General features: G+C 45.7%; 1 long non-coding RNA gene across 3 annotated transcripts; it reads right to left on the bottom strand.

Moving 5' to 3' along the window:
* Positions 1-29,177: 29,177 nt before the first annotated feature.
* LOC111773869 (uncharacterized) lies at positions 29,178-59,889 on the bottom strand. 3 transcript variants are annotated; one of them, XR_011439571.1, is made up of 5 exons: positions 58,992-59,321; positions 47,925-48,089; positions 45,707-45,830; positions 40,287-40,466; positions 34,651-34,851 (listed from the first exon to the last, which is right to left on the bottom strand). It is a non-coding gene; the product is annotated as an uncharacterized lncRNA (long non-coding RNA). The 3 variants fall into 3 exon arrangements; XR_002808528.2 differs by lacking the exons at positions 34,651-34,851; positions 40,287-40,466 and adding an exon at positions 29,178-29,598 and having other exon boundaries at positions 58,992-59,434; XR_011439572.1 differs by lacking the exons at positions 34,651-34,851; positions 40,287-40,466; positions 47,925-48,089 and adding an exon at positions 29,178-29,598 and having other exon boundaries at positions 58,992-59,889.
* Between the last annotated feature and the right edge of the window lie 12,200 nt (positions 59,890-72,089).

Here is a 72,089-nt window from a genome sequence, read left to right as displayed (position 1 = left end):
ATGGAAAAAGCAGAAAATACCCTCAATATACAGCATGATCAAAACCATAATAAATAGGATTGACACGGAAAGTGAAAGAAACAGACCAAGATGTTTTCGTGATGGGGTTTAGAGTGATGCACTTTCCATCTCGTTCTACTTGTTTATATTTTACAAATGTGCTTTAATGAGTGTGTCGGTGGCTCTCAAATTTTAATATGTGTAAGTATCGCTAAGGTACTCCTTTAAAATGAGCTTTCTTTGCCCTGAATTATCTGAGCTACAAGCTCTGGAATCTACATTTTTATTAGCATTCCAGAGGATTATAATGTCTGCAGTTCTGAAACGAATTCTCTGACACCAACGGGGTGTCCTACCATACAATTCATTTCTGACACTAACTACCCAGAGTTAGCACAGGTCCTCAAGTTAAGGGCAAAGTCCTTCAATTCTGGCACTAACTACCCCTAGTTAGCATCAGATCCCGCAAGTTGAAGGGTGCCAGCTGCAAGTGGGATCCCAAGGCTAGCCAGACATCCATCCAACCAGGCTATAAATTTGAGGGTTCCCACAATTTCTATCTCATTTTCGATAATTTACTAGAATGATTAACAGAACTCAGGGAAGTTATGGTTACAGTTTTATTTTAAAGGACACAAATTAACAGCCAGATGAAAAGATACACAGGGCAAAGTCTTGGGGAGGGGTATACCCAGCTCCCACGTCCTCTCCTCCTGGAATCCCAGTGCACCACCCTCCCAGCACATCAATGTGTTCACCAACCAGAAGACTCCCTCCAGAATCATGTTTAGAGTTTTTATTGGGATTTTTGCTCCTTAGACATGATTGATTAAATCATTGGCTATACGATTGAACTCAATCTTTAGCCCCGCGTCCCAGAGTTCTAGGTGTGGGGCTGAAAGTTCCAATCTTCTAATCATAAATTCAGGTATGGTCAAGAGGTGTTCTTTATGAATTCCTATGAGCATTTGTTTTACTCAAGAAATTCCAAGGGTTTTGGAGCTCTGTGCCACGGATGGGGACAAAGATCAGAAGTGTTTTTATTATATCACAAAGACCTATGTCCGAGAATCTTACTTTGAAAAATATTAGAATATGCATTATTTTAATTTTTAAAAATAAGTTTTTTAGGTTAATAATGGGGAAAGCATTTGGGGATCCTGGAGGCCAGGAGGCAGGGAGGCCGCCCATGGAGATCCTTGAGCTGGGTCTGGAATGGTGATAGGGATTTGCCAGGAGGAATACTTATCGGAGAGGGTGGATGGGAGGGGCAGGTGACTGCTGAGGTTAAAGATCTGAGCATCTATTTCTGGAAGAAGTGGTGTGCTCCTTGGCAGCTGGAGCGTGAGTCTACGTGGGCAAGAAATGACTCTAAAGGGCAGGTAACCTGGCACCAGATTGGGATAAATCACGTTTGCTATACAAAGGGGTCTAACTTGTCCTCTGGGTGAGTGTTTATAGACTCTGTGTGGCATGGCTGATTGAAAGAATGGAAATATCAGGGGACTTTACATGCCTTAAGGGGAACTGTTGTTTGGTGAAGCTTGTTTCGGTTTTATGTCTATGTGAGTGTGTGTGTGTGTGTGTGTGTGTGTGTGTGTGTGTGTGTTTGAACAACACCCGGACTCCACAAATGTGTTGAAAATCAGAAGCATCCCACTGCTGAAGTTGTAGCTTTCAAGCAGGAGCTGAGAGCTGTAGATGGGTGACTGTCAGCATGCGTAAAATAGGACTATAAAATGAGAAACCATCGCAATAATTGAACGGTGAGCTAGGGCACCGGCAGGGGACTGCAAAGAAGAGGCCAGAATGGAGATAGGGTTGGGAATGATACTGACAGATGTAGGTGTCTGTCTGAATATGAGGCTGGATTTGAGTCCAAGATCCACAGAAGAAGTATCAGGAAGGAGGAGTGAGGGGGTATCATGAATGATGGTTTAGACGCTTTGACGTAAAGGAGCTGCAGGTCATGATCTGAAGTGTAGATATAGGTGTGCGGGCCAAATCCATGCAACAGGGCAAAACTAAGCCAGGAGAGTCAAAAAAACGACAAATGGGACAGCAGAACACCGCAGCCCACCAGGGTTTAAAGGAAGGAGAGGAAGCTATTAGGGAGAGAGGAAAGAGAAGTCAGAGACCCTGGAAGGGAGGTTTCCGGGAGAAACGAGAGCGGCCTCGCCTGCTCTACCCCCAAAGCCCATTGGAATGCACACAAAATCTCCCTCGCAAAGCTGCAAAATTAACTAAGCTTGGGAATTGGAGAACATAAATCAGGAATTTTCCATGCTCTGGAAAAAATTTCCACTCCACACTACCTGGATGGAGCTAGTGGAATCAGAGGGATTAAAATCCTGCAGAACTCATGCAAGTGGAGAGAGCGTGGGACAGAGGAGATTCCAAACAGACTTTAGCGTGAATAAGAACTTGATATCTGCAGAGAGTCAGGGGGATTGGGTACCAAAAAGCCCCGGGAGAGCTGACTCTTTGGTTAAAAAAAAAATCGTAAGATCATAAGATCTTCACCTTAAACTACACCCAAATAAATTTTAGACAAATCAAGGAGTTAATAAACAAAACAGAAAATATATGCATATTGATCTAATCTCTGTCTAAAGAAGGGCCTTCTAAACAAATAAATTATTTACATAAATTATTTTAAATATCCGTAAAGGTGAGAACAAAACCAAAAGAATGCATGACAGAAAATGAATGAGGGCATTTCAAAAAGGAGGGGCCAGTAGTGTTAACCACCGTGTAGACCACATCTGATCATTGGAGTAAACTGGGTCAGAGCTGGGTCTTGAAGAACAGAAAGGTTTAGACAGGTGTGGATTAGGAAGGGAGGTCCAGGAGGCCAGGACAGCATGAGGCCACGTAAGGAGACACCCAGGCCTTGGGTTGGTCAGGCTTAATTATCAGGTTACAACAATCAAGCATAAACAAGGGCCACCTGGACAAGAGACACCACCTGCCTAACTTCATTTCCTTATGACTGTCAACATTGACATTTGTAGACTCTTTGAAAACAAATTTAATTACCCAAGCAAATAACATCCTCTCTGCAGGTGAGTGGGTCTAATTCAAATACCCGATCCGAGATATTGACTTTGTTACAGAGAATCGCCAGCTTGGGGAAATGAGCCCAGATATTTATAACTGCTTGTACGCAGAATTGGTTTTCTAATTATTTTCTCCTTCATCAAACATATCTAAAGAGCAGCGTTTTGCATATTGTATCCAGGAGAGACCTTCAAAGATAGATCCCTCCCATGGGGGTGGTGGTGGACTCAAAGCCAGCAGAGACAGTGGGTTCACACCAGGCTTGCTGTGACCCTCCCTGGATGGTCTTTCAAAGAAACTATTCAATCTTTAAATACAAACAAGTTTTGTTTCATCTTCATGTACTTTCTCAGGAAGCAAATGCTTTTGAAACGTCTGGCAGCCGGAACAGAGCGCATAATTCGTAGAATGTATGATATGTCCACGTTTTTAAATGGCATTTTATTTCCTGATATTCAAGAAAGAAACTAGACACTTATATAAAAAAGGTTAGAAAAAATATCCTTCTAGTAATTACAACCTTGTTTTTTTCTTGTGTCGTCTTGGCTAAGATGTACAGAGGAGGCTGGGGAAGTGGTGTTCCTACCCAGTGTAGACATGCTCAAAGGCCTCTCATCAAAATCAAGCAGAAGTAGCTTTTCTTAGTGACGAGTCCTAGATTCAGAAGGATGCTGTCAACGTCTATCAACATGGAAACTCAAGAGCATATCTGACAGCCGGTGCTGCATCCCTGATGCACACACATCCTCCTCCAGGATTTTCTTCCACCTTCTTTGGCTCCCCCAGGCAAGAGGCCAGATCCCTGCAGAATCTCCACTCCCGGGAGCCCTGATTTGAAAGATCAGAGGCCTGAACTCTAATTCGCAGAGGTGTATTAACAGGTTCTCACCTTCAATAAAGCGGTTTTCTTCCTTTCAATTCAGGACAGTCTGTTTACAGAGCTCATGAAAGGCGTTCCTTTCCAATTGGATCTGCTGGGGGGTGGGGACAAATTCCACTGAATGGGAGTGTTTGGTGAGAAGGGACCTGCTTTAGGGAGATAAGGGATTTTTTTTTATAGTTAGGCAACCAGATGGATACAGACACCTTGTGACAAAGCTGAGAGCTCATTAGCATCAGAAAAAACCCCACAGGCAGCTCAGGATACAAATGCTCAAAGATTTTGCTTTATGCTTTTGTTCTATGAAAGCTTAATATTTTTAGTATTATTTTAATATATTTTAATATTATACAGTTTATTTAATATATTAGTAATGTATTTTAATGTATTGATAATTTAATATATTAATAATAATTAATCATTAGCAATTTTATTATATTAGTAATATATTTAGTATTATCCAGGTAAGCAGGGGCTCTTTTTTCTTTTTTTCCTTTTAATTATTCTATTGCAGTAACATTGGATTATAACATTATATAGCTTTCGAATGTACATCATAATATATTTCGAATTCTGTGTAGATTACATCATGTCCCCCACCCAAAAGCTAATTATAATCCATCACCTCACATGTGTGCCTAATCACCCCCTTTAACCCCCCTTCCCCTCTGCTAACCACCAATCCAATCTCTGTTGCTATGTGTGTGTTTGTCATTGTTTGTATCTTCTACTTATGAGTGAGATCATATGGTATTTGACTTTCTCACTCTGACTTATTTCGCTTCGCATAATATCCTCAAGGTCCATCCACGTTGTCACAAATGGCCGGATTTCATCATTTCTGATGGCTGAATAGTATTCCATTGTGTATATATACCACATCTTCTTTATCCGTTCGTCCCTTGATGGGCACCTAAGTTGCTTCCAAGTCTTGGCTATTGTGAATAATGCTGCAATGAACATAGGGGTGCATGTATCTTTATGCATTTGTGTTCTCAAGTTCTTTGGATAAATACCCAGCAGTGGAATAGCTGGATCATATGGTAGATCTATTCTTAATTTTCTGAGGAAACTCCATACTGCTTTCCATAGTGGCTGCACCAGTTCGCACTCCCACCAGCAGTGTATGACGGTTCCCTTCTCTCCACATCCTCTCCAACATTTGTTGTTTCCTGTCTTGTTAATTATAGCCATTCTGACCAGAGTGAGGTGATACCACGTTGTAGTTTTGATTTGCATTTCCCTGAGAGCTAATGCTGTTCAGCATGTTTTCATGTGCCTGTTGTCCATCCGTATATCTTCTTTGGAGAAATCTCTGTTCAGATCTTTTGCCCATTTTTTAATTGGGTTGTTGGTTTTTTTGTTGTTGAGATGTATGAGTTCTTTGTATATTTTGGATATTAACCGCTTATCAGATATATGGTTTGCAAATATCTTCTCCCAATTGTTAGGTTGTCTTTTCGTTTTGTTCATGGTTTCCTTTGCTGTGCAGAAGCTTTTTGGTTTGATGTAGTCCCATTTGTTAATTTTTTCTTTTGTTTCCCTTGCCCAGTCAGATATGGTACTTGAAAATATGCTCCTCAGACCGATGTCAAAGAGTGTACTGTACTGCCTATGTTTTCTTTTAGAAGTTTCATGGGTTCGGGTCTTACATTCAAGTCTTTAATCCATTTTGAGTTGGTTTTTGAGCTTGGAGTAAGGTAATGGTCTGCTTTCATTCTTTTGCAAGTGGCTGTCTAGTTTCCCAAACATCATTTATTGAAGAGACTCTCCTTTCTCCATTGTATGCTCTTGGCTCGCTTGTCAAATATTAGCTGTCCATAAATGTGTGAGTTTATTTCTGGGTTCTTGATTCTGTTCCATTGATCCATGTGTCTATTTTTGTGGCAGTACCATGCTGTTTTGGTTACTATGGCTTTGCAGTATATTTTGAAATCAGGGAGTGTGATCCCTCCAGCTTTGTTCTTTTTTCTCAGGAATCCTTTGGCTATTCAGGGTCTTTTGTTGTTCCATATAAATTTAGGATTCTTTGTTCTATTTCTGTGAAAAATGTTGTTGGAACTTTGATAGGGATTGCATTGAATCTGTAGATTGCTTTAGGAAGTATGGACATTTTAACTAGGTTAATTCTTCCAATCCAAGAGCACGCAATATCTTTCCATTTCTTTGTGTCTTCTTCAACTTCTTTCAACAATGTTTTATAGTTTTTGATGCACAGATCTGTCCTGCCTTCAAGGCCTTCATGGATGCCTTCTCTGAGCCTCCCCACCCTGCTCCATCCTGGCCAGGTCTCCTCTGCTTATCCTGGCCCTGCACCCAGCTCATTCCTCTGTGGCACTCCTCACACCTTGTAGGGATATGTGTAGATGTCTGTCCATCACCCTCACTAGGCCCGGGGTTGGGACAGGGATGCTGTGTGTATTCCCTGCTGCACACCCAGCCCCTTGCACAGGGGGTCACACCCGGCAGACCCTCAGCAATTACTGAATCAGTGACCCCTCTCAAAGATAAGGAGGATTTAATGACTGCCCTTTGTTCAGAAGTGCATACTTTTTTTTTTCTTTTATCTTAAGTCTCTTGCTATATCCTGGCTCCTTTACCTAAACTGATAAACGTGTTTAAATAGCTCCGATCTTTAAGAGAAGGAAGGAAGGAAGGAAGGAAGGAAGGAAGGAAGAAAGAGAAAAAGAAAGTATGAAAGAAATAAAGAGAAAGAAAGCAAGGAAGGAAGAAGGGAAGAAAAAAAAGAAAGGTGAAGATGCAAAAACACAAAGTACAAAGACACAAGAAAATCAAGAAAATAAGACAAAGATAAACAAAAAACAGAAAAGAAAAACTTCTTCAATTCCCTCTCCCGTTCCAGGTCATTTTACTGTCAAGCTTCTTGAAGATTAGGCCGCCCCTATTTCACCTTCCCCCCTCCACTCCCCCTCAGCCCCATGCAATGTCTCTTGCTCCGCCCTCCGCTAACATACCCTCTGGACTGCCTGCACACTTCCATCCTGACAACTTGCCTCCTGCACCAGCGTTGGTCAGATATTTGTCTACCCTCTGAGACAAGGAGCAGCGCTCCCCAAATGTCGTTTCCTCTTTTCCATGCCCAGGCCTAAATGCCAGTCATACACACGGAAGGTCTGACCTTCCCAGCTCCTTCCTTCGTCTTCCCTCTTCCTAACGGTGGCATGAAGTCTCTCCCGTCACCTTCAAACCTCTCCACCCCACCTCCATCATCCCAAACCCAGCAGATGGGCTTGCCTTCTACTTCACAGAAACAGCGGAGATCATCAAGTACAAAGAGCCTCAGTTTCCCCAGTATTTCCACCTCCAGAATTATAGCTACCTCTACCTACATTGTATTGTTATCTCTTACGGCAGAACAGAGTACTCTAAAACTTAGTGGCATAAAACTACAATAAACATTTATTATCTCACATAACTCAGGAATTCAGGAACCTCTGAGCTGTTAGAGGTTCTGGCTCAGGGTCTCTCATGAGTCAAGGGGTCAGCTGGGGTTGAAGTATCTGAATGCTCGACTGGGGCTGAAGTATCCACTTCCAAGATGTCTTACAGGATTGGTGGCAGGAGGCCTTAGTTTCTCACTGCCTTATGGCAGGAGGCCTCACTTCCTCAGCACACGGACCTTTCCACAGGGCTGCTTGAGTGTCCTCACAACATGGTGGCTGGCTTCTCCCAGAGAGTGATTCAAGAGAGAGAAAAGTGGAAGCACAATAACTTATATGACCTAGCCTCAGGGATGACACTCCTTCAGTTCCCTAATATCCTATAGGTTACACAAGTCAACCCTACTCAGTGTTGGAGAGGACAACACCAAGGTGTGAACAGCAGGAGGCCAGACTCATTGGCAGCCATCTTGAAGGCTGGCTACCACATAGAGCTTTCCCCTCCTGGCGTTGCCAGTGACCCACTTTTCCCCTTTACCTTTCATCTCTCCCTGTCTACTGACTTTGCCTGAACAAATAAGTATATTCAAATATCTTCTAATAGAAAAATGAAATAAAACTCTTGGTCTATCTGATTTCACTGAGAGTTTCTTTAAAAACTCATCTATATCTTGTCTCAACTTTCTCAGCTCCATTCATGCTTCAGCCCATCACAACCTCTCTTTTGTCCCCACTATTCCTCTAAAACTGCAGCTGTGGTCACCAATAAAGTCCTGATCACTAAGTCCAGCGAACCCTATGAGTTAGGTGACATCTCTGGGGACATAGGCACAGGTAACAAATACTTTCTCCCTCAGGTTCTCAGGCATCTTTCTCTCCTGGGTCATCTTTAAAGTCTGTTTCATCTACATCCCCCTCACGCTTCCTTATTCCTCTGCCCTGTCCCTTAAGTGCTGGTATTCCCAAGGATTCCATCCTCAGCCTTCTCCTCTTCCCTCTCTACACTGGGTACCACTAGAGGCTGAAGCCCCAGGCATGGCAGTGAAGCAGACCTGCTTTGAATCAATTCTGTCCTGACAATGTGAGTGGCCTCAACCAAGTCACTGAACTGTTCATGCATCAGCTTCCTTGTCTTCAAAATGAAGAGCACAGGTCCACCTCACAGGGGAGTTAAATGTGCTAACTCATGTGGATGACAAATGCTCAGCAGCTGGTAATAATATCCGGGGTATGGGGGAGTGTGGACCAATTCACTGGAACCAAGAATTACTTGTAGGAGATTCTAATTTCACAAGTCACTAACTTAGGTACACAAACATTTCCCCATATCTGGACTTTGTATGTTGAGTCCCCACTGCCACATGAAGGTGTCAGAAAACTTAATCTCGCCCCCAGATTTGGTCATTTCTTGGTAATTTCAGGATCAAACAGGCGAATTCAGGATTCTGTCCCCCTTCTTCCAGGGTTACACCTGGGTTCGGTGGATTCTTGCACATCACGGTAGCATCGAGGACCAACCTTTAATTCTTGGCCAATATGCATTCATACTCTTCCACTCGTCCCATCATCCCTGGCTGTGTTCACCTGCTGTCACTCACTGAAATATGACCCTCCGGGTTGGTGTTAGGGGGTCGCCATCCTTCAGTGCTGTCATCGGCTGCAGTGTGCCTTGTAACCACTTCCCAGTCCAGTGCTCAGGAAGGTGCCTTCATCCCAGACAATGCAGGTTTGCCCACTGGCTCTCTCTCAGATGATCTCCATGCCCTTACAGGCCACAGTAGGACCTGTCCATGTCTTCTTGGTGGCCATGGTCCTCTGGGAGGTCCCCACAGGCTCATCTGCCCGTTGCTTCTCTGCCATTTTGATGCCGTGTTGCACAGCTGACTTCCCTCTAAGACCTGTTGCCCACCTGGCACCCCTCAGGAAGGACGGCACGGAATCCATCCTGAGATCTGCTGATCTAGCTGGATTCTCACCACTGTCCACAGCTGCAGGACCTCAGCCAGGAGAGGTCTGGTGGAGCCCAGGCCCCTAAAAAGAGTCATCAACTCTCTTGCTTCTCCCCCAACTCATTTCCCCGGCACCTCACCATTAGAGGTGCTTATCCAGACTCTTGGAGGGGGAGAGGGGAAAAACGAAACTGCAATAATTCAGCTGCACACCCAAAGCACTCCTCTGTGTTTTAACTTGAAGCCAAAACAGTTCATAAATTCATCCTCTGGTTTCTCTGTTCCTAATTCTCTTCCTACCTAGGGCAATGCCAGATGAATACCCGCAGCCTAAATAGGGGGAAAATCCCAGGCTTAAGTTATGTGCGTGACAAACACAGGATTGATAATCACACGCCATCCCACCATGCATGGTTATGCCGATCACCCCCAAGATTCCCCGCCGGCACTCCGGGGTCACCCCGACATTACCTGAGCCTCAGGCCTGCTGTGCCTCCTCTGGAGCCACTGTGCTGAAGGCTCAGGTTTACGCTTTACTCTCTCTCTATTTCATTCTTAAAGTCCAGCCAATTCTGATACCACAATTTCCTGCCATGAAACCACAAGATGCCTTCCACAAAGAGTTGAGACAAAGCTCGGAGGAGCCCCTGCTCCTTGACGTCTAAGCCCCGTGGCCCGGCATGGTAGATGCCCATGGAGCTGGCTGTTTGCATGAGAAAAGACTAGATTCTAGTCCAGATGCTGCTGTCAAATTCCTTAAAAGAGATTTTCCCCAAAGTGACATTTTCGTCTCAGCCTAAAATGCTTCAGTTTCTCTTTCAGTATCTGCCTCCAGGGATTTCTAAGCTCAATAAATCAGGTCATGCTTTTCCCAAAAGTATTCTTTTCGGTGTTAACCTCCACAATTGATTGTGCGCTGCAGACTGCAGCATGCAGGCACCAGAAGGACGCACAGCGTTACTGGAGGCACCGGTCAGCATCAGGTCGCCTCTGAGACCACCCACAGCGACCAAGTCCTGGCGGCCGCTGCCCGGCCCTGTCGTTCCAGGGTGAGCAGATGCCACCCTCCAGCAAGTGGCCAGAACAGTAAAGGCTTTAGGTTCCGGGGTGATGCGTGTGCTAGGTCTGGGGTCTGACTCTGCTTTCGTCTGGAATTTGGCATTCTCGGGGAGCCAACTTTCACGGAAAATCGTTTCTCGCCTCATTGATGCTTGAGGAGGTCAAGTTATTTGACTTCTGGCGTCCCTCTTCCTCCCACCGCCCCTTCCTCCTTGTGAAATGTTACCATTAGACACTCTCTTATCAGCTGATCTAATGTAAAAAGCCAAGCAGGAAAGAGGAGTGTAGAAAGGGGAGCTCATGCCAGGACACCGAGCTTTCGCACACTGATGGGAGCGCCTTTGATGAGTGGCTGCAGCTGCTTTGTCAACTGTGGTCAAAGCCACGTTGCTAAGATTCGGCTTCCAAGTGGGGCCGCGCTCTGGGTAGGCGCTGAAACGCCGTCTGTCAGCTCTGGTCCCCTTCCCCAGTCAGGGCCACGCGGGAATCAGTCGCTTTCCTATATTAGAGTCATCGCCCTTCCTTTTAATGCACATCCATGGTGACTAGATGCCCACTGGAGCTGAGAGCCATTGCCTGGAGCCTCCCAAGATGCATCAGTGCCCCTTTGGGGGCACTGGGGGAGAAAAACTTCTCTGTCCTGACAGCCACAATCTGGATGGGACCTGGAGGATGCTATCAGGAGATGTGTTCAGCTGTTCTTAAGGCACTTTGTTTTGAGGTTCATGCTTGAAAAAAGCTAGATTGACATGAAGGAACTGTTGATGGAAATACAGATGCTAAAGGCCACTCTGGGGAGGTCTCAGGCCGAAACGAGAAACAGGTTATTGGAAACAGGAGGTGAGGTGATCCTTGTTCTAAAGTGGTAAAGGGCTTGGCTGGACTGTGTTCTAGTGTTTTGTGCAAAGTGGTACTTGCAAGCGATGAAATTGGATATTTAGCTGGAAAGATTTCTAAGCAAAGCGTTGAAGGAGCCGCTTGGTTCCTCCTGAATGCACGTAGTAAAATTTGAGAAGAGAGATGAATTGAAGGAGGAATTAACTGTGAAGCAAACAGGAACCAGAGCTTGAAGATCTGGAACATTCTCAGCCTATCGATATTGCAAAAAGCGAGAACATGTATTCTAATGAGAACAGCAAGGGTGTGGCTGAACAATCATTTGATAAGGGGATTAATATGGGCCTGAACCACGAATTTAATTAGCCACCAAAGCATAAGCAGGAATAGAGATGGGAATAAACCATCAAAAATACTGCCAGTTGGAGCTGAAGGAGATGGAGACCGGACAAAATGGAGGAAAGCTGTAGGACTCAGATTCTGTGGGGTGGGATCATAGAGCTGTTGGGCTGTGAACATGTGCTACTCTTCAAGAAAAGGGAAAAAAAGGCCCTGAGGGCAATACGGAGATCATCAGGGCCACCGCCAGAAGGCCTCCAGACAAAGCTGGAGGGATGGGACTGAAGCCCAGAAGACCATGTGGGCGGGGCTCCTGTCCAAGAGGGTCTGGAAGGCGGGGCGTTGAGCCAAAGAAAATTATTCTCCAGCCTTAAGATCCTGCAGTGTGCCTAGCTGGGTTTTGGACTTGCTTGGGCCCCGTCACCCCTTCCTTCTTTCCTATTTCTCCCTTTTGGAATGAGAATGTCTGTTCTGCGCCCATCCCTCCATTGTGTTTTGCGTGCACAGAACTTCTCTGGTTTCACAGGTTCCCAGCTGGAGAGGAATCTTGCCTCAGGGTGAATTTCACCTCAAGTCTCACCCCACGTCTGATTTAGATGAGATTTAGATAAGCCCTGGGACTCTAGATTTTAGAGTTGATGCTGGAACAAGTTAAGACTTTGGAGATGGTTGAGATGGAATAAATGCTTGGCATGAGAAAAGGACATGAATTTGGGGAGGCTAGGAAGAGAATGTTATGAACTGAATGTTGGTGTCCCCCCCAGAATTCCCATGTTGGAGCTCTAACCCCCAATTTGGAGATGGGGCCTGCGAGGAGGTGGAAGAGGTCAAATGAGGTCATAAGGGTGGGGCCCTAATTCACTAGGGCTGCGGCCCTTACAAGAAGAGGAGGAGAAGCCAGAGAGCTTTCTCTCTCCTCCATGTGAGGACACAGCAACAAGGCGGCATCTGCAAGCCGGGAAGTTGCTCTCACCAGGATCAGAATCGGTGGCACCCTGATCTTGGACTTCCAGCCTCCAGGACTGTGGGGAAGCAAATGTCTGTTGTTCAGGCCCCCAGTCTGTGGTGTTCTGATCTGGCAACCTGAGCTGACTGCTGTAGCGTTACCATAGGTTATGGCCCAGGGACTTACCCTGGAGCCCTGTGGAAAGGCAAGGATATGGCCAAAAGCTGAAAGAGCCACCATGCTAATTCTGCTTAACACGAAACATGAGAAGGGGCATTTCCTGCACTTTGTTGAAAATCCACTCCCAAGTGCCTTGACAGAGGTGGGCTGCTCCACAAAGAGTGACAGTGTCCACGTGAGACTCTGGAGCCCAGCAGTCCCAGATCCGGGAGGCCTCAGGCATGCCTGGAGGGGTAGGCCAGGCCTAGCGGGCCCTGCAGCCATCAGGAGAAACCAGTGAGATCCAGTGGGCTCGGGCTCACTGCAAGGGACAGGAGCACAGCCCGGGGAAGGCTGGTGTCAGCCAGAACTGTCGGAGCCCCGGGAGCCATGCTGGGAAAGTCCCCAAAGGTTACAGGGACAGGGGCCTCCCCCTGCCTTGGCAGAGGAAGAAAGGAGCAGGGAAGATAAGGAGGGTGTTGCATGACACCACCACAGCCCGGGTGCGACCCGAGTCCACTCCAGGATTGTCCTTCCTTTGTTCCTTCATTTATTTAACAAATACATATTGATCACCTACTGGGCGCCAGGCATCGTTCGATGCTGTCCTAGTCTGTTCGGGCAGCTGTAACAAAATACCATTTATTTCTCACGGTTCTGGAGGCTGGAAGTCTAAGATCAAGGCACCAGCAGATTCGGTGTCTGGTGAGGACCTGCCTCCTGGGTCACAGATGGACGCCTTCTCCCCGTGCCCTCATATGGCAGAAAGAGCAAGGGAGCTCTCCGGAGTCTCCTTTATAAGGACACTAATCGTATTCATGAGGGCTCCGTCCTCATGACCAAATCACCTCCCAAAGGCCCCAGCCCCTATACCATCACAGTGGTGGGGGGGGGGTTTCAACATATGAATTGTGGGGGGCACCAACATTCAGTGTATAGCGGCGTATGTCCTGGAACTTCGGCAGTGAACACAGGAGACAAGCTCCCTTCTAGAAGAGCAATTACGTCCTGGAGGGGGGAGCAGACAGTAGGCAAGTGAACCAAGATGTTTATCTCAGAGAGAACAAGAGATGAGTGTACATGCATGCAAGTCCATAAACAGTATATATGACATATGTGTATTGGACCTGCATACATATTTAAATAAGTGAATATATATTTAATTCACTTCTTAGAGAATCAATCACCATGAAATTGTTTTGGCGTCTTCATAGAGTTTGGAGTTAAAAGGAGAAGGACATCCGGGTAGAGACATTAGCCCTGTTCCCAAACTGGATGGAACCTCCTTCCAGAACAGGGAGACTCCTCCTTACACCAACCAACTCCTAACCATTTTGCATCAGGAAGCTGCTCCCGGGTGCCTGGTCCTTTCTGGAAACGTCCAGCCACACAGGTAACCTGCTTCCCAAGACTTGTTCTTGGGGCCGGCCCAGTGGTGCAGCGGTTAAGTGTGGATCCTGGGTGCAGACATGGCACCGCTTGTCAAGCCATGCTGTGGTAGGTGTCCCACATATAAAGTAGAGTAAGGTGGGCACGGATGTTAGCTCAGAGCCAGCCTTCCTCAGCAAAAAGAGGAGGATTGGCAGTGGATGTTAGCTCAGGGCTAATCTTCCTCAAGAAAAAAAGAAAACTTGCTTTTCTCGCCAGGGAGGAAAAGTGACAGGTGATAATCTGCCAGGCCGCCTCCTACGCATGAAGTTGCTTAAGTTACATTTCCAACACGTACCAATGTGTCAAATCGATTTGCCTTGTTATTCCTGGAACTCGCGATCTTCGTGGCAACCCCAAATGTTGCCTTCCTAAAGCTTTGGTGTCTACGAGGGCCAAAGGAAAGACTCGTTAATGCTGTTTTAATAGGCACAGAAACGCAGTTGCTAAATCTCTTTGTGGTTTTTCTGATCATGTTTGTTCTTATATCTTACAATCGTGTGTGCGTGCCAACGTCAACTGTTGAAAGGAATAGTGCAGTAACTGCTGTTAAAAAGCAATCAGGAGGCTGGAAGACTCACGTCCAGCTCCCCTGGACAGAATTCTGTTTGACGGTAAGAAGCCCTCCTGTGGAGGCAGTCCGTCGTCATTTTCAAAGCATCTCCTCTTCCATTTTCTTGTTGCATGGCGGCACTTCTGTGATGTGAGCAAGCTCGACTATACATTGACCTCTTTATAAGGAACAGCTTTTCTGCTCTTCTCTTGGCTGGTCAGAGGCAGACCCGACTTCAATGCCAATTGAAGCAGACCACCTGGCAAAACCTCTCCTTTCTGTCATCACCAAACCCACCAAGTACAGTCGCCATTAGTCTTGTCACAATTAATGCGGGATCTGCAAGAACCATTTTGCTCACAGATGTTGTGACTTTCCTTTTTTGACTTAGGATGCTTGTTGAAGATTCCCCATTTTGTCAGCCCATCCTGAATGTGGACGCAAGAACTCTTGGGGAGAACTATTAGAGAAGAGAAGGCTGTGTACGTAAACTGGGGCAACCTATATGGAAAACAGGATGGAGATTTCTCAAAAATGTAAAAATAGAACTACCATATGATCCAGCCATTCCACTTCTGGGTATTTATCCAGAGAACATGAAAACACAAATTCGAAAAGATACATGCACCCCCATGTTCATTGCAGCGTTATTCACAATAGCCAAGACTTGGACACAACACAAGTGCCCATCAACGGATGAATGGATAAAGAAGATGTGGTATATATATCGATGGAATACTACTCAGCCATTAAAAAAGACAAAATCTTGCCATTTGTGACAACGTGGATGGACCTTGATGGAATTACAATAAGTGAAATAAGTCAGACAGAAAAAGACAAATATCGTATAATTTCACTCATGTGTGGAACATAAACAAACAAACGCATAGATAAGGAGAACAGATTGGTGGTTACCAGAAGGCAAGGGAGTGAGGGGAGGGCGAAAGGGCTGAAGGGGCATGTATGTACAGTGACGGATGGAAACCAGACTTTTGGTGGTGAACACGATGGAGCCTGTACAAAAGCCAAAATATAATGATGTACATCTGAAGTTTACATAATGGTATAAACCAATGGGATCTCAATACAATTTTTTTTAATAAAAGCGCTAGGAATGAAAAAGAGAAGGCTGTCCTTGCTGACATGTCCCTCACCTCCAGCAGGCCTCACGCCAGGGCAGGCAAAGTGCCACGGGGAACAGTGGTCCTCCTTGCGGTGGAGATGGTGACCGGACCTTGTGACAGAACAGAACTTGTGGCCGCTGGAGACAGCAACAGCCTGCTTCTCCGGGGATGCTGGAGATTTCCAGAGGCCTCGCAAGAGACGCACCAAGTCAGGGAGCTCTGCCAAGACGGAGGGTGTGTTCTGGAAAAGCTGGAGCCTGCAGCCCCGGAGTCACTGTGAGAGCCTCCCTGAGCTGATGTTTATTGATGCTGTTTTCTGTTAATTAAATTAAACCTCTTTCTGAAGCAGCGCTGGCAGGCAGAGCCGCCTGGTGCGGTGGAGAGGCTCTATTTTCTCAGGTGCTGGGTGGGGCTCAAGCCAAGGGAAGTGAAATACGACCCCACCCCCAGTGTGAAACTCCCCAAAAGCAACCCTGCTCTTTATGCCAGAGACCCTTCTGTCACCAGGCCTGCTCTTGCATTTCAACACATCTTGCTTCCATTCGGCGTTTTATGCACAAAATTACATGCAGAAAAATAAAACCTAGACATAATGATTCTGATTGGAAATTACTGCTCTCTAACATAAAACACATTCAACGTCATTAAACTTTATGGATGACGATCCCCTGGTGAACAGCAGGCTAGCCCAGCGTTCGGAAAACGGTAATTTGGTGAATTTAGATCCTCAGGATTGATCGAGAAGATCTGAAATGTTACCAAAATGACTTCACTTTGACGTGCTACAGATACATTGCAATCCTGATGCGGTAGTTCGTAATTACTGTCGATCCTCTTTATTCACTGAGTCCATATTTGCAAATTCACCCTCTCTGGGTCAGCCCGGTGGCACAGAGGTTAAGTGCGCACATTCCGCTTTGGCGGCCCAGGGTTCATCTGTTCGGATCCCGGGTGCAGACCCACACACTGCTGGTCAAGCCATGCTGTGGTAGGCGTCCCACATATAAAGTAGAGGAAGATGGGCACGGATGTTAGCTCAGGGCCAGTCTTCCTCAGCAAAAAGAGGAGGATTGGCAGCAGTTAGTTCAGAGCTAATCTTCCTCAAAAAAAAAAAAAAAAAACTTCACCCTCTGGCTAAAATTTATCTGTAACTTCAACCTCAATGCTCATGGCTCTTTTGTGGTCATTTCTAGACATGTGCAGAGCAGCGAAATATCTGAGTCGCCCAAACAGTATGTTCCCAGCGGAGGCTGGACCAGGTGGTGCTCTGCTTTCCTGTTTTTAGCTCTCGTTCTGTAAACAAGGGTCTTTTTTGCAGTCTCTTCAGTGCCATGTCTTTCACTGGTGCGGTCCAGTGAGGGAAAGGAAGAGGAAATTCACCCCTCTGTATGCGAGGGCCCAATGGAAAGAGCTAAAGCAACGAAGCAACAGAAAAAACGATGGAAAAGTGGCTAAATTTGTGGATTCATGAGATGACGACTGATTTAAAAAATGCCGTGGCATTTTTTTTGTGAGGCTAAAAGCCGAAGAAATTTATGGTCACATTACCCAGGGTCATGAAAATGTTAAACCCTTCTCAGCTAGTGTTTTCTTATGAAGAAATACTGCATGTAATTAGTTATTTATAAGAAATGTAAAAAAGTGGTCTTTAAAGAGAAACACATAAAACAAGGTTACATATTGACCAGTTGATGAAAATGCTGAGACCGGCAGCTCGCAGGACCATCAGCCCGTATTTCCTCTGGGAGCAACAGCTCCTTGTTCACTAATTCAATGATGTAGCGTCTTTATGGACCAGGACTGCTGTGGATACTGAGAATACACTGTAATTTTTTTAATTGCAAAAGTTATACATGAAGAAAACTTAAAATATGAAAGCACTAAGGAGAAACTCATCTGCCATCTCGTCTCCTAGAGATGCGGAGAGTTAAAATGTTGCTTCTGCCCTTTCCAACCCTCTTTAAGGTGTCAGGGTCTGTGTTTACACTTTATATGGTCTGTAGTCTGCTGTTTTCTATTGCAATGTGACTTTGAAAGCATTGCCTTTTTCAAAAAACATTTCCCTACGACCTGATTCTTCGTAGCTGTATAATAGTCCATCGTATGAATTTACCCTGATACTTGTGTCTAATCCTCTATTGTCGGACAGTATGGTTGTACATGTTGTTCACTGCACAACAGCACCCAGCAGAGCGACACATGAGAGATGAATCCAGCTCACGCTGAACCTGCCAAGTGATGCATACTGACTGGGACTATGTCTTCTTGGAGTAAGAAGTGCTTGTCAGATCATGGGCTTGAGGCTGGCCACCCAGAGGGCACCTTTTCTCCATTTTTTCTAGGACAACATACAGGGCAGAGGAGTCGGTGTGGTTGGACACCCAGGTCATTTTCAGTTTAGGGCTGATAAAAACAGGGAGGCTGGGAGCTGCTTCACTCACAGCTCTTCCGGGCTCAAATCACTGAACGTTAATTACTGATCAATTCCGGGAAGTCTGGTAACTGGGTTATAAAAAAAAAAACGATGAATTTGGAAGTTACTGTTTCAGGAAATAGAATAATTCAGATGAGTTAAGGTAAACTCGAACTTTAAGAAAAGTTCTCACCAAGTAAATTGAGTAGATCAAGATTTTGATGGGTGGATGATGTTATAATCTTCTAAAGGAGCGAATCTTTCTCAGCATCTCCAACGTGCCATCTAAGAAAGCCGTGCGTATATGCAAACCAATTCATTCAAGTCATTCTGGGTTATTCACGAATGTTGAGAGGAGGCTGGGGTCCCTCCGGCTCAACCCTGACCAGGAAGAGGATTTAAATAGGGCAAGAGAAGCCGACATTTCTTTAGAGCCTTCTTTACACCAGAAACTCCGCCTTTGCTCCCATTCTCTCAGGGAAATGGCCCGCACAGCCACATCTTCTGAAAAATCAGACGATTAAAGTAGCCATCTTCCAAGGTCCTTTCTTGCTTTAGAAAAATAATTCTTGCATTGTGTTTGCTAGACTTCCACTTTCATTTGGGGGTGTATTTAGGATCAGCTCCTTAACCAGGAGTGTTTCCTTATTAAAATTTTATAATGTGGGCTGGCCTGGTGGCGTACGGGTTAAGTTCATACACTCTGCTTTGGCGGCCTGGCATTCACAGGTTCGGATCCCAGGCACGCACCTACACGTCACTCATGAAGCCATGCTGTGGTGACGTCCCATATACAAAGTAGAGGAAGATGGGCGCGGATGTTAGCTCAGGGCCAGTCTTCCTCACACACACACACACAATCCTGTAACCAGGACTCAGTCGGACCCTGTGTGAGCTGTCCTTGCGCTGGGATTTCGTCTGCTGAGCTCCTTTGCCCAGGACTAGAAAGACTCCAGACTGTGACCTGACTTCTCCTCTTCGTCTGCTTCCCATCTGAAGAATTAAGCCACAGCCATTTCAAATGAAAAAACCAAACAGATGGGGAAATACTAAAAATGCATTTTTATTTTGTTTTTCAAAAATAATTTCTCTCTAAATGGCCAATGTACATTTCCATGTTTCTCCTTTCAGGCAGGACTTCTATTTCCTGCCAGCATCTTGATTCTGGTACCCACCCCACCTGTCCACAGACCTCCGTGTGGAGCATGTGCCATCCCTCCAGCAAGGCCTGTTGACCTGCAGCAAGCGCAGAAATGTGACCCCCACTAACGATGCAGCCATGCAGGGGTTGACTCTCCTCTCCTCTCTGAAACCCACAAAAACATCCAAATGAATGAAAATCGAAGAGGACAACTTCATTTCCAGAAAAAGTGTTATAACATGGAAGACCTGCCAACCAAGCAACTGACCGTGGGACCTCAGGTTCACGGTGAAAGGACGGGAGGAATTTTCCCTCCCTGGCAGTGGTTGAAAGCTGCTTTGTCTCCCAGGACTCGGGGCTCCCCTCCCTCTGTGGGGATGTCAAAGGAACCTGTGCCCCCAAGACCCCAGTAGGGGTGGATGGTGGGATGGGTTGTGCCAACAGGTGAAGGTGATAGGATAGGTCACCCAGATAGGCGTGGGTGGTAGGGCAGGCTGCCCGCACAGGAGAAGGTGGTAGGATGGGTTACCCTGATGTTGCAGGGGACGGGATGGATTTTCAAATTAAAAAGAAATGGAGATGAGGTTTAGAGAAAAAGGAAGTGCTGCCCCCAAGGCAGCTGCTCTCATACTGGGCGAAGGAGGAAGGTGCTCTGGGCTCTCCTCTGTGGAAAGGAGAGAGCTGTGCTAGCAGGCACTGCCCCAGCGTTGGCAGCCCACAATCGGGGGCAACAGAAGCACCTGCGGGGCCCTAAGACCACAGAGTGCTCTTCTCTGATGCTGAAACACTGCAGTTGGGGGACCACAGGAGGGTTTGTCTCTAGGGTGGGTTCCTCAGCAGTGGCAGCAGCTGCAACCATCACACGGCTGAGGACCACACTCACTATGTCATCACAGAGCCAGGGGGTCAGGAAGTTAATGCCGAGAACAGAGCAGACCCACGGGGCTTCCCTGGGCCATAGGGGTGCCTGTTCTTCAGCTGGTCCCTTGAACTCCAGTTTCTACATCCAGGCTCCTGGAGCCGCCCACGACCCCTCAGATGTTGCTGCCATGGCTGCACACCACATCCTGATTCTCGCCATATCCTAGGATGCCATTCCAGTCTCTCTAAGCCTGAATACTGTAACCATTGCACAAAGGGGCTTGTCTTATCTCTCTAGACACTTTGCATCAAAGCGCTTATTTTTGATTCTTTGCTTCTTTTGCAATATGAAGATTCCTTTAGGGGACAGAATGTAGGAGTCTGGAATTCTCATCCCAGCTTTGCTGTTAATTAACTGGGTAATTTGGGGCAATGCATTTAAATTTTCTTGGCCTCAGTTTCCTGCATCAGTATGTTTCTCAAACACCAGTCCATGGATTGGTGCCAGTCAACAAAACAGAGTTTATGCGTCTGGAGCTAAATGAAAACACTAGGGACAAGAATATTCATATGTGTGTCATTATAGCTGCCGGTTTGGGAAATTTCTATCCTTTATTCTGATATCATAGCTTTCTAGTGGAGTTTTATGGGAGTGGAGTAATAAAATGTTTTCATTAATGAAATTATTATTATAATCAATGATTACTATTTAATTTTTATCTCCTTACTATCTTTATATGTGAAAATTAGAAGTTGGTGATATTATTGTTACCAATACCCTTTATGTTGTTTTTTATATTTCAGTCGTCTCTAAAATCCCAAATTCCAGGAAGCGATGGACTAAATGTTACTTGTAACTATTTTTACATATAAAACTATAGAATTATTTGACTATAACTTCTAAGGGTATAATATTCTTGTCTGAAGATATTTTCAGCAATGATTTCCAAAACCTTTTTTTAAGCTCTCATGATAAGTTCCTTTACATTTTTAATAGAATATTTAATTTGGTCTTTTTTGGAGTATTGATAAGCTCTCTTTTTCCAAGGAAAAGATTGAGAATTTTTCCTTCCTCACTGACCTTCAGGAAGCGCAGATCTAAATGTGTTGTTCCATTATGGAAACCATATTATGTATGCCATGTAAGTTTGCTTATTTTGTACCCCTCCGTCTTTGTGTGACTTTGGTCTATTTTTTCTTTCTTCTCCCCAAAGCTCCCCAGTACATAGTTGTATATTCTAGTTATAGGTCCATCTAGTTGTGCCATGTGTGACGCCACCTTAGCATGGCTTGATGAGTGGTGCTAGGTCTGTGCCCAGGATCCAAACTGTGAAACCCTGGGCCGCTGAAGCAGGGTGCACGAAATTAACCACTCAGCCATGGGGCCAGCCCCCATATTTTTATTTTTTACATATTTTAAAACAATAAGCTGTCAAAAAATTTTTTAGGCAAGGTGTGAATAATAAGTGCAGAATAAAAGAAAAAGTTTAAACAGAAAATATGAGCACACTCATTGAAAAATTTAAGAGCATCTTGTGTAGGAAATTCACATAAAATAAGTATAAAATGATAATGATGTTATGAAAAAAAATTTAAACTTACTGGTAAGCAAGAAACTACAAATTTACACAACAAAAAGATACTGTCCCCTTCTGCCACCCCAACAATGTTGATAAAAATGTAAATTGGTGCAACTTTTCTGGCAGGCAATTTCACAATAAATATTAAAAGCTTTAAAATGTGCTTGTTTTTTGATTCTAGACTAATACTCCTCGGTATGCTTTTGGGAGAACATAATTAAGGATGTGTTCAGTTATTAGTTATCAAGATCATTGTAACCAGGGTGCTGATAACATAGCATAATTGTAGCCCACCAGTTGAGCAGCAGCTCTGCATTTGCTGGATGGTCGTGGACCACTCAGGTGATGCAACACTCTGCAGCTCTTCCTAATGATTTTCTACCAGCTCTTCCTGTCGAGTGAACGAAGAAGATTATGAGTGTGTCCACTGAAGTCTAACCATTGTAAAGAAATACACGCAATCCTAGAGAATAATCTGGAAATGCATTCACAAAAATGATAGCCATAGATACCTGAGGGATAGCATTTTCAAAGATGTTTTACTTTCTTCTCTTCACTTAATTCTATGTTCGGATGTCTTTTCCTTTGCAATGAACCTATCTGATTTGTGTAATTAGTTAAAATTGTTGTTTTCAAAATTAAAAAAACATGCAGATTAACGGTAAGTGTTGATCACAAGAAAATTGCTTTGCCCAGTTGCTTTTTGATTGGCACGTATTTAAAATACAGCAACTCCTTCGTATATGATGATAACAAATAGTCTGTCTTTGATGTGGTGGTGAACTAGAGGGTCTTAGGTTAACTTCAAAATTTTACTGTTTTTTCTGGACTACCACCTAAACATGAGGCACCAACCCTTTGATGGTAGGGGAGAAAATATGTGAAGAAGGTCAGAGCCTGGGGCGGTCTCTCCAGCTCCTCTAAAGCTTGCTCCAGCCACCAAACAGCAATACTGTGATCCTAGCCCTCTTTGCCCACTCATTCCTGAGCACCATGCCCAAATCCTGAGGTCTGGGTGGAGTGTCAGCTGTATGGTGCATTTCCCCATTCTTGAGAGCTTACCGACTTAGCAGCATACTCACTTGGAAATACAAATGTATTCCAAGCGTCATGTTCTGGTCCCATGAGATCCAGGAAGAATGAACTTAAACCTTCCAATGTCACGGTTGGTGAAAGTCCACAGTCCTCCTCAAAACTGTACAGCGGTAATCAGACTTCCTTTATAATACACACATGCATGCATGCATCAATGAACAAGGCAATACAAATTTTAAAAATTACCCAAAATATCTGGAGGTATAGTATATAGTCTTTACTGATGTGTGTGTTGAGTGGAAAAGCAAAAACAGAAGAAGGAATTTCATCATTTCAACACACCAATGTTCTAAAATGTTGCTCAGTTACCCTAAACCCATGAAGTCTCATGGGCTCCCGCCTTGCAAGTCCATCTTTCTCCTACTCACTGGTTCTTCTCTCCCTCCTCTTCCTCATCCCCTCCGTTCCTCTTCTGGCCACGCAGGGCAGCTTCTCCAGCTTATGAGGCTTTGGTGCCACACCCACAGCACCTCCTCTAGCCCAACATATTCCCAAACAGCCACCAACGACATTGCCTGTCATCTGGCCACCCAAGGCACTGTTCTAAGTTCTTTATTCATTTAATCTTCACAGTAACCCTTCAAAGAAGGCAGCTCCTTAAGGGGAATCCTGGTGCCAGCTGGGTTTTTCTGTTCGCTTGTTTGTTTTTACCTCATTACGTACACAATTATGTTGGCTTTTCGGAAACCCGGAATTCAATCTTTAGAGCTAGAAGGAACACGTGAACAGCAGCATGTTTATTCCCTGTTAAAAGGTAGGACAGATTACCATTATGATTCTGTTTCCTCAGATGCTCTTTTAATTTAAGAAGATGAGTCCAAACGACTCCATCTGGCTGAATCCCGGAAGGAACCCACGGAAACAATTTCATGATTCTGTTTCAATGTAATTCAACAAGTTGTTTTCAGACCAGTTGGAGGGAGAGGAGAAAATGACTTGAGAAAAGAGACAGGTGTGGAATTGGGTAATTGTCCTTTCATGAAAGTGGTGTAAAAGGTGACGGGTTTCAAACAGAAGGTACCTCACATCTGTTTGGAATCACCTGAGAAGCCCGTCATCCTGCACCAGCCCTTCTCATTTCCTCCCACTTAGCCCAGGCCTTTGTGAAGGCCCCACAGTAAAAGCTCTCTAGCAGCTATCCTCAAGTGTTTGCTGCTGTTTCCACTCAGCCCGGAGGAATGAGAGGAGGGAGCAGTGACAGGAACCCCAGGGGAGGTCCACTGAAAGGGCCACTTTGAGAGGGGATGCCATCAAAGAGAGGGAAACCGACATCTCCCCACACGGGGAAAGTAGGAGGGCACACGCCCTGATGCAGGTCTGCTCCCTCTGACGCCTGCCAGGGATGCACACTGGCTGAGCTCGACCGGCAGCCAGAGGGGACAGGGGCCTGGTGGTGATGACACAGGTGCAGGGGGCAGTGGATGCCCGGGGCAAGAAGAGGCGGTCCAGCTCTACAGAGCTCGTCTCATGGGGTGCACAGAAACGAGCACACGCAGACACACATGCACAGAGCTCAGCACATAGGTGTGTGCAGAAACGAGCACACGCAGACACACATGCACAGAGCTCAGCACATAGGTGTGTGCAGAAACGAGCACACGCAGACACACACACACAGAGCTCAGCACACAGGGGTGCGCAGAAACGAGCACACGCAGACACACATGCACAGAGCTCAGCACATAGGTGTGTGCAGAAACGAGCACACGCAGACACACACACACAGAGCTCAGCACACAGGGGTGCGCAGAAACGAGCACACGCAGACACACATGCACAGAGCTCAGCACATAGGTGTGTGCAGAAACGAGCACACGCAGACACACACACACAGAGCTCAGCACACAGGGGTGCGCAGAAACGAGCACACGCAGACACACATGCACAGAGCTCAGCACATAGGTGTGTGCAGAAACGAGCACACGCAGACACACACACACAGAGCTCAGCACACAGGGGTGCGCAGAAACGAGCACACGCAGACACACATGCACAGAGCTCAGCACATAGGTGTGTGCAGAAACGAGCACACGCAGACACACACACACAGAGCTCAGCACACAGGGGTGCGCAGAAATGAGCACACGCAGACACACATGCACAGAGCTCAGCACATAGGTGTGTGCAGAAACGAGCACACGCAGACACACACGCACAGAGCTCAGCACACAGGGGTGCGCAGAAACGAGCACACGCAGACACACATGCACAGAGCTCAGCACACAGGTGTGTGCAGAAACGAGCACACGCAGACACACATGCACAGAGCTCAGCACATAGGTGTGTGCAGAAACGAGCACACGCAGACACACACACATAGAGTTCAGCACACAGGGGTGCACAGAAATGAGCACACGCAGACACATACGCCCAGAGTCCAGCACATAGGTGTGTGCAGAAACGAGCACATGCAGACACACACACACAGAGTTCAGCACACACGTCTGTGCAGAAACAAGCACACGCAGACACAGACACACACAGAGCTCAGCACGTGGGTGTGCAGAAACGAGCACATGCAGACACACACACACAGAGCTCAGCACATGGGTGCACAAAAATGAGCACGTGCAGGCACACTCACAAACACACACAGGGCTCAGCACAGGGAGGTGCTCAGAAATGAGCACATGCAGACACACTCAGCCACACAGAACTCAGCACATAGAGGTGCTCAGAAAAGAACACACACAGACACGCTCACACGCATACAAAGAGCTCAGCACATAGGAGTGCTCAGAAACAAACACACACAGACACACGCACATATTTGCACACACACTCGCATGCGCACACTGTGATATTGTGATTTATCATAAACAGATATTTTGGTCTTCTGTCCTTGGTTCCTGGCTTACAACTCCCAGAACCTTTGGAACTTCCTAAGCAATAAGAGCACTGGGAGCACCTTTAGTTACCTTTAGTCTCTTGTCCTCAGCTCCTTAAATCCCCTCAGAGCCATAAAGTGAAATGGGTGTCTTGTTATTCATACAAGCCCCTTTCAACCACAACTGAATTTATACTAATGAGGTGACTTTTGGAAATTCTCTAAGGATGGGAGGACGGGGCTGGTTGTCTGGGGACCAACCCTGAACAGAGGGTTGGAACTTTCGGTCCCATCCCTGATTTCCTGGGTGGGGAGAGGGGCTGCAGGTGGAACCAGTCACCAGTGGTCAGCGACTTAAGCAATCGTGCCTATAGTGAGGCCTCCTTAAAAAGCCAGAAAGGTTGGGGAGAGCTTGCAGGTTGGTGAACCAGAATGCTCCCACTGGTCACCATGCCGGGCCCCAAACTCCACAAGGACAGGTGCTCCCTGGTTTGGGGCCTCGCCATATGTATGTCACCATCTGGCTGTTAATTCATATCCTTTAATATCTTTTGTGATATACTGGTGATCTAGTGAGTAAACGGGTCTCCCGATTTTGTGAGCCATTTTAGCAAATTAATCAACCCCAAGGAAGGAGTCAGGGGAACCCCTCATTGGCGGTCAGCAGCACAGGTGACAATCTGGACTTGCGATTGGCATTTGAAGTGGACAGTGGTCCCGTGGCCTGAGCCCTTAACCTGTGGGATCTGATGCTGTCTCTGGGTGGACAGTGTCAGAATTGGGCTGAATTGTAGGACACCAAGCTGGTGTTGGAGAATTGCTTGGTGGTGTGGGAAACCCACCCCCCAACACTGGCATCGGGTGACAGAACAGGAGACACACACACACATCACACACACAATACACACACCCCTGTTATCTTTCCTGGGAAGCCATTTGCAGCTTCTCTCTCCTTCGAGTACCTTCTGCATTCATCTGGTGTAGTTCCTATCGTGCTGCTGCATCTGCTTCCTTGACTGTTTTCCATCTCTGGACGACAAGTTCCTTGAGGTCAGGAATTGCGTCTTATCTGTCGCTATATCCTGGGCACTAACAAGTGAGCCTTTCATTCATTGCTTGTTGGAAAACAAATTACAGGATGAAATATATTCTGACAATAATTCGGGAGTTTTTAACACAAAAATATTTTCACTTTTAGGTTGTATTCATTTTTTTTAGCCCTCCCACCACAGACAGAATAAAGAGCAAGCCAAATGTGAAATGTTTTTATTGTTACATCAAGCAAAGCTTTGGACTCCTTGACTCTGTCAAGCTGTAGCAGGTGTTTGAGCTCAATGAACATCCTAACATTTCCCAGCCCCCCAGGATTAAGAGGCCAGAAATGGCTTGTGTCACTTCGCGGGGACGTGAGTGTGACTCGTCTATGTGCTGTTTCCCTTGCCATGGCCACACAGGGGTCTCGAATTCCAGAAGCTCCTGGAGACTCTGTCATCCTGGGCCCTGAGTGACCATGTGGATCAAAGCCCCCCACAGACTCTAACCACGGAGGCAAGGGGAGCAGGAAATATCCCTTGCTGTTTGAAGGCCCCGAGACTTCTTAATTCGAGACTACAGACTTCCCTAGCCTGACTCATACATACAATGCACATCCTTCTATAAAAGGGATGGTGGGCTGGTTTGTCTCCAAGTCCCTTTGTAACTCTTATGGGCTGATTGAGTCCCCTGAAAATTCCTGTGCTGAAGCCCTAGCTCTCAGTACCTCAGAATGTGACTATATTTCAAGACAGGGCCTTTGAAGAGGTCACTAAGGTTAAATGAGGTCATAAAGGTGGGGCCCTGATCCAAAAGGACTTGTGTCCTTTATAAGGAGGAAGGGACACCCAGAGATTCCGCAGAGGAGGAAGAGCACGTGAGGACACAGAGAGAAGACAGCCCCCTGCAAGCAAGGAGAGAGACCTCAGAAGAAACCAACCCTGCCGACACCTTAGTCTTGGACTTCCAGCCTCCAGAACTGTGAGGAAATACATTTCTATTATTTAAGCCACGCAGTCTGTGGGACTTCGTCATGGCAACCCAAACAGACGAATACAGTGACTCTGATACTTTGTAAGTTTCATCTTATATTTGAATGATTTGGAGGGAAAATCTACAAACAAGATTCGCAAAATAGGGGAGAAATGGCATAATATTTTCTTTTTCTTAGGCTTCCTTATTAACAATAGAACAAGACTTTTGTGTGGTAGCATATAAGAGCAGAAAACCACAATTGTGTTTTTCCCTTCCAGGCAACTATTAACTTTCTTAACATTCCAATCAAGGATTTGTGACGTAATTTCAGAAAGCATGCATCTTCTTTTGAAAAGTGCATTTCCTCTGGGAGCACACTGGGTGGATGAGCGGAATCTGGCCCTACAAATTCCGAGAACACTGGCTAAATGAGTTTTCATTTAATATCATAGGTCTTTGTTGGGAGTTGGGACAAAGTCAGATTTAAGTGAAGAGCTCAGTTTCGAATGTGGGGATTGACGTGTTGGTTCTCCTCATGAATACAGGCGTATAACACTCATGAATGAGTATCCCAGCAAAGAAACAGTGAACCAGGTTGGCAGACCGGCCATATAAATGTTGCCATCCTCCCTCTCATGTCCACAGCGTATCTTGCTAATCAGTCAGGACAGTTGTCCCCCACTGAGCCTGAATGTGGCTCACGACCCTCCTTAGGAGCAAAGCAGCCACTGTCAGTGACTCAGGGAGTCACATATGCTGAAACCCTGAGCTGTTAACTATGCAGTTTGGACCAGTGGCTTTGTTCACGTGGTCGCTTGATTGTTTTTCTTTGATGTCTAGTCTGCCATTCAGCCATCTTTTATTTCTATGCTTGTTTTTTTGTTGTGAGTTGAATTGTATCCCCGAAAACATATGTTTAATTGCTAACACCGGGGTACCTGTGAAGGTGATCCTATTTGAAAATAAGATCTTTGCAGACATAATCAAGTTAAAGTGAGGTTATCCTGGATCAGAATGGGCCCCAATCCAGTGACTGACATCCTTATAAAAAAGGGAAATTTGGACCCAGAGACACAGAGGAGACGCACTCACAGGGAAGAAGGCCCTGTGATGGTGGAGGCAGAGATCGGGGTGGACGATGCGTCTGCAAGCCAAGGAACGCCAAGGATGGCCAATAACCACTAGAAGGTGGGAAGAGACAAGAAAGGAGTCTTTTCTGGAGCCTTCAGAGGGAACACGACGTTTCCACATCCTGATTTCTGACTTCCAGTTTCCAGAAGTAGGACAGAACGAATTTATTTTATACCACCCGGTTTGTGGTCATTTGTCGTAGTAGCCACAGGAAACTAATATACTTTTATTTTCTGCCAATTCCTTCCCATAGCATGGAAGAATTTAAGCTCAGTGGTGGCAATAGGTACAAGTAAAAATGACACACACACAGGCACATGCACACAAGCATTCAGACACACACACACACACACACTCAATTATAAATGATGAACACAAGCCCAGGGCTGTGTAACACAACATGCTATAAATACTCACTTTATTTCCTGACTAAAGGAGAGTAATGCTATATAGTTAATCTTAAATCAAACTATTCTGACACAAATGACTTTCATTTGATATATTGAGTTCTATATTGGAAAGGGAAATAGACTTTTTGTTTGCCATTGGCCAAAATCAACTTTGAAAAAGCTCAACTTATTTTAGCTTTCCCCGCTAAGCACTCTGAGACCCGTGACAACATTTAGATGGCACCTCCAGGCATAAATCCTGCACGAATTCTCCCAGATACTCATACTGCTTGTTAAAATTATACAACGACGGAAGAATCGCTGAACGATGAGTGGCTTCCTCACATTTAGCTTCTACGTCTTTGAGAGGGTTTGAGATTCAGAGAAGATTTGGAGGATAAAGTCATAACGTCCACGAACTGAAAGGAGATAAAATGTGATAATTTGTCAGAAAGCAAAATAAAACTTTTTTTTTTTAACTTCATAGCTAATGCGTGGTAGTTAAGTAACTAGGAAAAGCAGACATTCATATTTTCCTTTCTATCTCATATGCTTTAAAATTTTCGTAAGTTCTAAGTTTCATAGCGGGCTTTGGGTCAACGGCCTCAACAGTTGAGACAGCTCTGGAAGGAGAGGTGGTTTGACGCAGCAGGACATGTGTTCTGGAAAATCATTGTGGAAAATCAATGTCTTTCCACTCATAAAATCCTTTGATTGCCTTGATGAGCTCATTTTAATCTTTTGCAATGCTTCATGGTATAATTACTAAATTGTGCAAATTAGTGCTATTTTTAATTATTTCTTCCTAAAGAGGTTTTGACGCCAGAGCATTCTTTTACCAGATTTGTGAATCTTAAGCAATTTCAGCCTGAGAAAGCAAAAGTGGAAACAGGGATGCGGGCAGTGTTGAAATATTTAAAAGGATGCTCTGGACCATTCCAAATCCATTATTTTTAGACTGGAGTTTTGAAAACACCACTCCATCATAGTTCATAATTAGAAAAGCTCTCCACAACTATGGGAGTTAGAGACCATCCACTGAGTTGAAAGTTAGGGAATAAATGCAGATCCCAGGGAACACAGTTCTGGATACAAATCACTCTGCAATGGTTAGCCTGGCCTGGACCCATCAAAATGGCACATGTGTCCCCAGTGGGCCTGTTTTCTCCAAGTTGTCAGCCTCTCAGTGGGATCACACCCACTTGGTCTTTCATGGTGCAATATCATCTCTTGGCTGCAAAGGTCATTGCTTTCAGGAACTGAGATTCTGTCCGGAGGGACCCTGGGGGATTATCAGCTGCCCTTGAATGCTTCCATCATTAGTAGAAAGTGGTCTGCTGCACTCCGTCAAAACTTCCATGGAAAAGTCCCTCATAAGGAAGCTCAAGCAGGGAGGAGGGAGGTGAGCAAGGTCATGATCCCCCCTCCAGGGTCTGGTTCCAGATGTGGGCATCTTAACTTCCTAGAGTGTGATTCTCCATCTGAAAACCTCTGAATTTCATCAACTAATACGGCAGCCCACAAAGCAGCATTTCATCAAAGCTCAAAGGAAGTGGTTGCTGACATAGAGAGGAGTGATAGTGCCACTCAGATGAACCTTCTAGAAAGAGGTGCTGCTCATTTGGAGCAGTGTGATCACCTGGCACATCCAGCTGTGGCCTCCTTCAGGATCCACCTCAGCTTTGAGCCAGTCATGTTCCTCTTTAAGTGGCCACCAGCCCATGACCTAGCAAGGCCATACAAAGGCCTGGCCATTCCCATCTAATTCAGGGCTCCTCAAATGGGTAAGTTTTGCTCCAGAGCCCCTTCCCTATTGGGGAGACAAGCACTTTGTCAGGTCTACAGCCTGATGGCTCCCCCTTCCCATCCTGCTCCCCCCCCGACTTAAATTTCACAGCGATTACCCCAATAGACCTCTTCCTTCCTAACTCCATCTCAGCACTACTTCCCAGACAGCCCAGCAGCTCAGAAGTTGTTATTAAACCCCTACACACATATGTACTGAATCCTGAAGAATATCTGGCTACAGAGGACAAAGGGAATCAAATTTGGATGAAGCTATAAACAAAAGGAATCACAGGGGGGAAAACGGGAGTTGGGACCATGATCTGGCTTACATTTAGAAGACAGAAAATAGAATCTCGTAGAATGGGAAGGCCATGCATATTGCAGCATTCACGGATCCTGTGAACCCTTCTCTGAGCCTCCTAAGACATGAACCAGCGTTGATTTCCCCATTGCAGAGCAATGCTCCCCTCCCCGCTGCTCCATTGCCCCATTCCCCATTGCTCTGCGCTACATCTTGAATTGAGTTTTTTAGGGCTCGATAATGAACTGTAAGGTCAGTCTGCAGGCCAAGCTGTGTGACCCTGGAATGCTTGTGTACTGGGTCCTTTTAAGACCTTTGTGGCCTCAGGAGACTTATACTGTGGAGGTCCCTCAGCAGAGCGTCACCGAAGATATTAATTATACCACCAAAACTCAGAGTTGAGTTGATGAGTCATTACTGTACTTTTTTGTAGACTCTTAAATGTTTACTAGCTTTGATTTTGCAGTTTTCCTTTCATGTCTCAGAGCCCATATATCTTTTTTCCAGACTGCAATAATTTGGGGGGTAGGGGATGCATAGAAAGCGGATAGGCCCTTGGTGCTTCATCCACAGTGCACGATAGGCAAAGAGTCCTGGTCTTGGATGGCCCCTTTGCATGTCTGGCAGGAAAGTCTCTGACCCATTCTCGAGGCCAGCACTTCTGTTAGTGGACGCAGAGATGTTGCCCATACACGGCAAAGTGACAGCAAGTTTGTGTGAAGGAAAAGTCAGAACTTTCGCCCATGAGCTTAATGCCCTTGATTCTTCTGCAAAGCTGAAGCAGTCAGTAACTCTTTGGCTTCTGAATTAGATCTTTCAGGTCCCTGATCTAATCTCACAGCTGAGCAGGATCCCTGGGAGTGGCTCGCACTGGCCCTGGAGAAGTTGAAAACAGAGGTTGCCTAAGGATGGTGTGAGCCTGCCCCTGGAGCAGGAGCAGGAGCGGGGCAGGCCAGGGCAGAGGGCTGGGTTTTCGTAGAAGGAAACACCAGCTCCACTGGGCTGACCATTTCGAGTTTTATGAATGTGTCCAAGGTATTCTCTCTCCCTGCAGAGCCTGTCTCCACTTCTTCCCAACCCTCTCTGGGACCCGGGATGCGTCACAAACCGGACTCCAGAGCGTGAGCTTGGGTTGGGTTTGGCCGATGAGGAGCAAAGTGGGAAATCAGAGAGAGTGAGGGAAGGAGGAAGGTCAGGCATCATTCCCTCGGTCCCCTCCCTCTCCCCAATGAGGTCATCACCCACAAGCCATCCAAGTCCCTCAACCAAAGGTCCCTGCCCTTCTCAGGGTGGCTGAGTCTTCTCCCTGGCTACGCAAAGCATGCCCAATCTGAGAGGTCCTAGTAAACATGTAGAATTTTCGCTCCTACCCTTCCCATTGGCATAGGGTGGGCATCTTGACAAGCTCCTGGGTGCACATTTCAGAAGCTCCAGTTTCCAGTTACTCTCTCCCCCTCCTCCCATCAGGCCTATGGAGGTACCAACCCAGCTGCTACTAGCTCCGATTACTCTTGGCTCCCTTGTGATTCTCCAGCACCCACGTCTTTGTAAATTGCCATTTTGCAAATGAACCTCGTGTGAATTATCCTATTGAGAGTACATCTGTTTTCTGTCGGACTTTGGACCAGCTGGTCTCCTCCACCTTCACCTCTGCTTCTACCCACTTTCTCACTACCCATCTTCTGTGGTTTATTTAATTAGTTTATTAGCCAGTTTGGGACACGTTGACTTTGAGGTGATAGAAGAGGGTTGAGATCAGAGGCTGACAGACCTGGACAGAGAAGCAGGCTTAGAGCTACGGCACCCAAGAGATGGACTTGAACTTGCGGAAGAAGGAGCCCATGGAGAGAGCAAGAGTCAAGAGAAAAGCCCAAGGATGGGAGAAGGATGAGGAACAAGAAGGGAGAAGAGACAAAAATGCATGATCAAGGAAGTGAACGGAGAATAGAAAAATATTAAAGATTTCTTAAAATTCAATTTGATGAGTGGTTGGACATCTACTGTAAGTGGACGGTGAAGACATCACACCAGTATGCGTGTAGATGGAGGCAGAATGTCTCCTGCAAATGTTCTCCCCAGCACTGGTTCCTGTACCCTCTGCTCTGCTGACCCTTCAACCTTGACCCTGTGCACCTCTGCCTGATGCTCTGTCTTAACACAGGATCCTCACCTTAGAGAGCAGCTTGTGTCCCCTTTGATCCCCAGAACGCTGCTCAGGCAGCCTGACCTCTACTCCTCGCCAGCAGTCCTCCTCGCCCCTTTGGTTGCCTGCTTCAGGCCTCCCAGGTCGCAAAGAGAATGAACTGAATTTCTTCTGCAGTGAAAAATGAAAAATGAAGCACCAGTCGGGCATTTTCTCTATTTAAGTCTAAACCAAATTAATTTGGGGAATGGCATTTGCAGTCTAATTCCTAATGGCCGTGCATGGATGGATACATCCTATTTTCCGATGAAATATTCTACCGTCTCTCTCACAAAAATGGCAAAACGAATGAGTGTGGAAGTGATGGATGTGGAGACGCTAAGTGTCAACAGAAGTAAATGCTCTCCCCGGTCCAAACCTTCTTTTAATTTGTAGGACTCTGCTTAATCTTTCCGTGCAGTCTCATTTGTAACATGCAGGAGTTGACAGAGATGATCTCACACTCAAAGGCTGCATGAGTTTCTATGATTTTATAAGGCAAGAATGGGACAAAACGGCTCCTTACAGAAGGAAAGTTCTTTTTGTTTGACCTCTTATTGTTGGCGTCTGTGTGTAAGGGAGGATGTCAGAGGCAGAACTCAGAAGGTGGGGCCTTTGAAACATGGACACACCCTGGTGGGGCCGGAGTCCCGGTTATTCCAAGGAGACCCGACAGCAATGACATCCTGTCCACCAGCATCCAGACTCTGACGTCCCTTTAAACACACCCAGCTGCCCCATGAGGTCCAGGGCCTGGCCCCCTAGGGTTGTTCATGACCTTCGTTTTGTTTTAATATTGATGTATTTTCCATTAAGAAAGCAGAGCAAAGTCATTTGTGGGCATTTTCAATATGTATATATTAAAAAAAGGAAGAAAGAAAGAAAAAGGAAGGAAATTATCTAAAAGGTCTAGCACCCAGAGCCAATTGTTGGCATTCTTATATATTTCCTACCATCTTGTATTAGATACATAGTTTTTTTAAATGCAATCACAGTCACACTGTGTGCACAGTCCCACCTCCCGTCTTGGTCCTGTCGCATCATAACAGGAGCATCCAGATCAGATGATGGAGCGGACCTTTGTGCGCACAGATGGGGCGTGTGGGTGGCTCGATGCCAGCTTTAGCCTGCAAAGCAGAAGTTGTACCGAAACAACTGCTTTAAAATATAATAATAGAATAAAAGAATCAGGGGACTGGAAAACAGGAATGGAGAAAGTTATATTTTTGGAGCAAAGTGTCTGACAATCTCTCAGTGTGACTTTTTCTACAAAAATACAGAAGTGAGGAGTGGGTTTAGATCCAGAGACTGCTCACAGTTTCTGGGTGGTTGCTGGGCTCTGCGTCTCGCCTGGAGCATCATGCTCTTCCCCTCGGCTGCGTCCACCGCTGGCCCCGGGACCTGTTGGAGCCAAGATGATGCGTGTGGGAATCTGGAAGAACTGAGCTCACGGAGGGGCTCCCATGTCTTGACCCCTTTGGTCCTGGGATTTGCCCATACACCTTAGCCCCTGGGACGGGCCTTTGCCACAGTGCTGTGCAGGCACGGAGCCCCGGCCCTGCCCATGTCCATGTGTCCTGACCTTCTTCCCTGCACCTCTGACTCACATTCCAGGTTTGCCTGCTCTGTGCCCATCTCTGCATGACAGCCCAGTCTAATTATATTCCATGGCATTCCTGAGATGCAACAGAATCTGTTGTAACTTGAGGACCTTATTTATATCATAGGGACAGAAAAGAGCCAAATAGCTGTTCTCAGAGGAGGCACCTCAAAATGTCCTTGATAAACTGTTTGATGTGCCTCCATTGTCAAATCAGTGGTCTCAACAACCTCCAACGTCATTACGTTTCCATCACCTCCTCGCATATTCTTGGGAAAGAAAACGTAAGGATTTCATCAGAAAGAGCTGATTCATTTTGTGGTTTTGGCACAATTTCCCAAACTTTGTGTATTTAAACCATCCTTAGGAGCAAAGCACCTGTATGCCAAGTTGAATCTTCCTGGGGGTGCTCCTCACGCGTGGCTCTGACAAGCGCTAACAAGGCCAGCCTTTCATCTGCGACGTAACCTCAAGTCTTGGAAGGGGTGGGCATTTGGGAGAAGCAATCATCTTCCCCATCAAAGGAAGCTTCCTGAGGACTCCAGCCCCGTGGGAAGCGGTTTCACGGCAAGGACCCCCAGGGCTTTGCACTGACGCAGACAAAGGAGGTGGAGAGTGAAACCGCGGTGGGCTCCAGAGAGATGACGGGAGCTGGTCCTGATACAAATGGGATGGAGAGCTCCATCAGAGGGATACCCTCAGTGCTGCATGATTCCAGGGCGTCTTCACCCCCTGGGGCAGAATGAAGCCCAAGGAAAATAGAAAAAGAGACACACCAGAGACTTACTCTTCATTTCCTTGTGTCTACTCAAGTATCCATAAACAGGGAGATGCGAAAGAAGTTATCAAGCAGAGGTGCTGGAATTAAGAAAATGGAATTCTTTCTTGAGTCTAGCATCTAGCCCACAGGCAAGTAGTTTTGTGGGTGTAGACGGAAAGCAGCATGCCAAGGAGGACGTGAGGCCAGACAGAGCGGGGTTGGCCATGCTCAAAGCTTTGCTAATCTGGGGACAAGTCCCTGGAACTGTTAACCTTTCCTGAAACTTCCCTCTGCTCTTGCGGCCTCTCCGGGTTGCCTTGTGTATATTTGTGGTTGAGGAATAATCCAGAAGACTTTCCTCGAGGTTTTACAATGGCATTAGAGAGCTTCAGAAAAGAGCAGCCCGCTCTTGAGGAATTTGTAATTTTCTTTCATCGCACGATTATCAACAACGACCCCTTTGCCCATATTTCCAACAAAACGTTTGGAAGGACTCACATTTCTAAAATTCACTCTTCCACAAATCTTAATCACCGCAAAGAATTCCAAACTGTATATGCCTGAGACTTAAAAAAACAAAACAAGTCCCCTAAACACATTTGTTTTCTCTTGTCTCCATATAAAACCGCTAAAAGGCAACAGCTTTAGCTTTTTTGCAATTTTGCTCCAGTTTGACAATTTTGACTGAATTATGACTGGTATGACTCATCTTCTCTTTTGAAAACTTCATTAAAAATCTGGTTTGCTTAAATTTGAGTTGTAACTTGAACCGGTTGTTTCATTAAATTTAATTTATTTAGGTGGGGAGGGGAGATAAACTGTAATTTTATGATTAATTGCTTGAAATGGTTCAAGTTTATTTCCTTTCTCCTACATTGTTTTTTCTCACTTGAAGATCAAATCCATACTAGCATTTCAGAGGAAACAGGTCTATTCCTCTGCTTTATAGAGATCCTTATATGGGCCTGAGCTGGCTGACTTTGCAAGGTGAAAACAACCCAGGGTTGCACCTGTTAGGTGGATGGGCCAACCATAGGGTCAGCCAACAGGCGCCAGATAGCAACCTCCAAGTGGCAGAGAGAAACCCGGAGAAATGCTCTGTCCTTACTGCTGAGACCTTAGAGGAGAATCAACAGGTAAACATGAGGAGCCCGGCAGCTGTGCGAGCCCTCTGCCGTCCTGCTTTCTCCTGGAAGTTCTCCTGCAAATTCTCTTGCCCATTCAAAACAGGTCCGTGTTCTCAGACCTCTCTCCCAAGATGCATCCTGGGCAGAGTTTTCAGGAGCTCCTCTGGCTTTTACAGCCACGTGTCCTTCTTCCCCATCAGCCCCATTCTGGTTCACGTCTGATAAGAGACAATCCCATAAGCTGGTTTTCTGGAAAACATCAAACAACCCCAGCCAGGGGTGCTTTTCTGTTTGGCTGGGCAGAGGGGGCAAAAGTTCTGCAGCCCCTCCATGTGGAGTGCAAGGAGGGGAGCAAGGGGGTCCCCCAGAGGAGAGAGGAGCAGAGCGAACAAAGAGGTTCCATCAGGGCTCCTGGCCTGGATTAAACAGCTTGCGACTTGCACGCCCCACCTCCTGCCATTTCTCTGGTAACAGTGCTGCTGACTTTTCTATAAACTCCCGTGGGAGAGGGGACACAGGTCTCTCTTCACATCCTCTGAGTCCCTTCAATCGCAAATCCTGAACAAGGCAGGCTGAGCATCGCAAACTAAGGGCCTTCTTTCTCTCACTCCCCCTTCCCTGCCCCGTGTGCACCACCTTCTAGCTGGTTTTTGGTCCCCCTCTGCTTAGCTTCTCCCTCAAGTCCACCTGGTCCTCACCCAAGGTTCTGGATCCTGTCTGATAACACATCCCTGTATACAACCAGCCACGCCCACCCCCTAGAGACTGAGCGTACTGGCGGCTCTGGTGGAACTTCTTAGGAATCGTGACTCCATCCCAAGTTCTGTCAGACACCCCGGGCCAGGTGCATCCCATGGCCATATGGACACGAGCCAGAATTGTACTGAGAAGAGCAGACCTTGGGAGTAGATGCTGGTCCTGCTCTGTGCTGCACTGGGTACCCAGCACCCCCTCAGCTCCCATGTTCCCTAGCCCCCTTCTGCCAGGCCAGCTTGACACCCTCACCCCACCTAGAGGCTGTTTGCCCAAGCCACGAAAAAATTGTCACCTAATGCATCCAGACTAAAAATGTTATGAATTCAGCATGCGCTCCAAGTTGGAATTTTGATGCGGCCAACCCATGATTGCGCATTTTTACGTAATGGAGTCGAAAATAACCTATCAAAGTCATAGCCTATGAACCCTGGTTGTTAGCAGAATGGACCACAGGTATGGTCTTAGCTTACTGATGGCACCAGGATCCAGAAAACATCCCCATGCTGGTGAAACGGGATGGGGTCACAGTTTTTGTGGGAAACAAGAAAACGTGTCTCTAGTCCCTGCACGTGAGGCTCCCTTCGGAAGTTACCTGTGCAGAAATCCTAGTCTGTACCAGCTTCTTTTTTTACATTTTTGAGTTTCTTCCTATACCTACTAATAATGGGGGGGTTTAGTACTTCTTTTTAGAAGTCTTGTTATTTACGACTGGACCTCTGCTGTGATGTTTACGCCGGTAAATCTCCCGGGCTTCTCATCTACGCTGCCAAATCCCTCCACCCCTGAATAATCCGAACCAAAAAGCTGCATCAGAAATTAATAACCATGATCATAAATCAAAGTGAAGGTTTTATCCTTTCATTTTGCATACGACATCATGAGTAAATGAGTACCCCAGCGCACACGGGACTTATCAGAAAGGCAGAAAAACCTTCCTTAATCAAAGGCATATTTCATCTCTGAAAAATTCATCAGAGTGTGTTGTGGAACGACTATACGTCTTGAAAATCTCTCTCTTGCACATCTGGAAACTCACATCTTTTTGCCATCATTATATTCAGGAATACAAGCGGTTTTGATTTGCATGCATAAAGCAGTTTCTTCATCTCTTATCTCGTGTGCCACGTGAATGAATTTCTGTGATCTATGGTTACAATTACCGAAATATGGATTAAGAGTGCCTACATTATGCAGATGCTTGCTGCGATCAAGAAGCTGCCGGAAATACAATACAGTGCTGGAGCACGCTTCGCTGTTTCAGACGACACTGATCTCTTCCTTGAGTCCTGCCTCCTGCCTGGAATCAGAGCTTTCATGGATACTTGAACCCAGACTTTTCTGGGCTTTGATCCGGAATGATACTGACAAGTCAACCTGCTCTTGGAATCTTTTCCTCAAAGCCAGTTGTTGAGATGCCACCTTCGAACTCCTGCAGGCCATCAGGCTGAATTACTCACTCTGCTCGGCTAAGGGGCTCTTCCTCTCGTCTCTAAGTGACACACCTGCTGGCTCTTGCGGAGTCCTCTGAGGTGGATGCTAAGTACATCCATTTCTTGCATATCGGCTGAAATTAAGGGCTAAAATCTCCTGGAAAGGCTTTCATCGTATACAATCGTGCCCATTCTGCCTGTTCATAGCATCCAAGTTTGTGCACAAAATAGATGGTGAAACATGGAGACAGCAGTTTGTGTGCAGCAAAGCAAGGGCTGTGGAGTGTTATGTGTATCACTCCCACCCTCCAAATGCAGGGCTGCTGGTGTCTATAAGGGCTGTCATCAGTAGGCAGCATCCCTGTACATCGGATGGGAGGCACCAGAAAACTCCAAGGATGACTTCATTCTTGAATTCATTCCACAACGCCAGCTAAAAGAGTTTGCAGAAATTCCCTATCCTCAGTTTTGTCATCTATAAAGCGGAAATAATAATATTACCTTGTATATGAATTTCCCGGGGCTGCCGTAAGAAAGTGCCACATATTGGGTGGCAGAGGACAACAGAAATGTATTATCTCACAGTTCTGAAGGCTGAAGTCCAAATGCAAGGTGTCAGCAGGACTGTGCTCCCTCCCAAAGCTGTAAGAGAAGGATCCTTCCTGTCCTCTTCCAGCTTCTGGCGGCCCCGACGTGCCTTGGCTCGTGGCTGCCTCCCTCCAGTCTTCACGTGGCCTACTCCCTATGGCTCTTCACGTGTGTCTGTGTGTCTGTCTCTGTGTCCAAATGTCCCCTTTTTGTAAGGACATGAGTCATATCAGATAGACCGGATTAGGGCCCACTCTGAGGACCTCATTTGAACTTGATCCCCTTTGTAAAGACCTTATTTCCAAACAAGGTCACGTTTGCAGATGCTGGGGGTTAGGACCCAGCATATCTTTTGGAGGGGTCACAATGTAGCCCATAACGTGGCATGCAGGGTTGTTATGAGAACTCCAGATGATGCACACGGGCAGAGTTAACTTAGCACATTAATGACCATCAGTGTCATCCTTGCTACCTCATCCCAGGCCCCAAGGACAGCCCCGCTGGGTGTAACACACAGTACAAACTAAGTTAATTGAAGGGATTTGGTTGGAACTCAAACTGTAACAAGTACAAACATTATGCAAATGAGTTGCAGCCATCGCAGTGGGTCCCCTCAGCTAGATATGCAAATTCAGCTCCAAGATAATCCTTGCAGCCTGTGCAGCTGCCCACAACATGGCATGAGAAGAGTCACGTAGGCTGCTAAATTTGGCACAAAACTTGCCTTCTTCCAAAATCATGGGTAATTCTTCTCTCTGAAAAGACCAAGATTGTTCATTGTTTTTGAAGGAAATATGAAAGGGAAAAGAATGAATAAAGCACAGCTATTAAGAACTGCTATGGGGTGAATGTCACACAAGGTAGTCAATGCTTTGAGTAAAGATCAGCTTCGAGCACATTCATCTCAAAGACAAGGTGAAACACAACGAGAATAGTGGCCAAGATTGCAGGGTCTTTTTTGTTGTTTTTTTTTTTTTTTTGAGGAAGATTAGCCCTGAGCTAACTACTGCCTGTCCTCCTCTTTTTGCTGAGGAAGCCTGGCCCTGAGCTAACATCCGTGTCCATCTTCCTCTACTTTACATGTGGATGTGGGACGCCCACCACAGCATGGCGTGCCAAGCGGTGCCATGTCCACATCCAAGAGCTGAACTGGTGAACCCCGGGCCGCTGAGAAGCAGAACATGCACACTTAACCGCTGTGCCACCTGGCCAGCCCCCCAAGATTGCAAGGTTTTTGACGAGGCTCCTGCAGTTGTAACTCAGCCTGGCTGTACTCATAACCCCTTTCGAAGAATTCATAATAAACAATAAGATGCGCATAGCTCTCATCAGCCTGTCCCCAGCCTTTGACCGAGGACCCAACCAGGCTGAAGTGTGCGCTCCCAAAGGATTCCAGTATTCACGCCCACATGCCATCTGCATTTAAACACCGCTGCGTGGATGAAGTGCCTTGGCAAACCAAACTGTAATTCCAAACGGCACAAAACAGGACTCTTAGGTTCCCCCCTCGCCCCTTATAACTGAAGTGGCTTTTAGCAGCACTGGCTGCCTGCCCTCTGGCCTGGGAAAGCTTAGAACAAGTCCTCTTATGCGGGCCCACATGGTTTTACTGTCGAGAGCTGGGAGTAATCTCAGTGGTAAAACCGGTCCGGCTGCTTAATTATTGCCAGAGATTATAGTGTGATATTAACTTGTCTCACAGTCAAATCCTCATCCCAGCAGATGTTCTCCAAAAACTGTCATGACATAAGGCCACTTAAGGATACATTTTGCAATAATTTCTTCCTGCTGATTTCACTGAGAAATCGCACGGAATCAAAACTAATTTTCTATGGGCAGTACTACTGACATTTTTTCCCTTGGCCACGATGAGGAGCCTACCGCAAAAAGTTCCCAGCTAAAATAGTTTCTCTAATGTTCTATATGGAATAGAACTTTGGGAAACCCACTTGGCTCTTAACGTGTTCCAAAGCCCTTTCGGCTTACTTCTAGTGGAGGGTTTTGGTCGAGATTCTCAGTCGCTCCGAACAGACACGCAACGTGATCATCAAACTAGCTCTCTGAGGTAATTGGGTCTGACCTCGATCAAAGACACAAAAGATCTGAGCCTGGTGCACTTTTCAAAGCCAGTCATCCCTCTACAGAGGAACTCTTACCCAAGCTCCCATTGAGAAATGTCTGACGGACATGAAGTTCATGCAGTCCTGCACAGGTTCTAGAATTTTCCACATGAAGCACAGTCTATATTATCTCATTCCCTTCTCTCCCATGGAGCGGCATTTTGCCATCCAACTTTCCACATGCATGTAGTGATGACATAAAAGAGCCTTGACGGGCCAGCCCTGTGGTGTACTGGTTAAATCAGACATGCTCTGCTTCAGCAGCCCAGGTTCACAGGTTCGGATCCCTGGTACAGACCCACACCACTCGTCAGCCATGCTGTGGTGGTGACCCCCATATAAAGTGGAGGAAGATTGGTGCAGATGATAGCTCGTGGCTAATCTTCCTCAAGCAAAAAAGGAGGAAGATTGGCAACAGATGTTAGCTCAGGGCTAATCTTCCTCAGCAAAATAAAAAAAGAGAGTCTTGAGTTATTGAGGACATTGTATGTCACATCACTTAAGAAGCCCAATGTGAAGAAGTGGTTTTACACACACACACGCACACACAAGGAAAAATTTAACTTCCCTGAGGGACTCATTTGTTTTCTCTTCGTGAACATTGAAACCTGATAGCATTTCATGTTTCTGTTTCTGCTTTCACTACCAGAAAGATCAGAGGCAAATGTGCATCTCAGTTTTGGTATGGGTAACGCCGTCTGATCTCATGTCTTTTTCTAGTACCATGTCTTTTTCTATGTTTTCTACGCCCCACACTTCCGCCATCTTGAACTTCTGAACTTCTCTCCCAACCTTGGTGCCCTTGGTCCTAATGTATTATTATTTCTTTCTTTCATTCTTTCTTTCTTCCTGTCTTTCTTTCTTTCTTTATTTTTGAGGAAGATTAGCCCTGAGCTAACATTTGCTGCCAATCCTCCTCTTTTTGTTAACGAAGACTGGCCCTGAGCTAACATCTGGGCCCATCTTCCTCTACTTTATATGTGGGATGCCTGCCACAGCATGGCTTGACAAGTGATGTGTAGCTCCACACCTGGGATGTGAACTGGAGAAGCCTGGGCCACTGAAGCGGAACATGTGAACTTAACCACTGCACCACCAGGCTGGCCCCCTAATGTATTATTTTTATATTCATTTTTTTTCATGATTTGCACATCCATTTTATGAAAATCACTTAAAATTGTTTGGGAAAAGAGGTAGGTATATAAATCAATCAAATTGATGAATAATGAGTTCATAAAGTTAAAATATCTTTAAGCAAGATTGTAGCTACATTGATCAAACATACATTTCCACATGTAAGCCTGGGAGTTAAGGCATTGATTCCCACAGGAAGTATTCTTCTGAATGTCAAAATTAGAACAAAATGAGGAAGACTGATACCCTTTAAACAAGAAACCGTGTCCCTTGGGGCTCTGCTCCCTCACGGAGTCCAGTGCCTCCTGCATCTCCTGCCCCTCTCTCTCGACTCTTCATCCATCATGCAGACATGCCCAAACTTGCAGCAGATTAAAAAATGAAAAGAAGCAACAATCTTCTACCCTTGGTTCTATTTCCCTCAGAGTGAACCTTCTAGAAGGGTGGTCAATATTCCATGAATGGGAATCCAAGACTTTCAAGGTAGCTCAGAGCTGGACCCAGCACTCCTGGATCTGCAGGAACAAAATAGTACCCAAATCTTGTATGGATCTTTGTCTGGCTGATGTACAGATAGGTATAATAGGAATGGTGGTTTCCAGCATTCAAAAATCTTAACCCATTGAGGACTATATTCTATTTATACTGCTTGACACTCGGAGGTGAGCCAATGAATTTTGTGTAACATCTCGCATAGCAGTAAGTGGTACAGACCTTAGAAGTAGTCTGAGCCAAGCTTGCCCACTCAGGGTCCTCTCCACCACGTGCCTGCAGCCAGTCCCAGCTTCTGCCAGCCCTGCCCAGCCACTGAGATGAGTGCCTTCACCGCACCGGCCCCTGCCTGGGCCCCATGCCAACCAGCTCCCCTGTGCCCATCAGCAAGATGGACTGACTGTGAAGAGGACGAAGAGCTTCAGCTTCAGGGCCCTCGGGGGGCCTAGTAATGAGCTCTCTTAGGCATTTGTTTTGTGCAGTTTGCCAAGTGACGTCTTTGCACCACTACCAGTTAAACCCACCATCTGTTTCTACTCCCGCTTCCTCTCCATTATCCTCCTGCAGGTGTTGGAGGGGCCAGGGGGTTTTGGGGATCCATTTAAGGGGAAGCTGATTTGGGAAATGACTAGTTGGGTTCATGGAATATTTTTCTGTGGTTTATGTCCACTTCTCTGTACAGTTATGTTACTGGTCGCCATCTTGGTTTAGGAATAGCTTCTGGGAATTCTCCTGCTGCCCCTCAGCTGTCCATCCAGCATGCTGACACCTGGCTTTGACAAACTGGTTACCTGTGTCACCAACACAGAGAGTATTAAGTGGCAGCCCCTGTACTAGAAACCTGGAAATGCCCCTCAATCGTACACAAAAGACTTTTGACTGCTGCTTTTCCAAATTTGACAGTAATCCTACAAATTTAACTGAGTTTCCAGTACTGGCCCCTTAACATTCCCATTACCAATAACGTGTTGTGAAGCAGAAAGAAACGCCTCTAGACCATCAAAAATACAACTCATTTTGACCAACTCTGCCAAAGGAAGGACGGCATTGGCTGTCTAATCTCTCTGTAGAAAGTGATAATCCAAAATTATTGTTGACTACAGACGTGATCAAAGAATATGCAGCCCAATGGAAGGAGAAAGCATTATAGACAGGGGTTAGGCAGTTAAACAAAAACGTTAACTGTGATTCCAAATTTCGTAAAACAAGATTGGTTTTCTAGATTTTGTAACATATGTTACATGTCAACATTTCAAAATTTGTGATTTGTTTTGATTTCTTTTCAAATATAAATAAATACCCACCTAATTTTGTGCTTGAAATTATGTTTTCTCTTTCTTAAAAAGAACCCCAAATGTTGAACACTGACACACAAAGCCTGCACCCTCCCCTGCCATCAGGGAACACAGTCAGAATTACTCTGATTGCCCAAGCTCAGGGTCCTCCAGTATGGTGGGGGTCCCAGGTGCCCACTTTCCATCTGGGCTTCTCCACTTGTGCCCCCATGACCACTCAGCCTACACCCAGTTCCTTTGCTCGGATGGGGTGCTGCCCTGATGGTCACCTTTTGTAACAGGCCCTGACACCCTCTTATTACTCACCATGCCCTCTTCCCGAGGCCTGGATTGCCACTTATCGCCTTAGCCCGTGGTTGGGGTTCTTTCTAAAACCAGGCAGACTTCTCCCAGGATCAAGATGGTAGGTCCCAAGGGGAGGCTGCTGGGAGCAGAACTTGTGCAGTGAGACCCCAGCTGCTGAGTCTTTAGATGGGACCTCTTGGACATGAAACAAAATACACTGTCCCCCCATCTCTCCAATGAGGCATCCACCACTCTCTTCTTGGGCATTGTGATGTCAACTGCTTAGGGGTTAGGTGAGCTAAACTATCTTTTCCCAAATTACTTCCCTCCCACTGCCAGTCTTTATTTCCTCAGTGAAACGGGAAAATAAATAGCCCAGGCCTTACTGGATTATGGAGCACTAATAATATAATCCACATAAAGCCTTGGGCACAGTGCCTGGAACATGAGCAGTGCTCAGTAACTGTTAGCAGTAGTTGTGGTTGCTGATGTCACTATTTTTATTAATATTATTAATAATAATGCCCAGTGTGCCATCAATGTCTTCTAAATCATAGACAGAAATGTTTCGCAGTTGAGGATAAATGACGGAGCCCTGCGGAAAGCTAGGGGCTCCCCCTTAATTTGAAAGCAATCAGCCCCATTTCGGTATAGACATTAATTCCTTACCAATCCAGCGTGATCCTCCAGCTTACGTGTCCAAAGGATACCAGGAGGAACTTTTCCAAAAATGTTGTTTCGATCTAGATATATTATGTCTACAGAAGGCTTCAGTTCTGTGAGTCCAATTTCCCTGTAAAAACACAGAAATGAAACCAATCTTACATGATTGGCCATTACTGAACTCTCACTGGCTTCAGGTGATCACCTTCTCTCTCCAGAGGCTTATAAACCATCTACCTGAAAGTCATTTCTAAATTCTTGCTGTGGACGCAGCCCCTAGGTCTGTGGTTGAAGGAGATGCTTCATCTTCCTCTTTTTATAGAAAGTATTATGCCAGGGTTTTCACATGGACCACAAGCTTTACAGAAATAACTACCACATAGGTGTAGTTGGCTCAAACCGGGCCAGCAGTACCTCTCCATCCTAATTATCTGATAATTTTCCAGCTGTTCAAAATAGAATTCCATTTCCATCTATAATGCTACAAGAGAGGGGGGCATGAGTTTTTCACAGTAGTGATTTTTAAAACATCTTCTTGAATTTGGCTTTCTAAAAGACTGAGGCTTGTATCTGAATCTAGTTGCTCCCGATAACTTGAGAAGGTGCAATGCTTGGATCTAAATAAAAAAGACCCGCATCAAGTTCTTGGCTTTGTCCCTCCTGTCCAGGACACAATGAATTGGGACCACTTTGTTTCTTTGACTGACACCAAGGCCAACCCAGATCAAATCAGAACTGGATTCTGGTGAAGGGGAGGCCACGGCAATAAGGGCTAGTGGAAGAGGTGGGGGCCATGTGAGTTATTTGTGGCCTGAGAAAAAGAATAAACATATGAACAATATCTGCAGAGGATGTCCAATGTTTCTATTTGCCTCACTCCTATTTCCATCTGTTTAGGTTGTAGCACATTGGCATCTTTTTCTGGGACCGCCTCTCCTCTACCCTTAGACCAGGTAGTTCATGCAAGGCTGACTCATCTCTGGCTCTTGGGCAAAGGCTATGAAATTGGCCGGCCCAATGACATGTCACAACTGCTCAGCCAGAGTGATTAATTGGGATGTAGGGTACATGACCCAAACCAGCCACCAACTTGAGCCCCAGTCCTGGGACTTTTGCTGAAACTCCTGGGAGAGAATGTCTCTGCTGTTGCGAGCCTGGAGCCTCCATCTTTGGGAGGCTGAGAATAAAACCAACACAGACGAAAGTAGAACCAAGAGCCGGAGACCAACTTCTGACAACATTGCCTGGATATCTGGAACTAGTTTCCCCTAAAGCTAGACTTAGCTCCCAAAGAAACTTTTACTCATATAAGCCAATAAATTCATTTTTCCATAGGCCAACTTGAGTTATACTTCTGTCTGTTGCAACTGAAAGAATCTTATCTGATTGTCTGCAGAACCAGAGAGCTTCGAAAGGAATCAGGCAGGCCGAAGACCAAAGGTATTGTGGCAGTCATCGCACAACTCATCAAATGTCTCCAATTCTCAATTTTCCAGGCATGTATTAGGATAGCACTTCTCCATCCCTTTTGAAGTTCGCTGGGGCCACATGACTTGCTTGGGCAAATGAAACATAATCAGAGGGGAGCATATCACTTCCAGGGAGAAGCTTTAAGTTCAAATGTGTTATTTCAACACATTCCCTTTTTTATGTCTTGCCAATTGTGGAAACACGGAGAGGAGCCTCCCTCAGCCTGGGTCCATGAGATAGAGTTGAGCCCATGCCCCAAACCAAGCAATGATGGACACGTAGCATGAGTAGGGGAGAAACAAACAAAAACAAAGTTTTAAAATCCACTGGTATTTTGGGCTCGTTTGTTACTGCAGCATAGTTTATCTGATCCTGATTGATACAAACATCTAGTCTATGGGAACAAGAGTGACAGCCAGCAGGAATCAGGCAAAATGGGCTTCTTCAAGTGGTCAGCCAGCCAGCTACATCATCTAGGTCCTCCATGTGAGGGGAGAAGTAGGTAGGAGGATCTTGAAAATCGGAAGCATCCAGAGGACCATTAGACAAGGCACATGAATGTTGCTGGAACAAAGAGGTAAAAGAAATGCTTAAATACTAAAGGGAAGACTTGGATAGGTTAAACAGTAGATAACGCTTGTGAGTGACACCAGCGAAAGGAGATAAAAGAAATAGAACTTGAAAGAAAATATGCAAGTGATCACAGCCAGCAGACAGAACTCAATTGACTAATGAAACTATACTTGAAATGTACCTGCTTGGATGGTTCTGTGAGTCAGATTCTCAGCTCCCTGACTTATGCACGTTGTGCTGGAACTCGTGGTAACTCTGGAGAAGGTCCTCAAGAGACCGTGATCCAAAGGGTGTGGTCACTGGGATCCGACTCTACTCACCTTGTCCCTCTCAGTAGTGTGGGATCCTGATAGGAAAAGAGAGTTCCAAAGACTATCAAAACACAAAATAATCTGTTTTCTTTTGTTTGGGGCCTTCTTAAATAGCTTATTGTTTTAGTTGTCTATACGGCAAATTATCCCAACACTTGTTGTCTTAAAACAATAGACGTATTTATTATGTTACAGTTTCTGTGGATCAGGAATTTGGATCAGCTGGATGCTTGTGGCTCAGGGTCGCTCATGAGGTTTCAGTCAAGGTGTCTGCTGGGGCCACGGTCATCTAAAGGCTTGACTGGGCCTGAGGATTCACTTGCAAGATGGCTCACTCACATGACTGTTGGGAGGAGGCCTCAGTTCCTGACCACACGGGCCTCTCCATTGGGCTGCTTGAGCATCCTTACAACATGGCAGCTGGCTTCCTCAGAGCCAGTGACCCAAGAGAGATCAAGGAAGAGGTCACAATGCCTTTTAGGACCTAGTCTCGGAGTTTAGACCTGGTCTCCAAGAAGTTACAAACCATCGCTTCTGCCACCTTCTATTTGTTAGAAATAAGTTGCTAAGCCTACTGACAATCAAAGGAAAAGGCATTAAGCTCCACCTCTTGAAGAGAGGAGTATCAATTTTGGGGCAAATTTTAAAACCACCACAATCACACAAATTATTCTTTTCTAGTATGGACTCCAAACACGTCCACATGTTAATCCCTGAAACCTATGAATATGTGACCTTACTTGACAAAAGGGCCTTTGCAAGTGTGCTTAAGTTAAGGACCTGGAGATGACGATGTTATTTTGGATTTTTTGATGGTCTCAATATAATCACAAATGTTCTTATCAGAGGGAGGTAGGAGGGTCGGAGTCAGAGAAGGAGATGTAAGGACAGAAACAGTGGTTGAAGTGATGTGAGGAAGGGGCCATGAGCCAAGGAATGTAAGCTGCCTCTGGAAGCTGAAAAACGCAAGGAATAAGAGCCTCCAGGAGGAAGGCAGCTCTGCCAACATCTTGATTTTAGAACTCCTGACTTCCAGAACTGTAAGAGGATAAATGCGTGGTGTTTTAAGCCACTCTCTTTGTGGTGATTTGTTATGCAGCCATAGGAAACTCACACACACTTCGCTAGTATTTAGTGAACACCCACCACGTGATGAGAATGCAGAGCTGCAGGGTATACAGAAGCAAATGAGAGAAACAAGGGGCAGAACATAAACAGGCAAACAAATATATGAACAAAATAAATCAATTTTTGATCACTGCTATAAAGGCAGTAGTACCAGGTGATATGATGCAGCCACTGTGGGGTTGTTGGGAGTGGCTATTTGAGACCAGATGATCAGGGAAGGCCAAGTGGAGGAGGTGAGCTGGGCCATCCATGAGAAGAAGGAGCCAGCCTCACAAACAGGAAACAGGAGAGGAGCAGAAAAACATCCAGAAAGAGGAAACAGCACGTGCAACATCCCAGAGGCAAGAAGAATTTTGGAGTATTCCAAGGAGGGAAAAACCAAGTGAACAAGGGAGAGAGATGGGCAGGGGTCTGGTCCAGCAGGACCAAGAGAAACGGGGCACCAGAGCCAGGCTCTGTTCAGGATTTACAGAGACAATGCCCCCTGGCTACTCTTGGGTGATGACTGCACAGGCGCACAGTGGACACCAGGAGGGGAGTTAGCACAGGCTAGAGGCGGGGTGGTTGGACTCGGGTGGGAGTGGTGGAGAAAAGAATGGCTGAATCAGAGTGTGTTTTACAGATGGAGGTGACAAGATTTATCTGTTGGATATGGCGTGGGAGGTGAGCCAAAGAGAAGAACCAAGGGAATACTCTGAGCACAGAAGGTGCATCTGTAAATTTTGCTTCACTGGATAGATGATGAGAGCTCCTCATCCCGAACACTATGGTGCAGAGAAAGAGGACACTGGGTTCCCCAAAGGCTGGTGCTCCCCCCTGTTGGCTATGTGACCTTAGATGTGCAACTACATGGTCCCTACAGCCTACCCAGTGTGGAGATTCTTTGACTTATTAATGGCTTTTATCCAGAGGGCTTCTTGACCTCAGGAATCTACTGCATGTAACTGTCAGCAGAGAAAGCAAGGAGCAGGCAGCCCCCCGACATGCTAACACTGGTGGATCCCATTATCCACAGAGGCACAAAATGATCCAGGCAGCACCTCAGAAAGAGAACACGCCGAGACAGCTGGGAGACGGGAAGTAGCTCCTTAAGTTGGTTTCCAAATTGCTCCAGGATGCTTTGGTGTTAGCTCTAGAGGTGACCTGTCACCAGGGTTCATGTTTGTCCTTCCAGCTGGAGTCTCCGTGCTTCCGAGGAGCGATTCTGGCTCCTTCTTTCTTTACGTTCATCCAGGACCTGTGACTCAAGTTTATTGAACTCAACTGATAAACACTGATGGAATTAAAACGTCAGCTTCCGCATCCATAGTTCATCCGTTCTCCTCACTGAGGATGTCTGACAAGGGGCTGCTGACTCAGAGAATGGTGCTCAGCCTCCTTTCAGACGTATTAACTCCATCTCATGAAGAACCAAATTCTGCAATGCCCAGGCTGAGAGCTGGACTGTGAGCGCCCACAAGCGAGAGCTAATCTCCCACACGCTCTGCAGGATGTGCAAGGTGATTTTGGCCCCCGGCCTCTGTAATTCCCATGTATAAGGTCTATTTCTTCAGAGGCAGGAGTGCCAATAATTTTTGCCAAGTGCTCACATCTGTTTTGACACTTGACTTAATTACCACATGGTCCTATAAAAAAAAAAATCACCATTTTTTTGGTGCTTTGTTTGTAATAAGAGTTCCAGGGTCTGTTTGTTGAGTGAATGTGTGAATGGATGGGTGAGGGTGATTTCTGGGAAAACTGGATCCCATTGGCCAGACTTCTCGGTGAAAATTATGGCTCTGACAGCATGGATGTCAGAATGACAGGGTCAAAAGATTTGCCAATGATACCTGAGGTCTAATATTCATGGATATCAGCTATGTGGCTTAAGGCATGGGTCACAGCAAAACTTCCCAATATTTCCTTAGATTACACCACTTTAAAAATCAATTGCAGCAGTTACAAAGGCCGTGTGCATAGTATTGCCTTTTCTTTGAGGAGTTGCTCTTACCGGCAATAATTTCAATGCCTGACCAGTGGCTTTGGAGAACTGCATGCATTCATTCCTTATCAAATAAAGCGTGTTTCTACCCAGAATCCCAAAGCCATGTGATTCCAGGAAACAATTGCTTTGGAGCTTCCAGAAAATGATGACATAAATAATGGAACAGATGGGAAATGAGAGAAATGCTACTGCCCCGTGAACAGTTACCTCTATGTGGTATTTCTACAGCAGCCCATGCACTTCACGTCTGTCTGAACACAAGAACTAATAAAGGCTACATTCCTTAGTGAATGCAAGAATGGCTCAGCTTTCTTGCAGCTCAATTTCTTGCAGTACATACCCAAACCGATCAAATGGAAAAAGTGAAAGTAGGGAATCTGGTTGAACAACTAAAGGGTTGCATCATTTCTTCCTTGCAGAACAATTAGCCCAGCAGCACTCAATTTCGTCTCCTATTGTGCTAGATAGACAAAATCGGTACTTGCGCTCTCCAGAGAATAACTCCTTGGTGTATTGGTTCAAAGAGCATTATTTCAAAGGATGGAGGCAGAGAAAACCTTGACCAAAGAGATTGCTGACCAACTGTGGTTCTGGCTAATTGGATTTGCTGGTTAACTTAAGAACTTTGGTCTCCCCTCCCAAACCAACCCGTCACATCCTCCTCACTCTGGAATTTGCCAAAACACAGCTGCGGTCATCTCACTTTCTTGCCCACAACATTTAGGTTTTTGTTTGCGAATTTGTTTGAACATTAGCTGAAAAAATATTTTCGTATCTTACAAAGGAAAGCAAATTAAGCAGAGCTTGATGCTGTGGGATTGGGACCCTGCCATGGAATCTCAGCTGACTTTTGCATTTTGGTTCACACTTTTTACTCCTTCTCACATTGCCTCAGCTCATGCTGACACCAACCCTCGGGGGGAGGAGAGGGTTTTGCTTCCTCCATTTTTCAGATGAGCAGGGTACCAACAACCAGACTAAGGAGTTTGGGCCTTTCTTGGGGAGGGATGAAAAAAACCTGGACATTTTAGTCAAGTCAGTGATAAAACCAGAGCTACCTACCAGGATCTTAATAAGCTGGTGGTGATGATTATGATGGTGGAAGAGTCAGGGAAGGGAGAGAAGTCCAAGGCAGAGAAACAAGTAGATCATCCTAGGAAAGAGGCCATAAATTGGGTTAAGGCTATGGGAAGGTGACGGAAGGGGGGCCAGATGCAAGGAATTTTCTAGAAAGGGCATTGACTTTCCAGAAGTGGCAGCCTCTAGGATGGTGGATGGAGACTCTGTAGAACCATCACAACTAGTGAAGCCCCCAGAGGCCGATTGTGTCACCTACAGAAACAGGGGTCAGTGGAGGGGAAGGATGTAGGATGGGGGAGGACGCAAAGTCCATCCTGATATGCAGAGTTGAGGTGTCCACAGGCCAGCCCGGTTCTGTGGCTATTTATACCACCTCAAATTTGGGCTTCAGCTTAAGATATGGCTGAAATGGAGATTCAGATTTGAACAGCGACATGCGGTTGTAGGAAGAGAAAGAGGGCGAAGGAAGGGAGGACAGAGAAAATGGAAGACAGCAGCAAAGACAGAACCAAGAGCTCTGGGTGGTTCTGTGAGTGTCCTATCGCTTATGGTGCGAATAGGAAAATAGTTCAGTCTCAGAATGCTTACTAAAAGGCGTTTTGGAATTAGAGCCAGTCTTGGATTCAGTTTCTGTTTTGATAGAATCATCACGTGTATAGTGTAGAACATACAACTTTCAAAAATTTAACGATAATTAAGGCCAGGGATTTACATCAAAATGTAATGTACATCAAATGTAATTTACGTAAAAATGATGGTTGTATTTACATCAAGAGAACAAAAGAAGATTAGGAGAATTAGAAGATCATTTATGCCTGAATGTGTGTGTGTGTGTGTGTGGGCACAGATGTATGGAAATGATACATAACAAGCAGGGCCGAATCCTCCAATGGGCCAGGTATCTGTGGTTTCGAAATGAGAGAGCTTTTGCTCCTTTAAGTTTCCATAGCCCAGCTCAGGGCTGTTATGATTGCTGAGCTCTGTGGATTTTGTGGCTCGACAGGAATGTTAGCTGAAGGCTGCTCATCCCTCGGAGAGTCAGGCAGATGTGGGCTTCCCCTCAAACACCAGAGAGCAATTTTTCAGTTTCCTTGGCAACTTCTGGAAGTCACAGGAAATCTGTCACCATGAGGTGCTTTCTCATTTCTGTCTGGCCCTTTGATATTCTGACCAAAAGAAGTTTTTCTTCTAAAAAATGTATGATAGACAACAAGGGAAAAGATAGATAAATTGGACTACATCAAAATTTAAAAAGTTATGTGCATCAAAGGACACAATCAACAGAGTGAAAAGGCAACTTATGGAATGAGAGAAAATATTTGCAAATTATATGTCTGATAGGGGTTAACATCCAGAATATATAAAGAACTCCTATAACTCAACAACAAAAAAACAAGTAACCTGATTAAAAATGGGCAGAGGACTTAGATAGACATTTCTCCAAAGAAGATATATAAATGACCAATAAGCACATGAAAAGATGCTCAATATCACTAATGATTAGGGAAACACAAATCCACACCACAGTGAAATATTACCTTATCCCCATTTGTATGGGTACTATCAAAAACCAGAAAACAACAAGCGTTGGTGAGGATGTAGAGAAATGGGAACCGTTGTGCACTGTTGGTGAGAATGTAAAATGGTGCAGCCACTTTGGAAAACAATATGGAAACTCCTCAAAAAATTAAAACTAGAATTATCATACAGTCCAGCGATTCCATTTCTGGATTTTTACCCCAAAGAATTGAAAGCAGGGTCTCTAAGAGATAATTGTACACCATATTCATAGCAGCATTATTTGCGATGGCCAAAAGGTGGAAGCAACACAAGTGTCCATCAACAGATGAATGGATAGGCAAAATGTGGTCCATACATACAATGGAATATTATTCAGCCCTTAAAAATGAAGGAAATTCTGGCACATGCCTCGACGTGAATGAATCTTGAGGACGTTATGCTAAGTGAAATAAGCCAGTCACAAAATGACTAACACTTCATGATTCCATTTATATGAGGTGTCTAGTGTAATGAAACTGATAGAGACAGAAAGTAGAATGGCGGTCACCAGGGCTGGTGGAAGTGGGGAATGGGGACTGAGTGTTTAATGAGTGCAGAGTTTCAGTTTAGGAAGATGAAAAAGTTTTGGAGATGGGTGGTGGTGACGGTTGCACGACAAAGTGAAAGTACTTACTACTGAAACGTGTGCTTAAAAACGGTGAAGGCGGTAAACTTTATATTCTGTGTATTTTACCACTTAAAAAATTTAAGAAGGTATGATAAATTTTCCGCTCTTACTTTTCCTCTTAGTATCCTTTCGATACATAGAATTCTGCATAATTTTGGAAAGGCATTTTGAGGGAACAGCAGCTTTGGGGCCCCTTTGGGTGACAGAGCAGTTACTAAAAAGGAAGATCGTGTATGAGGCCACAGACCAGAATCTTCCGTGGAGGGAGACAGACATCAGCAGTTCCCTTAGGTGTACCGTGTCTTACTTTCTCAATTTGTAAAGATGCTCTTGAGCCAGACCTCTTAAAACTTGACCTCTTATAAAATACCCTCAGCAGGTCAAGTGGACAGCAACTCCATGGAAAAAAACATGTTTCCAGCCTCACATGCAGTGAGTGTGTGTCCCTCTGTGACTGGAGGGACAGCCAGCAGTCCAGGAGTCAAACGTCCCCACGAGTTTGTGACCCACAACTCCTTCCCACCTGGGTCTTGAGCAATCAAGGTCTCAGAGCCTGCCTTGGGGACAAGCGGTGTCCTTTCTCACAGAGCTGGGATTTGAGGATGACCAGATGACCAACTGAATAGAAACAAATGGAACAAGGGTCCATTCATGTCCAGGTCACAGGACCAGGTCACAATGCCTATAAATCACTCTTTGCCCAGGACGCATAGTGGCCTATGTGAAATGACCACTGCCACACACGGCCACACTCCAATGGCTTTTTTGTTGGGAGGTGCTCTCAGGCATGCAGTCTGCTCTCCTCCCAGCCTCTGAGGGGTGCCGCTGAGAAAGACCCCAGTGTCTGACCCTGAGACACATGTGTGCCTGAGTCAAGTCCCCTTGGTGTGGCCTGTTCGTCCCTCAGATGTACAAAAGCATGACTGTGGTTTGTTGGTTATTACATCCACCAAAGAACAGGCTTTACTTCTAAGAGAACAGCGATGCCAAATTTCCTCCATCGTGGCAAGCTGCCGATGTATGCAAGGAGCAGAGACCCTTCCAGAACATCTCACCCTAGTGGGTCCTGCAGAGAAGAGGAGCAGAGAGGAAGAGAGGGAATCAGTCCTTTGTTACTTGATTTTATAGCCATTTAAATTTGTTAAAGCAAGCGTGCATCCCTTCAGAAAATAACAAAGAAATGCACACATACGAAGGTGAAAACTACCTTTGATGCTACAGACCTGACTTGGGTGTGGGTGTCTCCGGAGCATCTTAACATATATTAGATATCAGAGAACGGGCTGGGGCGAATTTGAACAACAGATCTCATGTGGACAGATGTTGAAATTAATGAAATAATATTTCTCCTGGCAACGCTGCTCAAGATAACCATGAATACTGATAAAAAATAATCAGTAGCATCAGGTAGGTGAATAGGCAATGGGTCTACCAGAGTTAAAAAGCTGAAAATCATCTTATTTCTGAGGCTCACCTGAGCCAGAAGCCCAAACTTCTGAATGTCAATAAGAGAGAAGAAAAAGTCAAAAATCTCTTCCCCTCTTGCAGGAATCTAGGGAGAAATGCATGCTAGCTTCAATAGACCCCAAGCATGACTCCTGGGTCGTGTGGCTCACCCTGACAAAACCAGAAGAATGGCTCAGTCTGCGACAAATCCCCCAGAAGGGCTACCCAGCAAAGCAGGTCTCCGGGGATGGAGCAAGGCTTTACCTGGAAGGTCTGTGTTTCTACAGCACTTATCAAATTCCTGTGGATGTTGGAGGATGGAGAGACACATTCAGGAGGGAGTCGCAAATGACAGATGTTTATAACATTAAAGTATAGTTTGTGCACCACTACCAGGAAAGAAATATTAGCCAGAGAATAATGGAATTTGGTGGAAATAACAGCTCCTCCCCACAGACTTTATGTGAATGAATATGTAACCTCAGACCCTCCCCCCCCCACCCCAGGATCACTTCAACTGACTCCATCCAGAATCAACAGAATGATTAAGATTTGCCTTTCAGAAAATCTGCAGTCATGTGGCCAGGGCATGCGCAGAAGAAATCTAGACCTGACCCGACCATGGAACCATCCTCCTCCCCACAGAACCCAAGGATGGGGACACAACCAGAACTTGAAAGTTGGACTCTTATCTGAAGCAAGATGTCCCTCATTCAGGAAGAGCCAGTGTTAAAATTCCTTCCCCACCTCATCCAAATGCTTAGAACTCTATCATAAAAGTTTAGAACCTCATCGTAAATGTTTAGAACCCTGTCATAAATGTTTGAAACCTTACCATAAATGCTTGAAGACCCCCAAAGCCTCTCCACCAGTGTTTGCACGTGCCAGCCTTTTCTCCCTAACCTCTGAAATTTCACCCTAAATCCTGAATCGGGGAGGCAGATCTCAGGGCACAAGCCTCACGTTCTCCCTGCAGATGGATCACGCAGAATAAAGCTAATCTCTTTTCCCAAAGACTGGTGCCATAATTAATTGGCTTGTTTATGCCCATGGGGCAGAGAACCCCAATTATGTGCAGTAACAAATAATTCACATCTGCAAGGCATGAAACTCAGCACGAAGATTATTCTCAAGGATCCCAGTGGCAGCTACACTCACCCTTATGGGGGAAAATGAATGGAGGTCCCAAGCCCCTCCCTACTCCCTGGTTACATAGTCCACAAAACTCATGAAATTTCAAGCTCCCTGTTAAAGATACTAAAACAATCAACACATCCTCAGCTATGGGCAAAAGCGGCTGTCAATGGAAGCATCTCTAGTCTTACAAAGACCATTCCATCGCAACTGAGGGTCCTTGTCGCCCACCTTAGCGGCCACTCTGCTGGCCTGGACCTAACTCAGACTTTCCACTGGGTGGTATGACCACATGCAAGCTCTTGTTCACAGCCAGCTTCTGGGGGCCCATTAGGAAAGGAGCTTTGTGAAATATCTGAGAAGGATTCCGAATAAACATCGTTCTCAAGGGTTAACGTAAATTCCATGAAATGTCTCTACAAGTGGGTTATTGGCTATGAAATTAACAGAAAAAAACCCTCCAAGAACAAAAGGATCCTAAAATGTTTGAAATTCTTTCTTAAAATGTCAAGACTCTTCCCAAGTTGACTCACTTTCTTCTCAATAGTTATTTTTTCCATCACTAGGAGCGAAGACACGAAATATCCTTTTTGTCTGAAAATCTCTAATTTTACTTAGTGTAGTTAGATCTATAAAGTTGGGTGGGATTGTTTGCTTGATTTAGTTTTTTTTTTTGTAATATAACTTTTTCTATAATTGTTGTCAGGGTGCCAGAAACTCTGAGAACTTAAAACAAAACAAAACAAACCCTTGCCTGAGGTCTATAAGCTGCTACAGCTCTTCTCTTAACATGCCTGTAACTCTGGTTTTCCAGAGCAGGAAAGCACAATACACATTCTTTTTTAAACCTACAACTCTCTTTTCCCATAAAATAGCTACCATGTTAATAGAATTTCACTGGATTATAAGAAATACACAAGAAAACAATTATTTCCACATCTCAAATGCTCAAATAAACTATGGTCCATCAACACAGTGGGAGCCATGAAAATACAGCTATTAAAAATTATATTTTCAGAGAATTTTTAATATTGGCAAAATGTTGACCATCTGACGTCAAATGAAAGCAAGCAGGCTATTAAGCTGCCTACACAAACTGCGTGTTCTAGGAAAGAACTCTTTTATTTTTCATTTAGTTATAATTTGTCAAGGACTTGCTATGTGCAGGCAATGGAAGAACCTTCACAGACTTCATCTCATTTATTCTTTATGAAATCTCTACGAGGTAGATGTTGTCCCCATTTTATAGATGAGAAAAGTGAGGCCCGGAGAAGTCAAATAGTCCAGCACTTGAGCATGGTAAAAGCAGCATTTGAACTCCATACCTGAGCTCTAACCTTAACTACACAGGGGTGTGGTTTCCTCACCAGCAGCATCAGCGTGACCTGAAACTCAGACATACCAGCCTCACCCCAAACCTTCCGAATCAGAATCTGAATGTCCTCAAGATCTCCAGGCAATCCATCTATACGTTCAACTTCGACACGCACTGCTCTACACAACCATGTGAAGAAGAACAATGTGGAGAAAAGGCATCAAAATGTTAACAGTGAGTAATTGTGACTTCACAGGTGACTTTAATTTTCTTATTTACACTTTTCTGTATTTTCCAAATAGCTTCAAGGAGAATAAAGTTCATCCATAATAAGAAAAATGTTGACATGAGTTTTCCATTTTCACTTGTTGATACCATAGAACATGGATCTACAACATCGTAAGTTGCAAAAACATAAATCAGAACCAACTCTTGCCCCTCCATCACCATCCAAGTCCAGATTTATGAAGCATAGCCATGGATTTTGATGTAAACAAGAAAGGGAAAGTCTAAAGTGGGGAAGATGCCATCCAGTGGGATGCCATCAACCGCAACTGTTTTGAGAAGGATGGTCTCCAACCTGCCGGGGCAGACTGGGGGTCCAGCAGAGATGCCGCATGGAGACAGATGGAGAGAGAGCAAGCAAGATCGGGTGTACTCACCAGGGAGGTGTTGCGCCGCAGGCTAGGGTACCAAGGAGAAGTTTTACCAGGGAACGAGCTAATGAGTGGATTCGAGGATGGGCGATGGCGTGCAGCCCACAGAGAAAGATGCTGGATGCTTTGAAGATGAAAGCACTGTCACAGCCCATCATCAAGAGACTGTCCATCTGCAGCTGGGACACGGTGCCTGCATGCCTTCCTGCCCCGTGCATGGAACCGCCCTGCCACGGCACTGCATGAGAATGGGCAGCAACAGAAACAAAACTCAGTCCAAAGGCAGGCAGCCCCGGCTCTGCTTTTCCTCTGCAGCCGTTTCAAAATCAGCAGGGCAGCTGTAGAAAGCATCAGCGTCTCTTAAATGCTAACAGTCCATGGTGTGAATTGCAGATTTATCTCGGACTTTCTCCACTGAGAGCAGCTCCTTTGTTCTAATCCTCTTGTCCGGTTCTTGACTCTCACTGGCTTTGAATAGCCAGTAAGGCTTCTCTGTACCCAGGAATGGGATTCTGCCCAGCCCCTCATCAGACCAGCCATCTCTAGTGGCCCCAGATATCTCCCCCACTCCAGCGACACCCCTTCTCCCTGCCCCTGCCACCCACACGAGCATTGAGGGAAGGGGTCCTGGCCCCTGGCCACAGTCCATTCACCAGAGGGTTGATACTTAACCCAACCTCGGCCAGCAAATTTCTCTGGAACTTTTCAACTTGGATCTAAGGGATCCCATGCCTCATCTGCAGTGAAAGCTTTTAAGACAAAAATCCAGGAGCTGTCGGTGGTCCCATCTCCCTGTTCATGTCGAACACCAGCCTGTCCTGACAGAGCATTCAGAGGTGCCCACACTCCTGACCTATTATTCCTGAGATCAAGCCCTTTGCTTAGTGAAATCGAAAGAAGGAAATAGCCACAGAGGACCTGCAGTGGGCTGAACTGCGTCCCCGGAAGATATGCCCAACTGGAACCTCAGAAGGAGACCTTATTTGGAATAAGGATCTTTGCCGATGTAATTAAATTGCCTTCATTAGAAGAGATCATCCTGGATTAGGGCTGGCCCTGAATCTTTGTAAGACACAGAGGAAGAGAGTGGTTTAAAGAAACACAGACACAGAGGACACAGCCATGTGAAGATGAGGCAAAGAGTGGAGTGAAGCAGCCACAAGCCCAGGAACCCTGGGAGCCACCGGGAGCTGGAAGAGTCACCGCAGAATCCTCCCCTAGAGACTTAGGAGAGAGCATCGCCCTCCCGGCACCTTGATTCTGGACTTGCGGCCTGCAGAGCTGTAGACAATAAGTTTCTGATGTTCGAGGTCACCGAGTTGTAGTACTTTGTTACAGCAGCCCTAGGAGACAGCACAGTAGGGCAGGTGCTGGGGCAGAAACTTGAATTAAGCACTAAACACTGCCAGGCAGACGGATTGGCAGTGTCCGTAGTAGGGATGGAGGCTTCCAGAAGAAGCAGCCACGTGAAACAAGTCTTGAAAGATGCACAGGAGGTGGTTGTTCTGGCCAAAGCTGAGCAGAAACCCTGTAGGGAGCCAGCCGTTCTTGAAAGAGCCGCACGTGGGGCAGCCCTGATGGGAGCTCCATGATAACCAACAGAACGGTCAGCGGGACACGCGCAGTGAAGCCTGTTTCATCTGGTGAAAGAAAAAAATAAATAAGTCAATTTATGGCCATATCAGCCCTGCCCCAGGGCAGCATGCTTGCAGAATGCTTCAATCCAGAAAATACACATATTACAAAGGAAGCCAGAGGGATAGTAATGCAATGTGGGCAGTGACACCCGGAAGTGAGCAGAGTGATATCCCTGACACGGACACACATGGATCAGGGAAGGACATCTTTGATGCAACAGAGCACAGAGGGCCAGGGTCACCCTGCTGTCCTCCGGGAAGATGTTGTGTTCACCCAGAGCCAAGCTGATGAATGTGTGGCTGCTGACAGCGACGCCAAAAGCTTCCAGTGGGACAAAGATTCTCCACTGGCTCCTTCAGCACCCTCACGGCTGGGGAGATGAATCAATGGAAGATCCTCCTTCTTGTTTCTCTCTTGCCTGTGTCTTCACGGGCTCCGTCTGACTTGTTCTTAGAAGTGCACGCACATCTCAGAATAGATAGGTACAGGGTCCCTTGCCAGGGAGCAGAGAGCATTGGCATGCCCCACTCACGCATGCCTTCCTGACTCCAACCCAGGCAGGGCACTTACAGACAAGGACAGGAATCCCTTCCCAACCAGGTGCAGCAGACATTTTTTACATTCTTCCTCCTTGCACAGACCTGCCCCAGGGAGGATTCATGCTTTGGAGCCTGTCACACCCAATTCAGCTCAGCATGCCTGGGCCACACCTGAGGGTCAACAAGCCCAGGAGCACAGGGTTTGTATTCTCCAACCAAAGGGCATCTCTCTTTCTTCATCTTTTCAGCTCCTATTTGCCCAGAGCCCAGAGCGTGAGCTGGTATTGGGGATACAGTGTCTCTGACTTTGTAACCTCATGGCTACTTAAGGACCTTGGAGAGTGTTGCAGCACGCCACCCAAAGGGAAGCTCCTTCGCGGCCACCAACAATTCCCCAGTTCATTCAGCATAGAAGCCTATGGCAATGGTTCATTTACCTTAGATGTGGCTGACTCCCTGATGTCACCGGAGGGGATACTGCATCCTAACGCTTCTGATATCTCCCTGTCTCGTCTGGTCCTCCTAGGAATGAGTACCAGGGAGCTCAGAGCCTCTGCCTGGGACGGCTGCTCTCTGAACCTGGGGCTCACCTTCCACTGTCTCCCCTTCCTTCTTCCTTGGTGCCCCTTCCATCACACCTGTTCATCCCATGCCCCTACCTGGGCATTTGCTTCGTGCCCAGCCACTGGTGTAGGGGATACCAGGATGAGTAAGACCACCTGCCCTCATGGCACTCACGGTCCCAATGGAAAGGACCCCATTAAGTCATGAAGACACAAACATCTAATTGCCTAGGTCTAAGCCCTCGGCTGCACTTCTGGACTCCCAGTGGCCATCTCTTTCAGATTTCCTGCCCCAGCCCATCATGTCCCTCCTGTAGTTTTCCTTACCCACAGGACAAATTCTAGATTTCAGATTCCCTCCCTAATATCTTCATTTTGTGCCCCCCACCACCCAGACTGCCTTAGCTCTCTTGATCCCCAGCGTAGCCCCATTCCCTAAACACACCGTTTGGTTGATGGCACAGCCAGAAACCCCTCCCCGTTCCTCCAGGCCCTGCCTCTGGTCCTCTGAACTCAGATCAAGGCTCTTCCTCTCTGGAAACTGCTCCTTCTGCGTCTTCCCCTACAGCAGTGCTAGCATCTGCTCATCTGGGATGAAAAACATTGCTCTAAAAACCACAGCCATTTCTCATGCTAGGAAGCGGTGGCAGAATATGACCTTGAGGGAGCTAGTATTTTGCAGGGAAAGCTGCTGGGTCATGCAGAGAGCAGGCCAGGGCGGGGAGAGGGGTGGCCTGCGGAGCCGAGTGCAGAGCTGGGATCATGTTTTGGCTTCCATTGGGAGAAATATTCGAGAAAAAGGGACTGGGCTCCCTCTTTTCCCACAGGCTGGTGGTGTAACTCTGGTCATTTGGCTCTAAAGGCCAGCAGGGGTCCTCTCCAAAGCCTGAGGCACTTGAGGGACTTGAGAAACATCATACCCCACCATGTGGCTGCTGACTGTTCTTGATCGTGTGCCCTGTTCCTGCCACAATGAGGAAAACCTCTGCAAGCCAGACAGATCCTGGGGCAAAACCCGTTTTTGCATAAGATGGTGCAGAATAGAGGGAAAAGGTTTCTGTGTTAACATGCAAATCTGGAATCTTACTCATTTTTGCATTGTCAGTAGACCCCACACCCAGAGGAGGCCAAAGAGGAGTAGGGGGTCCTGGATTTAAGATCCTCCGCTCAGAGCCTGGGGTCAGCTCTGAGCACAGCCAGGGAGCATCAGCCAAAAAGAGGGAGGGAGAGGGCACCCCGTATCTCAGAGCTGGGCTGGGTGGTGGGTGGGTCAGTGCCAGCAGCAGGTTTGACTCCAAAGGTCAGCTTCGCATGGGCCACCATGGATGGCTCAGGGCCAGAGGCTGGGATTGGAGGAGCCGGGCCAGCGGGTTAACACCAGAGCTGGGATCTGAAACAGAGGAAGGCGTGCAGGGCAGGAGGTGTCTGGAAGGCATTACTTAAGGCAGCGATTCAGCCTTCCCCGCAGATGGGGATTCTTTCATGTGTAACCCGTGACCTTCAGGGCTTCCAGTTTCTGTGTGAGTATTAAATAGCCTCAGAGGGCATGTCGCAACAAGAAACCCAGGGTTAATGGCTAGTGCAGGCACTGATACCAGGTCGCAGACCTGCAGGGCCCGCTGACTTCATGTGCCATGGTCATTTAGTCATGTGACACTATGTTCCATCAGTTCATTCACTGAACAGAGCTAGGAGAGGTGCCTGGCAGTGGGCTCTGGGCTTCTAAGATGCCAAGGGGAGTCCCTGCCTCCCAGCCTAGTAAGGGAGGCAGCCCACAAACATACAATTATTAAAAATAAAGCCAGAATTTGCCCACCAGACTCCCTTTTATTGCCCCAAGAGGCCTGGTATCTCATACTGAAATCCTTCTTCTTCCCTGCCCCAGGGCGGCAGGAATCTAGGTCACTGTCTGGTTACACCCTGTCCCACAGCATTCTTGTGTCCCAGCAGAGACCGGCAGAGTGCTGAATATGTTGATTAAAACTCAGTGGGCCGGGGGCTGGCCCCGTGGCCGAGTGCTTAAGTTCACACGCTCTGCTTCTGCGGCCCAGGACTTTGCCAGTTCGGATCCTGGGCGTGGACATGACACCGCTCATCAGGCCATGGTGAGGCGGTGTTCTGCATGCCACAAGTAGAAGGACCTACAACTGAAAAATACACAACTGTATACTGGGGGGCCTTGGGAGAAAAAAGAAAAATAAAATCTTTAAAAAAAAACTCAGCGGGTCATCATCAAGGGGCACTGTTAACCGAGTGAAAAGGCAACCCATGGAATGGGAGAAAGTATTGGCAAATCACATATCTGATAAAGGATTCATATCCAGAATATGCAACGATCTCCTACAACTCAACAACCACAACAAAACTCAATTCAAAAATGGACAAAGGACTTGAATGGGTAAAGAAACTACACAAATGGCCAATGAGCACAGAAGAAGATGCTCAAAATCGCTAAGCATTAAGGAAATGCAAATCAAAACTACAAGATGCCATGTCATGCCCATTATCATGGCTATTATTTAAAAGAAAAACACACAACGAAAAACAGAAACTAGCAAGTGTTGGCAAGGATGTGCAACAAATGGAGCCCTGGTGCACTGTTGGTGGGAATGGAAGATGATGCAGCCAGCACAGCAGCTCCTCAAACAGTTAAGCATAGAATTACCATCTACTCGAGCAATTCCACTTCTGGTTTATAGACCCCCAAAGAAGTGAAAGCAGAGACTTGAACAGATTCGCGCACACCCGTATGCACAGTAGCTTTATTCGCAATAGCCAGAGGGTGAAAACAACTTAAGAGTCTTTCACTGGATGAATGGATAAACAAAATGTGGTCTATACATATACTGGAATATTATTCAGCCTCAGAAAGGAAGGAAAATCTGACACATGCTGCAACATGGGTGAATCTTGAAGGCACTATGCTGAGTGAAATAAGCCAGTCACAAACAGACAAATACAGCACGAGGCCACTTACATGAGGTACTTAGAGTAGTCAGAGTCATAGAGACAAAGTAGAATGGTGGTTGCCAAGGGCTGGGGAAAGGGGCGGATGAGGAGGTAGTGTTTAATGGGGAGAGAGTTTCAGTTGAGGAAGACGGAAAAGCCCTTTTATGACTACACAATGTAGTGAATGTACTTAATGCCACAGAACTGTACACTTAGAAACGGTTAAAATGGTGAATTTATGTTATGTATATTTTCCACAATTTTTAAGATGGCTGGACGGGTGGAGTCAAATGCACCACTATAAAAACTGCTTTGTTTTTGGATGCATAAACCCAAGGAGCTCCTCATCCAGCCAAGGGGAATGAGCTGTGTGTATGACTTCTGTCTCCCTCCATCCTCTTTGCTGGGCTCCAGAGAGTAGCCTTTAGTGAGGATTGTCACATTTCTGTATTCCATGAACCAACTAGCAGTTTCCAGAAGGAAAGGAAAATCAGCCACCTTGACACAGCCTTGGGACAGACGGGGGCTTCTAATGCCACAAATGACCCCACACATCCTAGACAGTGTGGTGGACTAACCTGCTGTGATGACCCTCGGCCCCTCTATCGTGGCCCTAAACAGGCACAAACCTGGATGTTCCCAAGCCGGACAGAGTACTCGAGAGTCTCGGAGTCTGATTTTAACATGTGAACCATTTGGATTAAATTTCTCTTGCTATTTTAAGTGCAAAACTGTTATAAAACTGGCCTGAGTCTTTTCATAGGCACACATTGAATAGAGAAATTGGCTAATTCTCCATTTCAAAACCTGGTTTATCCTGTACCGGGGTGGTCCCCTATCACGCCATCCTCTGATGCCCTATAAAGACTGTTTATGGGGAAAGGTTTAAAGCTTTGAAGACTGTCTGTTTTTTCAAGAGATAGACACACTTAAAACCCCTGCCTAACTGATGTGGTCAGATGGCCAGACCCAGGGAGGGTGGGATTTGTACGGCTAAAGGCTAAATACGACAGAGATTAAACTCCCTGTAAACAAGACGGATCAGGAGCACAAAGCTGGGCTGAGCGGGATCAAATGACTCTGGTGGCCCAAGATTAAAGGCTCCTCGGGAAGTTTAAAAAGCGGTTTAGCAGAGACTGGTGCTGGTGTCTCATGTTCACAAAATCAGCACTTATGTACTTGATGGAACAATAAAACAGCGGCAAAGGGCTCGGGGAATAGTGGCTGCCCTTCCCCAGCCGGAAAGACCCAATGTTCAGCACCGTCTCGGCCACCACCTCTGGGCGTTTTAAGTTGGACCGTCCACCAACTGCATATTACTTCTTGGCAATCAAGGCACACAGAGGAATGTCTACAGCTTTGCTGTTATTTCTGAAGCCCGTCCCCAAACACCTGAGGGTGTTTTCCTGGAAAGAAAACTTTAGGAAGGCGGTCTTTCCCACCTAGTTTTCTCAGCATGTGGCTTCAACCTTGTACCAGCAGGCACAGGTGTGCCTGACTCAGCCACGCTCTCTCCTGCAGGAGTCTTTTTCATGGTGCTGTTGGGAGGCTGCAGGTTTGGAGAGGGGGGTCCACAAGTGGACCTGGGATCTAGACTCTCTGGGCCCAGTGCAGGAAGCTCATGTCAGGCCTGCTATTTCTCTACCAAGCTGGCCAGGGAGCCTGGGTTCTTTTCTCTTCCTTGTAAAAATAACTTTAAAAAAAAAAAAACAGAGAATCTGAAAATTTTAGAAAGATTTAAAAGCTTTGACAGAGATAGAGAGAATAAGCAAGCATAATACCATCACCCCGAGATCATCTCCACTAACATCTTGGCACGTGAACTTGCAAGTTTTCTTTCCCCTGTGTTTGTTACAGGTGGCCTCAGGGAGGCTGCGAAGGTATGCGGCTTGAAGCCCACCTCTGCCTTGGGAGCTCTCGTGGCGGGGATGGTGGCAAGGTGCAAGGAGGTGGGCGATGGTGGGCTGTGCCCTGCAGAATTTGCTCGAGGAGACTCTGGGAACAGAGGCACTTAGCAACACGTCCCTGGAGGTGGGAACAGGTGTTTTCATGTGGCTTTCTGAGCCTCATCACGGAGGGAGCTGGAGAAGCAGAAGAGGACAGCAGAGGCCAAAAGATTGCTGGGAGGGCTCCTCTGGGGAGCACCTGGAGGCACAGCTGCACAAGGTCTGGAAACGTTTGGGAGATTGTGTGGGAAAGGCGGGCTGATGCAGCCGATGTCAGCCATCTCGCCGCACACGCCACCACCGTCACCATCAGACGTGTCTAATGCCGCAGCTTCACCTACTGCAACGAGCACAGCTGCTACATCGCAACCATGAAGGTCAAGCTTCTGCTTTGGGCAGGACCATGACCACATGCACCTGACCCTCTGACATCCAGGGGCACAGGAATGGCCCTGAAAAAGGCAGATCCACGGGACAGTCTGCTTGTGCCCTAAATCTGCCACTTCAGGTCAGAAAAGGCAAATGGAAGGCTTATGTGGTTACAGAAGAAGCTCACCCCGAACCATATCAAAGAGGCGTCTGCTGTCGTCGTGCTTCTGAGGAGGCGAACGCTGCACATGGAAACCAGCTGTGACCCGCAGAGTCCACCGTGTTATTTACTGTACATGACAGCACAGATGATACACTTCACATCTGGAATTTAAGGAGACTCACCAACAGTCACGTAGCTAAGTCCATGTTTTCTAAAGAGAGATACAATGTGCACACACATTGTCCAACAACATGAGAAGCTGTGGGGCTGGCATTCGTTTAGTAACTCATGCAGCCATCTTGAGCCATCAGCAAGGGTGAGATCTTAATTTTTCCAACAGGATTGATAGGCAGAGTAGGACAAAAAACACTATGTAAAATAATTAAACATCAGAAATTCCTAAAATTAAATCTCTATCTCTCTATCTATAAGATACTCTTAAGCGTCACTGATTTGTGAAAGTAAATTTAGAAAAATTAGTGGAGTTTTAGATTTTTTGATGCACAAAGATCCACTCATCTTGCCACAATGCATCCAGCAAATAGGATTCACGTACTGTTTTTCATTTCTTTGGGCTGTGGAAGACACATGCAATAATTTTATATCACTTACTCCCTGTGAAAGTAAGGCTTTTATCTTAAAACTGTGTCCAAGCCCTTGGGAATCTAGTTTCTGTTTCCCCTGTGAGGAGAGTGCGTGACCACAATAGAAGAGGAAAATTGCTTGCTTGATTTTCTTTAGAAATATCCAGAGAGTTATACTATTTTCATTGTTTTTCTCAGAATTTTCAAGTAGTCTACTTACCGCAGATATCCAAAACATATGTAAAGCGAGGGAAAAAGTGCTCTAGGGGCGAAAAAATAAAATCTCCTCGCGTACAATAAACCTTGATCCACTCACTCCCAAATTGAAACCACAGTTCTGTTTAGAGGACTAAAAAGAAAAGCCTAGTTTTGTTCTTTCCGTTGTGGCTCACATTTAGAATTCTCACAATAGTGATCAGGGCCGGGTCTCGGGTGAGGTGAGTGAGGCACTCAAAATTTAAGGAGGCATTCACTCTTGGGGTCTTGCAAGTTATTATCCACCTGCCAGGAGACCAGGGCTACGATGTCGACATGAACACAGAGAGCAGAGGTAAGGTGCTAGGGCGCTGGGGAGCTCGGCAGCACTCAGTGACTGCACCTCGTAATCTCAGGACCAGAAGGTAGGGGAGATGGTTGAGGGGACAAATAAGGCCTACCTTTCCAGTCTTACACCTGAACCCTGATTTAAAGAAACTCATAATTGCTTTTACCTCTGGTCTCTGCGACTTCAAGGACTTCAGTCTACAGAACTCATTGCCCAACGTCTCACTGTCTTCACCATCAGCTTCTGAGACAATTAGGCCAGGCATATGGATGTTTCAGAATTCAGCCATCTGGTCAACCTTATTCCTACTGCCCAGGGCTGTCACCGGTCACTCACTGTCTCCACCACAATCACCCCACACCCGCAACCAGCCTCTTCTCCATAAATCATCAATCTATGTCTCCTCCTCAGTGAGCGAAAAGAGTTGACAGCGCCCCACCAGAGAACCCAGACCCTTCACCAACCATGTCCCACACAAAGCATGGCTCCCACACCCACACTCAGAGGAGACTTGCCTCCTCTCGAAAGCTGGCCTCTCTGTCTGGATTCTGGATTCCATTCCCTCCCATCACTCCTGGCGGGAATTCATTCCTACAAATCTCACCGCCGCCCCCGGCCCTCTCTATATAGCTTCTAATACACACTTCACAATGGCAATTCGTCCTTTAATTAAACTCATATTTTAAATTATTGTTACTATAAAAGTAATACATCCACATGGTAAAAAATATTTCACACAGCACAGAAAGATGTTAAATGAAGAGTGAAAAATCTCTTCCGCTACCCTCCTCCGTCCCCATCCCACATTTTACAGACGACCTCTGCAAGAGTTTCTGGTTTGGGTTAGCCCCGCGGCCGTCATTACAACATGAAACATGTACTCAGACATCTGTTTCCAACCCCGTCGCACACACGCAGCATGCACCTCCTCGCCCTTCGGAAAGGTGAAAGACAGTGCAAAGTAGACTTCATCCCTCTGTCTTTGCTAAGTTTGGTTTTGTTCTAGCCTGATAGCATTTCTCTTATTCATCTTCTGCAATTTTAAATGATAGACTTCAGGTAGGAGTTGCCAGCCTTGCTTGATGAGCTGAATGACACATGGAGCATTTTTAAAAGACAGATGGAAGAGCCTTCCCTCCTCTGACCAACCTCATATTCCTGGCGTCTCTGGTACAGTTTTACGTTGCAGAGGTGACTCCAAGGAGCGACAAGGTTGAGAACTATGGAAAGAGACTTTTTTATTTAACGTCAGGAGACCAATGTGAAGGGACAATGAGGATAAGTAAAAGCACCCTGAAGAACTAATTGAGGTAAAGAAAGTAAGATGGAGCCAAGAATAAGCAAACCAAATGCAATTCTTAATAAAGTTAAACATCGATTTATCATATGACCAGGCAATCCCACTGCTCAATACTCACCCAAGAGAAATGAAAACATATGTTCACATAAAAAGCTATACACAAAGGCTTATAGCGGCTTTACTTGTAACTGTCAAAAACTGGAAGTAATGCAAATGCCCCTCAACTGGGGTACAGATACATTGTGGCACATCTCTACAGTGGAATACTACGCAGGAGTTAAAAGGAATCATATGTACAAAAGTGATGAAAGTATTATGCTAAGTGAAAGAAGCCACACTCAAATGGTTACATGCTGTATGATTTTATTTATATGATATTCTGGAAATGGCAAGCATACAGGGACTGAAGTCAAATCAGTAGTTGCCAGAAGCTGGGCATGGGGCAAAGGGGTGACTACAGAAGGGCACAAGGACGTACCTGTTCTACGCTTTGATTGTGGTGGCAGTGACACAACTGCATGCTTTTTGAAACTCATCAAACTATACAACTATAAAGGTAAATTTTACTACTTGAAGATTATTGTACAATAAACCTGATTTTAAAATATAATTAGGGATCTTCTCTAACATAAATAGATGGGAATTGAGCAAGTAAAAGATTAATGCTATAAAAGAGCTATAGCCACAAAAATTTAGACTAAAAACGTTGAAAGGAGTAGGTTTATGATGCTGTGTTGACATGACTCATTTAGTCTTATCCATGTAAGCTTGATTACTCTGCTTTCTCACTGTGGCGTTCTCGTTTGCTTGCAACATACCAATATCTTTTAAAAGTGGATTTCCAAGTAATTATGGCTTTTTTTGCTATAGAGAGTAATTTTTTATATTTTATAATTACAGTAAAGATATTAAATTGTATAGATATATTTTGTATGTGGTCACCATACTGAATTAATTCACTAACAATAGACATTACGGCGTACAAATAAAGTTAACTTTTTCCCATATTTATCTCATTTATTTTATACCTTTTAACGAAGTTTCTAAGCTTGCCGAAACAAAGTTGGGCAGCCGCTCTAACAGTTGACATTAGATGTGTTTCTGATTATGGAGATGAAACACTATACATACCCTCATTTGAGCTGGCTATGGGTTAGGGATAGATATTAATTATTACTTAAGGAGGTGTTTTTGTGGTCACAATTTACTATAGGCTTTAGAAATAATTCTATTTTTAAAAAGCCTTTTGTTATTAATTAGAATCATCATGTGGCTTTTCTCTTTAGTCTCTAAACTTGATGAATTATAAGAATAGATTGATGTTGAATCACCGGTACCTTCTCAGGGTAAAACCACAATTTTTAATATGTTATAATTAAAATATATTAATTATATTTTGTTCCTTTTTATTGCAAGAGTTTCTGGTTGTTTCCTGAACATTCTGTTTAGTGTCTTTAAATCATTTAATAGATGAGCTGTCAGAATTTGTTCTGGGCTCTCTTTTCCGAGTCCAGGTATCAGGACTAGACTTGTAATATCACTTTGCACATTTTTTTCCTTTTAACTTGCATCTTAATCATATTTCAAAATTAAGTACTTTTTCCTAGTTCATAATTAATGCATATTCATTTAAGAAAAAATTTTAACATGCCCATAAAAATAGAATTAAAACCATTGTCCCTTTCCTTTTTTGACATGATGCTCCTAATTAAAAGTAATCTTAGCCCACTTTTCTTTCCTTCTTTGCTTCTTTGCTTTCTTCCTGAAAAATTCAGTACAATAGCCATTAGGTGGGACCTAGGTAGGCAGAAATCTATGCCAGGGAAGGCCATGGCAGCCTGTCCCAGCCTAGGCTCAGATTCCCAGTAGGGTAAGGAGGGTTGATATGTACGGGAAAAAGCAGCCAAGGTGGTGCCAGCACCGCCCATCCTGGGATTACAGCTGGAGCCAGGTGGAGAGAGAGTCCACATGGAACACAGGGACAGCTGGGCACGGGGCTGAGAGATTGATTACATACAGGAAATGAAACAAGCAAATATGTTGATGATAATAGGCTAATGGAGTTACCAATATGGGAAAGAAGTTGTGATAGATCGTACAGTGTGGGATTGGAATTGAAGTATCCTTGTGAACTCATAGACATAAAAGTTCCAGCTCTGTCCTCGAAGACGACATAATATGGTGACACTGCAATAGCAATGGGCAAGTATAGCACCCAGATGTTGGTGTCTAATTACCATTCTCTATTGAAAGGAACAAAAGCCATTTGGAGAAATGGCTGATTTCAAGGCTGCGAGCCTGGAACATCTCATTGTGATGGAAAGTACAGAAGTTCTTAACCTATAGTGGGAATATAACAAAGGGACACAGCTGCCAGGTAGAGGGGTCTCCCACTGGCTAAATATGGCACTATTTGAGCATCAAAATAAGGAATGATGCTAATGTGTCATAACCCATTGAGTAAAATAGGAATCCATGAATAAATAAATAGGGAGAAGAGAAAACTCCT

Source organism: Equus caballus, chromosome 6 (assembly GCF_041296265.1).
Source record: "Equus caballus isolate H_3958 breed thoroughbred chromosome 6, TB-T2T, whole genome shotgun sequence".
NCBI classification, from domain to species: domain Eukaryota; kingdom Metazoa; phylum Chordata; class Mammalia; order Perissodactyla; family Equidae; genus Equus; species Equus caballus.
Note: the sequence above shows the minus strand (reverse complement) of the source record. Positions and strands in the feature narration are given on the sequence as shown.